Raw genomic sequence first — 72,089 nt, forward strand, 5'->3', positions numbered from 1 at the left:
TCAGTTTGGGACTATTATGAATAAGGCTACTACACACAGTCTTACACACATCTTTTGATGCAGATATAAAAATTGTCCCTAAGATATATAACTGAGTCAAATTGCTAGTTCATCAGGTCTGTCTGCATATCTTCAACTTTATTGGAAACAAAAGTCTATTGACAGGTGAATAAGCAAAGAGATGTGGTATATCCACACAATGGAATACTACTCAGCAGTAAAAAGAAGGAACTATTGACACATGCAACAACATAGATGAACCAGGTGGACTATTTTATTCTTTTATACACTAGTACTTGTAATACAATATTACTATATTTTTATATGTATTGATAGATATTGAATGTATAACCTTCTCAAAATGAAAAATTAGTTTCCATGGGTAATTAGTTTCCATGGGTAATACACCAAGTTAGGGTGGGGGGAATCATTTCACCCTGGAGGTTCATTGTCTTTGTAAGTTTTATTTTCATTTACATCTATAAATGACCCTGCATATCCTTTATTACTCTAGATAGTTATGGTAGGGTTTTAAATGATGCTTAGTACACCACACATTAATAATACTACTGTGACATTTTACCACCCTTTCCAGTAAAAATGACGTTTTCTGTATGACATATATTTTCCCGTAGCTGGAGAAGTCACCAGAGGCCACTGCTCTGTAAATTTTGGTTGCCTCTGGTCTGGATAAAAATACATATAGATATATGCCAGCCATCAAAAAAAATACCATAAATAAAAATAAGTTTTTACTGATAGAAGCTTCTAGGTAGCATCTGCTTCCCATTAAGAGGAGGTGGTTGATCCTGATCCTGTCCAATCTCAACCAGTTTTACTGTGAGGAACATGACCTTGTTTTAAAGGTGGGTACTCTGATTATGAGGAAGCAGCAATAAAAGACTGCATTCCCAGTGATGGCTTGCCATATTAGGTTGACCCTAGTGTTTCCATAGCCTAAGCCTCTATTCCACCTAGCTACTGCTTTCCCTCTCCCTCAACCCCTTTTCTTCTCTTTCAATTTCAGATAGCTTCATCATCTTTTAGATGGCCTACCTAGCAAGACAAGTTTCCTGAGAGAGGACTCCAGTGTCCCTATCTGAGTTAAAATTCCTCTCAGTATGATGGTGAGCTTCCAGAAAAACCATCTGCACTCGATTCAACACACCAAGTCTAATTCCCAAGGCTCCCAAATCTCTCTTGGTATGTTGGCACCAGTTTTAGTTAATCCACTACAAGTGTAGTTGCCATTAACTGCTTGTGCTATGAGTGTTATTCAAATATATAATAGGCACCTAAAATATTGTTATTCCAGGAGATCATCAGCTGAACCTGTTGACTCCTAGCTGCAGTTCAATTTAATAGGAATAGGCTCTTCATAATCATCCTCTTCAAAGTTTCAGAGACAAATTCCATCAGTGATACTTGCTCATCAAGTCAGGCATAATTCACTCTTTTGGACACCATTCTAACTTCCTGACTACCTTACTTATTTAATGTTCCTTCCACATTCATATCTGATTTAGTCAAAAGAGAAAAGGAGACTCTGACCTACTGGAAGTTCAGTGGTGGCATATCTCCCTTCAGACCCACACCGAGCTTAGAGTCACAACATATCCTGCTCAGTTCTAAGGTAGGCTCCTTCTCCAACACATGATAAAACCAATATGATGAATATAATTAACAAAATGTGACTCAAATTAGAATTGCAACTAACTACTATTGAGGTGGATCATCAAGGGTAGTTGATGTCTTTTCAGTAAATAACTAAATCAGAGTTCTTAATTTAGTCTTGTAGTTTGGTTTCAGTGTCATTCTCTTTCCCAGAGGGGGAAAAATCCAGGTTCTTCTCTCTGAATTAGCAACAAATTGGTATCATATCTGAGAGAAACAGTTAAAAGTGTTTTTCTCTCACTCTGAGACACTCAGGAAAAAAGTGATGCAACACTATAGATTTTATGTGCTTTCTTTCCATCTGCCACAATTCCCCCTTTGCCTTCATTTGTTACTTACTTATTACCATATTTCATTCCCTGGGTGTGTCTCTATACTGTTTACCTCAAGGGCAGATAGCTGGAATCACTCTGCCAAGGCTTCCCCTTCAGTCTACTCCCAGCAAGAAGGAAAGACAAGTAGTGATGGGACTATCCTACGTGTCACCAACAGGTGACACTGCAGCACTTACAGTCAGTCCTAGTTAAGGACACATGAGGGGTGTCACTATCAAGTCCATTGTGTTTTTTACCAAGATGCCAGTCAAATTCAGAGAAATTGAACTAGTTTTCTGAGTATCAATCCTTCCCTTTGCTGGGATATGGTAGTGTAGTCTTGAACACAATACAGGTGAATCTGGCAAGATAAAATAAATTTTCTGTTGGATGCTCACTTCAGCAGCACATATACAAAAATTGGAATGATACAGAGATTAGCATGGCCCCTGTGCAAGGATGACAGGAAAATTCGTGAAGCATTCCATATTAAAGAAAAGAAAAGAAAAGAAGAGAAGAGAAGAGAAGAGAAGAGAAAAGAAAAGAAAAGAAAAGAAAAGAAAAGAAAAGAAAGAAAAGAAAAACTTTCTGTTGGAGTTGTGTGATTGCATCATCACTGTTATCTTTACCCCTACATTCACATAGGAACCACCCCCCAATGGTTTTTCTATGTTAGATTGACCCAGTCATGTCAGTCAGTTCTTCATGCCCTTGGCATCACCAGTCTTTATCAACATATATTTTAATTACCCATTCCAGGTCTTTTTCAAACTGCTGCTATATGTGTGATACAGAATTTGGTAAGTCCATATGATGTTATGTCTCTTAGCTCATTTTTGTACACAGGAAACAGTGAAAAGTATACTTTCATTGATAAAATGTAACTTAGGAGACTGAGTTTATTCACGTTGTATTGTTCCAAATCTTTAATAGTATCCTCAGCCATGGTTACACCCAAAGGATAAGCAAAGCCTAATATGTGGTTATTCTAGTCAGGACGCAGTTGAAGCCACCTGGGCTACCAGTAAGGGTCCAGTGTTGTCAACTGCCATTCCCTGCCCTTGAGGAATCTTACCCAACGTCATCTTTTGTAAATTCTTTTCCCATTCACAATCCGGATAGCATATTATCACATCAGCAATTTCCATAAAGGAGTATGTCATTGTTCCATCCAATATTTATAGCTCAAGTAAAAATATCCCCATTTATTTTATGTACCCAAAGAGATAACATCCAAGGAATAGACCAATGCATCAGTCTTTGTATTCTAACCCTGTATGAGCCAGCAGCCAGGTTTTATCTGGTGGTCATTGATATGACCCATTGAAATTCTTCCACAGAATTTCCACATATTTCCATAATTTAATTCTCCTCACAGTGGTATTTTTAATTGTCCAATCTTAAAGTGTTACTTTAGTAGGATAAAAGTCATATGTTCACCCTTTTTAACAACAGAAACTAAGAATTCTTCTGGTGGTTCTGTCCTCTGTTCCAAAGGTGGGGCTGCAACCTGTTCATGGATACCATGTACTTTCCCAGAGTCACATCTAGTTACTATTCCATTTCTATGTTATCCATCATTGGATCTGATCCATCATTATTGGAATAGCTCTCTGACATTACCTATAATATAATGGATATTTGATGTCTTTCAGTGATGGTAGCTATTTCTATCAAAGCCCAGTTTCAGGACAACAAAGGTCTCTTGGAGTGACTACATCTAGCTATTGCCATCAGGTTACTTGCATGTCCAAATATCTCAGTAGTCACCAAATGAGAGCAGTTATAGACTTCTTCCTGAGAATTTAGTCTGCATATGTCTGCATAGTAGATATTTTCAAAATAATTCGTATGACAAAATTACATGGACTTGATTTTGCTACTTGAGCTATAGTTCTTCCTTTGTAAATTTATCAAAGTCTCTTTTGTTCCAGATCCCAGTCAAACTCAGATTTCTCTTTGGTCATTTGATATATAAAGGATAATAACATCTTGGGTACAACATATGTACCCTCTAAGATTCAAATAGCCTTAAAAGCCATTGAGTCTCATTCTAAGTAGTAAGCCCTGGCATATATTATGTACTGTCTTTGGAAAGTCTCTTGTGATTACAGCCCATGTTTTTCACTCAAAATTGAACTGAATAAACTATCACAATTCTCGTTTTTTCCCTGGCTTTCTTTTCTTATAGAGAAGCTATCATGGTAGTATCATCGTTATGAAGCAATTGACTTTTGACAATGTTCAAGTATAAATCTTGTTTTATTAGGTTATGACAGCATACTAGAGAATATAGGTATCTTTGAGGGAGGATAGAGAATGTATACTGTTGTTAGTCCCATGAGCAAGTAAACTAATCCTGGCTTTCTTTTGATATGGGAATGGAAAATAAATTGTATAATTTGTTACTGTATATATAATATGGTGTATTATATGTATATACTAGATAGACATATACATACATTATTATTGGTCTCAGTTCTTCACTCTCTTCTGCAGTCACACACTTGCCATGACCTCACTGGGAGAGAGGGGTGAATTTTTCAGCCCCTTGGTTTTGGTTTGCCCATATGATTTGCTTTGGCCAATGGCAAGTGGGCAGAAGTGACGATGTGTTAGTTGTATGCTTAGGCTTTAAGGGACATTGCATGGCTCCCGTTGCCTTCTTTCAATTCTGCCACACAGCAGGAAGTGCTGTCCCTAGGAAGCTACTGTCTTATCAGTTTCAGAATGCACAGATATGGAGTGGAACAGCCCCAGCCAACCTACCTCAGCAGCCATAGCCTGAAGTATAACCTTTCAGCTGAGCCCAAGCTGGGATAACCAACCTTCAGCCAGACCTCAGACACAGATGATAATAAGTGATTCTTGTTGAAGGCACTAAAGTTTGACGTGGCTTCTTAGGCAGTGAGAGTTAACCAAAAATAAAGTACTGATAGGTCAAATTTCTTATATCTCTCATTTAAAATATCTAATTAAGTACTTAATTTGAATTTGTGGATTTAAGTTGAAATCTTAATACATTTTTATCATATATTGGGAAATTTAGAATAACTTTAGGTTCACTATGATTCTAAGATCAAGATACTAGATCTGTAAGAATCTTTTAGTACTCAGGAAGGTTTAGTCAAACAATAGAATTGATAAAATAAGAAATTAAATATATTAAATTTGAGATGAAGTTTTAAAAATTTGGAAGTCTTGACTCATTAAATTTTTAGATAAAACCAAAACATTTTTCAAATGTCTTTTAAAAGGAGTTGGTATTATTGATTAAAGCTAAACATGTACACACTCCATGACACAACAATTCTGTCCTAGATATATACCCAACAGAAATGTTTCCATATGTTCTCCAAAGGCATATGCTGGAATGTTTGTAGTAACACTATTTGTAATAGTGCCAAACTGGAAACTACCCAGCTGCCCATCAAAGGTAGAATAGATGAGAATGAATAATCTTTATCATTGTGCAATAATATAAATCAAACAAATACATTATCATATTAAAGTCAGACTCAGAAGAATAAATAGTGCATAATACTATTTATGTGAGGGATAAAAAAGAACAAGACCAATCTACCCAACTAGAAGTCAGAATAGTGGGTATCCTAGGTATGATCGTAGATAATGTTTCAATTAAAGGTCCGAACAGTGGATATCCTAGATAACTAGACATGGTATAAACGGGACTTATTTGATGCTGGTGATGTTCTATTTCTTATGTGAGTTCTAATTTCATGGATTTGTAAAGTTTGTACAAATATATCCAGCTATATATTGTACTTTTGAACCATGCACTTTTTATGTGTGTATGGTACCTTAACAAAATGCTTTTTATTGAAGTTTAAAAAGTTTTTCTTAATTTAGCCATTTTAGACTTACTAATAAGATTTTTTAGCAAACTTTTTAATCTAAATGAGGAACTAGATACAAAACTTCCTGACCTATGAGATACATATTACGGTGCCTCTCCAGCTCAGTTAATCCAACAGTGGCCATGTCCATGATTAACTTTCTTCTAATAATAATAAATCACTCTTCCTGGGCAGACATGACCTAAGATGGGCTGATCATACTTCCTTGCTCTTCTTGGTAAAGTAATTATTCCTGGGGGAGGGAGGTTAGGTGTATGACTTGAGCTAGATCAATTGCGGTCGTTTTTTGGGAGTATTTCACAATGAAACTAGAAAAGAAAAGTCCTTTCTTTTCAGGTCACAAGACTGAATGAATGTCAGCCTGAAGCTTGGCCTCAAAAGATGAAGGATTTATCAAGATTGCTAGAATGACAGCAATATACAGAAAGAAGGGATCAAAAGGCTGTGGTGTATGTGTGTGTGTGTGTGTGTGTGTGTGTGTGTGTGTGTGTGTGTGTGAAAGAGAGAGAGAGAGAAAGAGAAAGAATAGCTTTTTGAATAGCTTTTTTTTTATTTATTTACTTATTTATTTATTTATGGCTGTGTTGGGTCTTCGTTTCTGTGCGAGGACTTTCTCTAGTTGCGGCAAGTGGGGGCCACTCTTCATCGCAGTGCGCAGGCCTCTTATTATCGCGGCCTCTCTTGTTGCAGAGCACAGGCTCCAGACGCGCAGGCTCAGTAATTGTGGCTCACGGGCCTAGTTGCTCCACGGCATGTGGGATCTTCCCAGACCAGGGCTCGAACCCGTGTCCCCTGCATTGGCAGGCAGATTCTCAACCACTGCGCCACCAGGGAAGCCCTTGAATAGTTTTTGAATAGCTTTTGAATCCCTAGATTCAACAATTCCTGAGGCCAATTCAATTCAATCCCAGCCTTTTCTATCGTTGGATTACTTGATCCAGTACTATAGTCCTCTTTTATATTCATGTAGTTCAGGTTGAGTTTTGTCACTCGAAATTAAAATAGTCATAATTGACAGAGTAATCAAACTATAGTCCCTCTCAGTTTTAGTCCTCTGGAACTCATTAATATTAATTGCCACATCCTTGAAGAAGTGTTCAGATATTCAAATAAAAATGGTTTTAGGTTAAAGAATACAATGTTAACTGGGTCCCAAAGAGAATAAAATCAAGCACGTTAGAAGTAACATAAGAAAGCAAAATTAAGATGACTTGGGTGAAGACCAGAAGATGCTGACAAATCATATAAGCTTTGCCAGAATCACATGCACATACCACACACACACATATGCACACACTCAAGTTAGACTTGGGTTTTACAAAAAGAAACTTTAATTTTTCACAGATACAGAACATAATTTTAAAAGAAGTTATAAATTTTTTTTTACAATTAATGACTTTAAATTGTCCTGTTCCTCTTTATAAGTATTATGATCTTGTATGTGTAACTTCATTCCAGACTTAAATAAAATACCCCCCTCAGGTTCAACTATTTCTCTTTTTCCTATGTTTTCTCATTTCGCACTGTTTAATCTTCTATGATGAGATTAAAAACTTTTTAATATGCAAAGCATTCACTTATTTATTTTCTTTACTTACACCTGATCATTTCTTTCCTCTGATCTCTTAGTAAAGAGAAACAAAATATTCTTAATGGATTATTTAGGGAAAAGCAACCAGTAGGAAGAAGAAACATTGGGCTACAGGAGGTCTAAGCCAACCCTGACTTTGGGAATGCATGCACCATGAGGAAGAGAAGGAATAGAAAAACCAAGATGGCAGAGTCAGGACAGCAAAAGTAGTAGTGTGAGAGTTTCCCAGGAGTTTGTGAGTGAGAGAGAACTAGAGATGATATGATACTCTGATTTCCCACAAGCTAAAATAAGATTTGAGTTTAGATTGATACTTCTGTCTGATCTTTGATTGGAACAGTGCAGTGTGTACTATGCACAGGCTGATAACAGAAAATACACATAACACTAAAATCTGAGGTCGTAAACAGGAAAGGCACACACCTCTACCCAGAACTGACCACACTGTATTAAGAGGGACTTTGACAAGGGAGAGGCATTGAAAAGTCAAGTCAATAAAGGTGGAAGTATAAGGTCTGAAGGAAGAACCGATTATCAAAGATCACATCTGATCAGAAACAATGCTGAGCCAATCCCATTCTGGGTCCCAAGCAGCAAAGCCCATTTTAACAGAAGAGGGCAAGGATACTGCTTGGGATGTTCAGACAGTGGGAATGACACAGGTCGATCATTTCAAATATTTCATTTTAAAATAAGACAAGGGGGATGAGAAGTAGTATAGATCCTCTAGGATGTACCCAAACCGGAAGTAGCCATGTAGCTGACAACTTCAAGCTTCTATATCTCAAAAACATCTACTTGTTTCCTCAAGAGGCAAATCCTCTAAGAAGTCATCTGCAGCCCACAGCATCTGTCTCAATGCAGAGAGGTTCAGAACGTCCATGACAGGCTCCAGCTCCCACTCTGAGGTATAATTACTAACCACAAAGATGTCAGAAAGAGCAAATCCAAGTTCTCTGTGAACTGCCTCTAGCTGCAATACAGAATTTAAAACCCAGAAATCTTAAAACAGTGAAAAATACAATTTTATGTTGATATAAATTATGAAAGCAATATCAAAAAGTAGGAGCTTGGCAATACTTGTCCTGTTGGAGAATGTGGAGACAGAGATCTGGCCCCATAAAGGGGTTTCTTCAAGAACTTCGCAAGCCAAGTTCTAATATCACTGCTAATTTTCATTTAGAATACACATAATAGATTCAATGTGAATTACAAACTAAAGATAACTAATAGATCCATACAAACTACTCTGAAATAGAAGAATTTTTAACACCCTTATATTAGAATCTATCATTTCCTTCAGTTTCCTTTTAAAGGTTATTCTCAGGATAAGTCTATTTTACTAGACTGGTTTAATGTTGATGTTTAATTCATGCTTAGACTAGTTTATTTGTGGAACCACACTCCCTGGGTTCAAAGTAGGGCTCTGTCACTCCCTAGCATTGTCAGTAAACTGGCAAATGCTTTACTCTGTGTGCTTTTGTTTACTTATCTATTAAATGTGGTAATGACAGTACCCATCTCATAAGGTTGTTATAAGTATTGAATAGGAAAATCTATCACAGAGAGTGGCATGGACATATATACACTACAAAACGTAAAATAGATAGCTAGTGGGAAACAGCCACATAGCACAGGGAGATCAGCTCGGTGCTTTGTGACCACCTAGAGGGGTGGGATAGGGAGGGTGGGAGGGAGGAAGATGCAAGAGGGAAGAGATATGGGGATATATGTATATGTATAACTGATTCACTTTGTTATAAAGCAGAAACTAACACACCATTGTAAAGCAATTATACTCCAATAAAGATGTTAAAAAAAAAAAAAAAAAGAAAATCTGTCACATATTTAGTGCTCAACAAATATTAGCTATCATTATATCCTCCCAACTGTTGTTTCCACCTCCAGGTTCCTTTTGACTCCAGTCTATTCTGCACATGGGCAGCAGATTAATTTTTGTGAAGCTTAACTTTGGTCATATCATTACTCTTTCAAAAAAGAGTAATTGCTGTGATTCCACATAATGCACCTAATTAATAATACCACTTCATGCAAATGTAACTTTCTCACTTTCTCTCCCCCTCCAAAGATCCAGCCCTCCGCTAAACTAAATGACTCCATGCTTCCGATACACGCTGCCATTTCCTTCATTGATGTATTGACTTATGCTGCCCCCAGGGCCTCAATATTTTCCCCTTTTTGTCCCTTCACTTCCTGAAGTACTCCTCCTCCTTGAAAGCCATTTCCCAGTACCACCCCAGTAATGAAATCTTCCCCCATCCACTTTAATACAATTTCTTCCTTCTCTAAACTTTCAAAGCATCTTATTTTTAATCATTTCTATTTATTATACTCAATCATATCATATTCTTTTGTCAATTTTTTCTTATACTACCCCCCATCCCTTCACCTCTACCTATAAAATCATATGCTTTTTAGCACAGGGAAATTGTTTTAATTATCTGTGTATTTGATTAGAGACTATCACACTGGCTTGATCATTCAAGGTAATCAATAAATATTAGTTGAATTGAACCTAACTGAATTAAATTATAATAAATGGAATTATCTGTGTCAGTGTAAAGATAAGTATATATTTAACTTTTTAAAACTTGGGAAATGAATCTGAATTATCCCATGCAATTGTTTTAATTCTTCTTAAACTCAGTAGGTACTTATTTTTACTTTTATTTTTATACACAGTAATATATCATTATAGTGACACAGTACCCCAGAAAATGTGTTTACAAATGGCATCATCCATTACCTTGAGTTTCACAGGCACACATCTGTATATGTCTATAAGGTCACCTTTTGTAATCAGATCCAAGGTATCCACATGAGTGAGCAATACCACGTGGACCACACCTATGCCAAAAAGATCCATATTGTTTTTGTTATTATAGAAAACATCAGTATTTTTCGTTTAATCAACTATCAGTTACGGGATAGGCTATCTATGGAGCAATTTCAGAGACTTGGGAAGGTTCCCTATCCCCCACAAAAAAATCCCCCTTAACTACTCATTCGTAGCTGGAATTCCTCTGACACAGGAAGTTTCCTTCATTGCCTCTTATGGGAAAAGACGAGGCTTCAAATGAAACCACCCTCTTGGAAGAGATAACTAAAATGTATGCTATAATATCACTGATTGATTTCATATCCCATCCAAACAGTTGTGTTTTTATGGAAACTAGAGAAAAGACCAAAAGGACTCTAACAAACAAGATGGGAGAGAAGAGGCCTCAGGAAGGAGATGGAATTTGTCAAAGCAACACAAATAAATTGTTCGGATGTCACAATGTTAGCAATCACCTCCCTGCACACCACCCTTGCAAGCTTTTAAATTTCCGTGAGCAAGTAAATCAATCACTCCCTGCTTCTAACTTAATCAAAGTTGTGACAAATTGGCTCATTCCCAAACAGAATGGATAACAGAGCTGAGAAAAGCTAGTGAGGCACCCTAATTCCCTAATCCTATTTACCTTCTCCAAAGCCTTTATGCTACCTCTCCCTACTCAACATCTTACTTTCCTGCCTCTTTTTCTTAATGAAATGTTCTTTTCCACTTTCCAATCCTTTCAGACACAAAGGGGAAATTTAGGACTCTTGGTAAATAAATGCATTCTGGGATGCCGTGGTAGCAGGTAGTGAGAACTGCACTAAGCTCTTCATCTGTATTAATTTGTTTAATCTTTACAATAAATCTCTGAGGTAGGAGCTATTATTATACTAATTTTATAGATCAGAAGATTGAGGCATAAAGTTTGAGCCACCTGCGCAAAGTCACACAGCTAGTGAGTGATTGATTTGATTGACTCACACTGATTAACCAGGGAATATTCACATATGCAATTTCTTAAGTTCTTCATCTTGTCCCCAAAGCATCCTACAGTATAATCAATTGCCCTTAGTAGTAAAGTGGAAAGAGACTCACCACACTTAATCAACTCCCTTCGAATTCTTCTGATCTTTTCCACCATCTCATCAGAGAGGTGACCAACAGAGTTGGCATCGAATACAAATGCCACACAATGGATTCTGTCCTTCAGCATTGGGCAGCCTGTATAGTTACCAAGATCTGGTGTGATTGGTTTCATGGAATTAAACTGTAAGGTAAACATAAAGCAACATATTAATTCAATGAATATTTATGAGCACACACTCTGTACCAGGCACTATGCAAGTGACTGAAACAGTGAACAAAACAGGCAGGTATCTAATATTAAAGGGCTAGCAATCTGGTAGAGGAGACAGTCATTATGCAAGTAGCTAGCTGTCCTTTCACATAGTCAGGTAAAGCTTCTGTGAGGAAGGGACATATACTCTGAAAGCTAAAAAATAGGGGGAGTTAGTCTGATAAAGGGAATAAAGATATGGCAGAAAGTGTTCTAGATAGAAGAAGCAATATGGGCAAAGGTGGAGGTGAAAGCATTCAGAAAGAAATCTGGTATCATGAGGCAGAATACAAGGGGAAACGTGGTCCAAATGGGATGCATTTACTCTTGAATTAACAGTTCCTCTGCTGGAAATCTGTCCCACAGATACCCTGGCAAAAATACAAAATGATGTATGTACAAGGCTATTAACTTCAGGGCTATTTGTAGTGGCAAAAGTCTGATTCACCAGTAACATATAGTATTCTATCACTTCGCTAAGAAAGGGGAAACCACAAGTAAACCATAAATTTTTATATGGTTACTTATAAGAGGAGGACTATATTTTAAGAGGCAGAGAAAAAATGTATTCTTTGAGTAGAAAGAATGGATTCTGCCTTCTTTCATAGATTTGACTTATATATAAATGATAAACATAAATATAAAACAAAATGAAATTTTAAAAGCTATCCATAACTTAAAATTAAACAAATAAACTCTTACATCCAGCTGGGGTCATAACTACACAGAGAGAAACTCTTTGATTGACTTGAAAACACAGTAATTTGTATATTCTTACTACATGATACTTCCTAAATACAATATAAAAATCTGTTAAAAAGACTAAATTGTTTCCAGCTTTGATTGTGATTATATTATCTTGATATTAAATATGATTAGATAGTTTATAGTAGTAGTAGAATTTTTGCTCTGAGATTACAGTGAATATTACATGAGATAAAGCAAATGAGTTGTGACATGATATTCTGCAATCTCTTGTGTCCTTGAGAATAGGGATTCTCCACTGGGAGAAATCAGATAGACGATAGAAGAGATTAAGTAAAAATTCTCTAGCCCTGTATTTGAATGGAAAGTTTCTGCATGAATTTATAAAGTATTTTATCATATATATATATACACATACATATGTATATCTTAGCCCTGTCTACAGAAAAGGGCAAAAACCAGTGACCAACGAAGAAGCAGTCAATAATTCTAATGACCCAAACCAGGACTCCTTAGAGAAATAACTGATTCAAAATCTAGAGCTGGAAATATACAAGATATGGCTTGGATATCTAGTATATCATAAATAAGGAATATAGAAGATTTTTAGGTTTCTGTCAAAAGGATTCCACATCCAAATTGTAGAGGTTCCCACTTGTCAAAGACGGTATATTTGGCATTGGTACAAAGAAAAACTACAGTGGATAGAAATATATCAAATATGTTCAATTCATGAGTTCATATTAATAATAAAATAATAAATGGTCATTATTGGCAGATACAAAAAACTAACTTACTGATTCAAAAGCTTGCAAAAAAGAAAAAAATGAAGCATACATCCTGCCTTTCCTATATAAACTGTACCACTAAGTACCCAAGGAGTAGATGAGGGGAAGTTTCTCTTTCATATGTGAAATGAAAAAGGAGTGATAGAAAAAGAATATCACTATTTTCACACTCATGAATAAAGGATCTAGGCGTTGAACATTAATTAATATCTATATTAGAAAAATGAGAAAACCCAATGTTGTGTGCCTCTTCATGAAAGAACACAACACCACTTATGAAGTAGAAGCTGAATCTGAACATGCCTCCAGGTTCAACTACCAGTTTTTAGGATACATAGAATACAGAGGACCATGGAAAACTACATCGAGGGGTTCAAATAGCAAAGTTCAGACTATGGGTTAGTCTACAGAACAAACAATGAAATGTCTTAAAAAAAATTTTTTTTCAAAGAAAAATACCAGAAGATATAGAGGCAGAACATACAGATTAAAAGAGGCTGGGAGGAGCTTCAAGATGGTGGGAGAGTAAGACGTGGAGATCAACTTCCTCCCCATAAATACATCAGAAATACATCTACATGTGGAACAACTCCTACAGAACACCTACTGAATGCTGGCAGAAGACCTCAGACTTCCCAAAAGGCAAGAAACTCCCTACGTACCTGGGTAGGGCAAAAGAAAAAAGAAAAAACAGAGACAAAAGAATAGGGACGGGACCTGCACCAGTGGGAGGGAGCTGTGAAGGAGGAAAGGTTTCCACACACTAGGAAACCCCTTCACGGGCGGAGACTGCGGATGGCGGAGGGGGAAGCTTTGGAGCCACGGAGGAGAGCGCAGCCACAGGGGTGCAGAGGGCAAAGCGGAGAGACTCCCGCACAGAGGCTTGGCGCCGAGCACCACTCACCAGCCCGAGAAGCTTGTCTGCTCCCCCGCCGGGGCGGGCGGGGGCTGGGAGCTGAGGCTTGGGCTTCGGTCGGATCCCAGGGAGAGGACTGGGGTTGGCTGCATGAACACAGCCTGAAGGGGCTACTGCTCCACAGCTAGCCGGGAGGAGTCTGGGAAAAGGTCTGGAGCTGCTGAAGAGACAAGAGACTTTTTCTTGCCTCTTTGTTTCCTGGTGCGCGAGGAGAGGGGATTAAGAGCACCGCTTAAATGAGCTCCAGAGACGGGCGCGAGCTGCGGCTATCAGCGCGGACACCAGAGACGGGCTTGAGACGCTAAGGCTGCTGCTGCTGCCACCAAGAAGCCTGTGTGCGAGCACAGGCCACTATCCACACCTCCCCTCCTGGGATCCTGTGTAGCCCGCCACTGCCAGGGTCCCGTGATCTGGGGACAACTTCCCCAGGAGAACGCACGGCGCACCTCAGGCTGGTGCAACGTCACGCCGGCCTCTGCCACCTCAGGCTCGCCCCGCATTCCGTACCCCTCCCTCCCCCGGGCCTGAGTGAGCCAGAGCCCCTGAATCAGCTGCTCCTTTAACCCCGTCCTGTCTGAGCAAAGAACAGACACCCTCAGGCGACCTACACGCAGAGGCGGGTCAAAATCCAAAGCTGAACCCTGGGAGCTGTGCGAACAAAGAAGAGAAAGGGAAATCTCTCCCAGCAGTCAATTTGATTTACCCTGCATCTCTGGAATACCTGAATAGACAACGAATCATCCCAAATTGAGGAGTTGGACTTTGCGAGAAATGATATATATTTTTTTCCCCTTTTCCTCTTTTTGTGAGTGTGTATGCGTATGCTTCTGTGTGTGATTTTGTCTGTATAGCTTTGCTTTTACCATCTGTCCTAGGGTTCTGTCTGTCCTTTTTTTTTTTTTTTTTTTAGTATAGTTTTCAGCGCTTGTTATCATTGGAGGATTTGTTTTGGTTGTTCTCTTCTTTCTTTCTTTCTTTTTAATTACTTAAAAGAAATTTTTAATACTTATTTTTTGTTTTTATTTTAATAACTTTTTAATCTTATTTTATTTTATTTTATCTTTTTCTTTCTTTCTTTCTTTCTCTCACCCTTTTATTCTGAGCCATGTGGATGACAGGCCTTTGGTGCTCCAGCCAGGCTTCAGGGCTGTGCCACTGAGGTGGGAGAGCCAAGTTCAGGACATTGGTCCACGCGAGACCTCCCAGCTCCATGTAATATCAAATGCTGAAAATCTCTCAGAGATCTCCATCTCAACACCAAGACCCACCTGCACTCAATGACCAGGAAGCTCCAGTGCTGGACAAACAGCAAGCTACAGGGCTGGAAACCTATGCCAAACAACTACCAAGACAGGAATACAAAGCCACCCATTAGCAGACAGGCTGCTGAAAATCATAATAGGTCACAGACAACCCAAAACACACCACAAGACGTGGACCTGCCCACCAGAAAGACAAGATTCAGCCTCAACGACCAGAACACAGGCACTTGTCCCCTCCACCAGGAAGCCTACCCAGCCCACTGAACCAACCTTAGTCACTGGGGACAGACACCAAAAACAACGGGAACTATGAAACTGCAGCCTGCAAAAAGGAGACCCCAAACACGGTAAGTTAAACAAAATGAGAAGACAAAGAAACACACAACAAATGAAGGAGCAAGGTGAAAACCCACCAGACCTAACAAATGAAGAGGAAATAGGCAGTCTACCCGAAAAAGAATTCAGAATAATGATAGAAAAGATGATCCAAAATCTTGCAAATAGAATAGAGAAAATACAAGAAACGTTTAACAAGGACCTAGAAGAGGTAAAGGGAAACAAACAATCATGAACAACACAATAAATGAAATTAAAAATTCCTTAGAAGGGATCAATAGCAGAAAAACAGAGGCAGAAGAATGGATACGTGACCTGGGAGATAAAATAGTAGAAATGACGACTGCAGAGCAGAATAAAGAAAAAGAATGAAAAGAATTGAGGACAGTCGCAGAGACCTCTGGAACAATATTAAATGCACCAACATTCGAAATATAGGGGTTCCAGAAGAAGAAGAGAAAAAGAAAGGGACTGAGAAAATATTTGAAGAGATTATAGTTGAAAACTTCCCTAATATGGGTAAGGAAATAGTTAATCAAGTCCAGGAAGCACAGAGAGTCCCATACAGGATAAATCCAAGGAGAAACACGCCAAGACACCTATTAATCAAACTATCAAAAATTAAATACAAAGAAAAAATATTAAAAGCAGCAAGGGAAAGACAACAAATAATATACAAGGGAATCCCCATAAGGTTAACAGCTGATCTTTCAGCAGAAACTCTGCAAGCCAGAAGGGAGTGGCAGGACATATTTAAAGTGATAAAAGGGAAATACCTACAACCAAGATTATTTTACCCAGCAAGGATCTCATTTAGATTTGATAGAGAAATTAAAACCTTTACAGACAAGCAAAAGCTAAGAGAATTTAGCACCACCAAACAAGCTTTACAACGAATGCTAAAGGAACTTCTCTAGGCAGGAAACACAAGAGAAGGAAAAGACCTACAATAACAAACCCAAAACAATTCAGAAAATGGTAATAGGAACATACATATTGATAATTACCTTAAATGTAAATGGATGAAATGCTCCAACCAAAAGACATAGACTGGCTATATGGATACAAAAACAAGACCCGTATATATGCTGTCTACAAGAGACCCACTTCAGACTTAGGGACACATACAGACTGAAACAGAGGGGATGGGGAAAGAGATTCCATGCAAATGGAAATCAAAAGAAAGCTGGAGTAGCAATTCTCATATCAGACAAAATAGACTTTAAAACAAAGACTATTACAAGAGACAAAGAAGGACACTACATAATGATCAAGGGATCGATCCAAGAAGAAGATATAACAATTGTAAATATTTATGCACCCAACATAGGAGCACCTCAATACATAAGGCAAATACTAACAGCCATAAAAGGGGAAACCAATAGTAACACAATAATAGTAGGGGACTTTAACACCCCACTTTCACCAATGGACGGATCATCCAAAATGAAAATAAAAAAGGAAGCACAAGCTTTAAATGATACATTAAACAAGAAGAACTTAATTGATATTTATAGGACATTCCATCCAAAAACAACAGAATACACTTTCTTCTCAAGTGCTCATGGAACATTCTCCAGGATAGATCATATCTTGGGTCACAAGTCAAGCCTTGGTAGATTTAAGGAAATTGAGATCATATCAAGTATTTTTTCTGACCACAACACTATGAGACTAGATATCAATTACAGGAAAAAATCTGTAAAAAATAAAGACACATGGCGGCTAAAAATTACACTACTTAATAACCAAGAGATCACTGAAGAAATCAAACAAGAAATCAAAAAATACCTAGAAACAAATGACAGTGAAAACACCATGACCAAAACCTATGGGATGCAGCAAAAGCAGTTCTAAGAGGGAAGTTTATAGCAATAGAATCCTACCTCAAGATACTAGAAACATCCCAAATAAACAATCTAACCTTACACCTAAAGCAATTAGAGAAAGAAGAACAAAAAAACCCCAAAGTTAGCAGAAGGAAAGAAATCATAAAGATCAGATAAGAAATAAATGAAAAACAAATGAAGGAAACAATAGCAAAGATCAATAAAACTAAAAGCTTGTTCTTTAAGAAGATAAACAAAATTGATGAACCATCACCAGATTCATCAAGAAAAAAGGGGAGAAGACTCAAATCAATAGAATTAGAAATGAAAAAGGGGAAGTAACAACTGACACTATAGAAATACAGAAGATCATGAGAGATTGCTGCAAGCAACTATATGCCAATAAAATGGGCAAATTCGTAGAAATGCACGACCTTCCAAGACTGAACCAGGAAGAAATAGAAAATATGAACAGACCAATCACAAGCACTGAAATTGAAACTGTGATTAAAAAATCTTCAAACCAACAAAAGCCCAGGACCAGATGGCTTCACAGGTGAATTCTATCAAACATTTAGAGAAGAGCTAACACCTATCCTTCTCAAACTCTTCCAAAATATAGCAGAGGGAGGAACACTCCAAAACCCATTCTATGAGGCCACCATCACTCTGATACCAAAACCAGAAAAAGATGTCACAAAAAAAGAAAACTACAGACCAATATTACCAATGAACATACATGCAAAAATCCTCAACAAAATACTAGCAAACAGAATCCAACAGCACATTAAAAGGATCATACACCATGATAAAGTGGGGTTTATCCCAGGAATGCAAGGATTCTTCCATATAATCAAATCAATCAATGTGATACACCATATTAACAAATTGCAGGAGAAAAACCATATGATTATCTCAATAGATGCAGAAAAAGCTTTTGACAAAATTCAACACCCATTTATGAGAAAAACCCTCCAGAAAGTAGGCATAGAGGGAACTTACCTCAACATAATAAAGGCCATATATGACAAACCCACAGCCAACATCGTCCTCAATGGTGAAAAACTGAAACCATTTTCACTAAGATCAGGAACAAGACAAGGTTGCCCACTCTCACCACTATTATTCAACATAGTTTTGGAAGTTTTAGCCACAGCAATCAGAGAAGAAAAAGAAATGAAAGGAATGCAAATCAGAAAAGAAGAAGTAAAGCTGTCACTGTTTGCAGATGACATGATACTATACATAGAGAATCCTAAAGATGCTACCAGAAAACTACGAGAGCTAATCAATGAATTTGGTAAAGTAGCAAGATACAAAATTAATGCACAGAAATCTCTTGCATTCCTATACACTAATGATGAAAAATCTGAAAGTGAAATTAAGAAAACACTCCCATTTACCATTGCAACAAGAAGAATAAATACCACAGAATAAACGTTCCTAAGGAGACAAAAGACCTGTATGCAGAAAATTATAAGACACTGATGAGAGAAATTAAAGATGATACAAATAGATGGAGAGACATACCATGTTCTTGGATTGGAAGAATCAACATTGTGAAAATGACTATACCACCCAAAGCAATCTACAGATTCAATGCAATCCCTATCAAACTACCAGTGGCATTTTTCACAGAACTAGAACAAAATATTTCACAATTTGTATGGAAACACAAAAGACCCTGAATAGCCAAAGCAATCTTGAGAAAGAAAAGCGGAGCTGGAGGAATCAGGCTCCCAGGCTTCGGACTGTACTACAAAGCTACAGTAATCAAGACAGTATGGCACTGGCACAAAAACAGAAATATAGATCAATGGAATGGGTTAGAAAACCCAGAGATAAACCCACGCACATATGGTCACCTTATCTTTGATAAAGGAGGCAAGAATATACAATGGAGAAAAGACACCCTCTTCAATAAGTGGTGCTGGGAAAACTGGACAGCTACATGTAAAAAAATGAAATTTGAACCCTCCCTAACACCATACAGAAAAATAAACTCAAAATGGATTAAAGACCTAAATGTAAGTCCAGTCACTATCAAATTCTTAGAGGAAAACATAGGCAGAACACACCATGACATAAATCACGCAAGATCCTTTTTGACACACCTTCTAGAGAAATGGAAATAAAAACAAAAATAAACAAATGGGACCTAATGACACTTTAAAACTTTTGCATAGCAAAGGAAACCATGAACAAGATGAAAAGACAACCCTCAGAATGGGAGAAAATATTTGCAAATGAAGCAACTGACAAAGGATTAATCTCCAAAAATTACAAGCTGCACATGCAGCTCAATATCAAAAAAACAAACAACCCAATCCAAAAATGGTCAGAAGACCTAAATAGACATTTCTCCAAAGAAGATATACAGATTGCCTGCAAACACATGGCAAATAATACTCAACATCATTAATCATTAGAGAAATGTAAATCAAAACTACAATGTGATATCATCTCACACAGGTCAGAATGGCCATCATCAAAAAATTCTACAAACAATAAATGCTGGAGAGGGTGTGGAGTAAAGGGAACCCTCATATACTGTTGGTGGGAATGTAAAATGATACAGCCACTATGGAGAACAGTATGGAGGTTCCTTAAAAAACTAAAACTATAACTACCATACGACCCAGCAATCTCATTACTGGGCATTTCCCCTGAGAAAACCATAATTCAAAAAGAGTCATGTACTACAACGTTCATTGCAGCTCTATTTACAATAGCCAGAACATGGAAGCAACCTAAGTGTCCATCAGCAGATGAATGGATAAAGAAGATGTGGCACATATATACAATGGAATATTACTCAGCCATAAAAAGAAACGAAATTGAGTTTTTTGTAGTGAGGTGGATGGACCTAGAGTCTGTCATACAGAGTGAAGTAAGTCAGAAAGAGAAAAACAAATACCGTATGCTAACACATATATATGGAATCAAAAAAAAAAAAAAGGTCAGGAAGCACCTAGGGCCAAGACGGGAAGAAAGATGCATACCTCCTAGAAAATGGACTTGAGGACATGGGGAGAGGGAAGGGTAAGCTGGGACAAAGTGAGAGAGTGGTAGTGTATATATAGACATATATACACTACCAAATGTAAAATAGATAGCTAGTGGGAAGCAGTCGCATAGCACAGGGAGATCTGCTCGGTGCTTTGTGACCAGCAAGAAGGGTGAGATAGGGAGGGTGGGAGGAAGGGAGATGCAAGAGGGAAGAGATATGGGGATATATGTATATGTATAACTGATTCACTTTGATATAAAGCAGAAACTAACACACCATTGTAAAGCAATTATACTCCAATAAAAACGTTTAAAAAAATGTAATTATGAATTCTGTTCTTGTCACTCTTCTAATAAACCTAGCATGCTCCTTCAAAAAAATAAAAAAATAAAACAGGTTGGATAGATTTATTTGAATAATTTTTTGAACAAACTGTTATAAAAGATGCATGATACTTAAAAGAGAAATAGAAATGGGTAATATTTGATAAATTAAGAGCAGCTATTACTCTTAGATGTGATAAGCATATCATGGCTATGTTTAATAAAAGACACATATGACCTTATGTGTATACATGTATTTATATGTATTTAAATGCATATTCATTTATGGATGAAATATTATGACTTCTCAGATCTTCTTCCAAATAATACAGGAGAGGAGAAAGTGGGTAGGCACAGATGAAACAAGATTGGCTATAAATAAAAAATCGTTGAAGCTATGCAAATGTAAATTCATTAAATTATTTTGTCCACTTTTGCATGGGTTTAACATTCTCTAAATAAATATTTCTTTTAAAGAATATTTTAAAATAAACTAAATACCTCTACAAGATAACTCTACATTAAAGAATGAAAGAAGCTTGCATGCATATAAAAATAAAGCATGCTCTGTTTCTGGATAAAAACACTGGATATGTAAAGATGTATATCAACATTCAATATACAATTTTAATGTAATTTCAATCAAAGCTCCAACAAATCAAACACAAATACAAACAATCAAATAAAACACTAACAAGTTCATTTAGAAAAAGAAAAGTATATGTATAAAATAGTCCAAAACATGTGAGAAATGAATAATGAATATGACATCCAGTGGGTTATCAAGACATCATTGATTGCTATGGCAATTAAAACAATTAGACAATATGGTAATAAAAGCAATATTATAAAGGAATTGACAAATACATTAATAGGACAAACTATAGATTGCAATAATAAATACCCATATTTAGAAGGGAAAGATACAGCATTCAATAAAAGATGTTAGCACATTCGCCTATTCATTTGGAACAAGGTGAATTAATAATTAACTTAAGATCTAAATGTTTATAAAAAGGAATGGGAAAGTTTTTTAAAAGGCAGACTAAAGTAGCTTTTCTCTTTAATCTCTTCCTTCCTCTTGCCTGGAACACCAATGGTGCTTAGCATGAATATCTTGAGAACATAAAGATGAAACCACATGTCTTAGTCAGCTTGGGCTGCTATAACAAGTTACCGTATTGGGTTACTTAAACAACAAATTTTTATTTCTCATAGTTCTGGAAACTAGGAAATCCAAGATCAAGGTGCTGGTAAATTTTGTGTGTGGTTAGACCCTGGTGTGTAGACAGCCACCTTCTTGCTGTGTCCTCATATGGCTGCAAGAGAGGTCATCTCTCTTGTGTCCTTTCTCACAAGGGCACTAATTGCATTCATGAGGGCTTCACCATCATGACCTAATCACCTCCCAAACTTGCTCTGTCTCCAAACATCATCACACTATGGATTAAGGCTTCAACATGTGAATGGAGGGTGGGGGGCAAACATTACAACCATAGCCTTATGCTGAGGATCTCAGAACAGAAAGTCAGAAGGACACATGAAATTAATAACCTTCCACACTTGCCCAAAGCAGCCTACCTTCAAACTTTCTGTTACATAAGAAAAATCACCCTTGTGAGTAAATTGATGTAGTTAGACTTCTGTTCCACATAGCCAAAAGCAATTGAATGTATAACAACATTCAGAGTTGTTATAACAACTATGAGAGAAGAACCCTATGGATGTTTTAATTCTTTATAAAATAAAATATCAAAAAGCAGAAAAATATCTTGAACAAGTGTAGTTTAATAAAATAATGCCAGTGCACTAAACTAGAGTCTAATATTGTCGATAGTGGGCAAAAATAAACATTTCAAGTATCAATTATACTTTCTCAATAATTAGCCAAATCTTACCTGGTATCTGTCAGGAATGCAGCCTTCTAAGATATAGGGTATGTCATCCATGTGCAGCCCTTCTTCTTTCTCACTCAGTCCCATTGAGTCACACAGAATAAATGGCAGGGTGTTGCCATCCTTCCCGTCCTTAATGAAATACGTTCTGTACTGCAGAGGAAAAAAAAGTGACTTTAAAAGTTCATTTTCTAAAAAACTGCAAATTGAAATGAAGTCTACGTGTAAATTGAAATGAAGTCTACATGTAATGAAATTGATCAGCAAAAGACTTTTCAAATATAATTAACTTGAACAAAGAAACAAAGGCTGAGTGACCTAGAACAAACTCACCTTTTCAGACATCCCGGTTGTCTTAGACCCCACCAAAGCCTGGTTTGTTACATGGCCTCGGAAAACAGACTTCACTGAGTTGAAAAAGCTAGACTTCCCGGCTCCAATTGGACCCAAAAGCAGAATTCGTACTTGGCAAACCCGGCCTCCATATGGTTCGTAAGTTCTTATAGCAGTCAATAAGCTCTCCCTGAGCCTGTTTAGACAAGACAATTTTAACAGTTGACTAAGGTTAGGTCACAAGACTCTACCATAAATTTTCCTAGAATTCAGTCTCTTTTCTCATATGTTATTATTTATTTTTGATTAGCATCTTGTATTAAAAGACATGAAAATATCCTATCTCAAATCCTATTGTAAAAGAAGTAAAAGTAACAGTTTTAACTAAAGCCAATCAGACATAAAACCTTTCAGATTTAATCATATATAAACCTTGGAATAAACAGCAATTATGTTAAACATGAAGATAAATTATCAATAATAAACTTCAAAAACCACAACGTAATATGTGACTTTTGAGGTTTATAGAAGTAGAAAATTTCTAACATGTCCTTGAAGTTCATGATAGGTATTACCCACCTGCCAACCACCCCTGCCCTGAAGTAGTTGAAACCAACCATAGCTGTAAGAATTCTAAGCAAAAGTGTAGACATTCAGCCAAATAAATATTTCCTTTCAAGTATATAAAAACATTAGAAATGTCTTTCATCCACTCAGTGTTCTTTTTGTTTTAACATTACTCTTACGAAATATTTTATGATTATAAATATAACTTGTTCTTGGTGATCCACAAGTTATCTGCTATAATTTGCACTACGAATTTTATTGACAAAACCTATAATAGAATAAGTCTAAGATAATGAATAGAATAATAGAACATTAAGAACATTGACTTACTCAGTGAGCCCATCCATCCTCCTTTTGTCCAATAAATCTAGAGAAATAATCAAAGAATAATGAAGATTACAAGTTGTTGAATGACTGGCACTGAATGAATGCCATGAATTCACTAGGAAAAAATATAAAAATAGCCTTTCTGTAGGAACAGTGCAGTATGATGAAAAGCAAGTGGAGAAAATTATGGGAAATCTTAACATATTTCATTTGAAGAGTCCAGAGCTAGACTCAATGTAGGCGTTGCAAGACTATAGCGTCAGCAGATCTTTTCTCACCAAATTACTCAGCAGTAGTGGGTGGCCCACTCCAACATGAGAGTTGAGGGCTGGAGTCCTCTCTGAATCAGAGAAGCAAGGTCTAGAGGCATGCACAGGCTAGGGAAAGACTGGAAACACTCTAAGATATTTTCTCCTCCATAAATCCAATAGGTCTGAATGGGATAATGAGCAAGGACACACAAATCAAAAAGCCACGGCACCAGATTTTCTCCAAAACCTACTGTCAACAATTGGGCTTCCTGGAACTTCCAATCCAATTGATTTTCTTCTTGGTGCAGAAGAGAATGTAGTACTTGTGCATAGCCAATCAGAGCACAGTGAGTGGTTCAGGGGTGGGCTTAGGTCTTCATTTGAACCAAGGAGACTCAGGCCCAGAATTCTTTTGTTTCTTGGAAAGATATAATTTTTTTTTATATATATATAAATTTATTTATTTATTTGTTTGTTTTTTGGTTTTTTAAAAATTTTTGGCTGTGTTTGGTCACCCTTGCTGTGTGCAGGCTTTCTCTAGTTGCAGTAAGCGGGGGCTACTCTTCGTTGTGGTGCACAGGCTTCTCATTGTGGTGGCTTCTCTTGTTGTGGAGCACGGGTTCTCGGCACACAGGCTTCAGTAGCTGTGGCATGTGGGCTCAGTAGTTGTGGCTTGCAGGCTCTTGAGCGCAGGCTCAGTAGTTGTGGTGCACGAGCTTAGCTGCTCCGCGGCATGTGGGATCATCCCGGGCCAGGGCTCGAACACGTGTCCCTTGCATTGGCAGGCAGATTCTTAACCACTGCACCACCAGGGAAGCCCCGGAAAGAGATACTCTTTTGTGGTGGATTTAAAACTGAAAGGATTAGGTGTAGTGATGCTGGTAATTCTCTAAACAACAAAAAAATAATACTGTGTGGAACATTTATAAATATAGCTATATGTATGGTTACAAAGAAAGCCTCTTTAAATTACCAAAAGGAGAAATAGTGAAGAACTGCATTCAATGACTGCAATATAATAAAACTGGAAAAGAACAAGTGTAAACAAAGAGAAGGGCAACCTCTTAGGATTTTACAAATCACTTTTTAGATACTTTAACATCCAAAAGGAAATTAAAAATCACAATAGTAAATATATAGGAAATAACAACAATATAAATGCTTCATATCAATCTTGGGTTAAAAGTACCTTTCATGAATAACAAGGAAGAAGGAAAGAAATAGAAAAGAATAGAGGGGAACAAACCTTAGAAATATAAGAATATATTAATAACAAAAATACAAAGACAAATTCATAAATTGAAAAAAGGGATAAATTAATATATAGTAATTAATTACTTTAAAATATGAAATAAATAAATTACTAACTAGTCTAACTAAAGAAAGCCAAATTGACAAAATGTCACACCACAGGTCACATACCAGAATGGCTATATATTGTAAAACCAGTGATAAAAGGTTTGGGGAAAGATTTAGAGTGACAGAAAGTCTCATACACTGCTTGTGGTAGTAGAATGGTATGACAGTGTTGGAAAACTTTATCAGTATCTACTGAAACTGAAAATACACATACCCAATGACCCAGAAATTTCATATTTATATTCTTCAAAAAATTATGTATATACACGAACCAAAAGACACACAGAAGAATATTTATAGCAGTATTATTTGTGATAGCTCCAAACTGGAAAACCCAAATGGTCACCAAAAGTGATTTGATTATTTTTTTAAAGTGTGATGGAATCATTACAATGGAATATTATATAAAAATTAAAAGGAAAAAATTACTACTACATATAATACTATGGATGAATCACTAGGGAGTTATAAGTTAAAATATCTGGCCTGGGATACATTCACTTACTTTACCAGGGAAAGAAAAAAAAGAAGTGACTGGGACTAATTTTCTTATAAATATGCTAATAACCTTGTCTCCTGGGAAATAAACTAATGATATTTGCTACAAGGAGAGTACTTATCTCTTGAATGTCTTTGACAGGATGTTCCTGGCTAAGAATTACTTACAGTAAATAAATCCAGATTTTATGGATTTATGAGGCATGTCTTCCTAGAAATGTCACATAAGCTGATTGTCTCAGTCTGCTTAGGCTGCTGTACATATTACCACAGACTGGATGGCTTAAACAACAGAAATTTACTTCTCGCATTCTGGAGGCTAAGTCCAACATCCAGATGTGGGCAAAGCAGGTTTCATTCTGAGGCCTTTCCTCTTGGCTTGTAGGAAAGTGGCTACCACCTTGCTGTGTGCTTGCAAGTCCTTTTCTTGTGGATTCGTGGGGAGAGGGAAAAACCTCCCTGGTGTCCCTTCTTATATGGAAACTTACTTTATCCCTATCAGATTAAGGTCCCATTCTTATGACCTCACTTAAGCTTAATTACTTCCTAGAGACCCTGTCTCCATGTATACTCACACTGGAGATTAGGGCTTCAACATGCCTTAATCGTAATTTGGGAGCCCATATCACTGGCATATAAATGTTCCATAATCTAATCACTCTTCAATATGTAAGGTGGCCCACAAACTTCATTTAAAAATGCTGCCTTCTGTTCTTAACCAGAAAACATATGTCTAATATGGGAAGGAAAAAATTAGGAGCCACGCAGAATATCTTAGTACTCTTCCTGACTTCTCTGAGATTTTTGATAGCCTTTATTCTTGAAATTATTAGTAAAACTTGATACTAGGTAAGACATCTGATTTGCAGAGGTCTGATTTTATAATCCAATCCCTTGTATTAGCCCAACCTCTTACACATAATATTGAATGAAAGAGGCCAGACACAGAAGAACACACACTTTGGTATAGTTCCAGTTATATAAAATTGAAAAATAATAAGTATTAATTAATGTTAATAGGAGCCAGAATAATCGTTACCTTTGGTTAGTAATAACTGAGAGGAGTCATAAAGGAGTCTTCTGAAACAATGGTAATAATCTATTTCTTCATCCAAGTACTGGTTACATGACTGTGTCCAATTTATAAAAGTTTGTCAGTTGGTACACTGATCAATTGTGCATTTCTGTTTATATGTTATACTTCAATAAATGGTTGACTTAACTGATCAGTTAGGGTCAACATCATGATGCATCCATGTAAATTTATCAGACTTCAACAACAACAAAAAGTTTTAAGCTGTTTGGGGCAGCCAGAAGAAAGATCAAATCACTCAAAGAGAAACAATAAAAAAATACTGCAAGTAAAAATAAATCTGGCCTAAGGTTTTCCACAGTAACACCAAAGCTGTGGAAACATTACAGTATCCCCCAGAATAAAATGTGATCCATGAATTATGTACTCTGCTAGTCATTTAAGTATAAAAACCACAATTAGTTTGGAAACATAAATGATCAGGGAATACTACTCCCAGGAGCCCCTCTTTTAAGTGGATAGATATAAACAAGTATTTCGTAGAAGAAATATAAATAACCAATACACGTAGACTCATTAACAATCAGGGATAAGCAAAAACTAAATGAGAAACCATCTTTTGACCATCAAATTGGTGAAGATTCTAAATATTGATAGTAGCAAAGACAGGCAAGGATACAGGGAAAGAATCATTTCTATAACACTCCTGGAGATAGCGCAGACAACTGAAGCTTTTGAAAGGGATCTATCGAAATGCAAATGTACATAATTCTTAAACAGCAATTCCACTACCAGGAAGTTACCATAGAGAAGTATTTTTGTGCACAGTTATATGTATACAGATATTACAGGAGCATTGTTTATAACAGCAAATATAAGAAACAATTTAAATGTCCTGTAGTAAAAAAAATAGGTAAATTAACTTTGGTCTTTTGATATAATGGATATAACAGGAAACTGCAGCAGAAAGGATTGAGTACCAGTCAAAAGAAGTTCAAGCTCTGGTTTCTTTTTGACAGTCTCACAATCTTCAAGTTTGCTTTCTGTGCTCTCTCTCTCTCTCTCTCTCTCTCTTCCTTTCACACTACCGCTTCCTCCCCACCCATTCCCCACACTCCACAGAAAACTCTGTATATTCTACTTTTGACCATGATTGTGTTGTAGAAAACAATTTGTGGCCAGGTTTCAGTCTGGGCCACCTGTAGATAAGGACAAGTATAAAAGTTATTGTTCCTTACAGGAATGAGTCAGCTAGAACCCTCCAAACATAAAGAGAACTCTATATAGCGTTATCTGGTTAAACCTACCTTCACATCGAAAAACTTCACATTCCTGGAAGGAAATATAACACTGAGGTAGTCCAAGTTTGTCCATTGTATTTATGCTAATAGCCACCTCTTTTTTCTCTAGGTTTATATTGAATTCAGAATTTCTATCACTTTCATAAAACAACATAGATAGTTGAAATGGCCCTATTTTGCAATGTGAAAATGTAGTCTCTTGAAAGGCAAAAAGGATAATGAAACAGTCTTCCGGGTAGCTCTTTGGCACATATGCCCCAAGAATGTGATCTTCACTATGAATCACTGTTATAATAGGTCCTTGTTTAGAGCATCTCTGAAGCAAACTTTCACTAGAGAATTCATGGACACTGGCCTTATAGAGAAGGCTAAACTGCTTTTCTCCAAAATGATTTTGCAGCTTTTTTTCTTGCATCCATGTCAAACAAGTTGTCACTGCCATACTTCTCAATCTGGTGGAAAATCAAATACATTTTCCATTAAATATTGAAAAACAGATAATATGTACTGCCACAAAGTTTGCATTTATGCCTTTTATTTACTTTACATTACAAATGAAATGAGTAAACGAGTAAACGGAGGGTGAATAGATAGCAAGAAAAGTCATTAGCTAGTTTTTCATTCTAAATAATTACTTTTTAAATTAAAAACAAAAAAGACTTGTTTGCAAGAGGCTGGGAAAAGTGGAAAGCAGCAAGTCATTTACCTGTTTGGAGGATCTATACAAGGGCTGAAGCTGAGAGTAGTTGCTCTCTCTGGACAGGGAGGCAGGCGCAAAGTGGGAGGAGAAAATTTCTCAGCAACCTTGAGGCTTCTGAGACTCAGATAAAAGGAAACTGAAACTCAGTGTGGCCCAGCCCAGTTGGCAGTGTGCCCATTTCCCTCCAGTGAGCAAGCATAAAGGAATCCAGCTAATTTTAGATAGCGAAGTCATATAAAAATAATATTGGAAGAATCAAGGAATTGAAGTAATCAGGAAAAAAACCTAATAGCTCGCTACCTTTTCTTAAAATGACTTTAAAAAAAAAATCTTTTAAGGAAAATTCAATCAGTTTCTGTACATGGACATACAAGAAAGCACTGTCTATTCTACCTCCGGAAGGTATCTCAAATACATTCACTCCTCTTCATCTCTGCTATCAATGTATTCTAAACCAATATATATAGATTGTTAAAACAGTCTCCTAATTGGTCCCTCTATTTTTCTGCTTGCCTCCTCTCCAATTCTTTCTCCTCAACAGAGCCAGTCAACTTCATTTGTAAAATACATACTAAATTATATAAATTTCACACTAAAACCCCTTCTCTGACTTCACATTGCTGGGGATCACAAACTTGTGTCGTATAGGCTGAACACAACCTGCAGATTTGTTTTGTAAGGCCACCACATTTCCTTTTCTTTCTTTCTTTCGTTCTTTCTTTCTTTCCTTCTTTCTTTCTTCCTTTCTTTCTCTTTCTGGGGGCCAGGGAGTGGATTTTAAGTTTGAATGCTTTTATATCATTCCAGTTCCAATTGTCCTCACCAATCCCCTATTCCTGGTTCTGAACTTTTTAAATTACTTGCCTGGCCCAAAAAGGAATTAAGTTTTTGACTCTATTTTAAAAAGCAATATCTAATAAAGATATTTTAAGCAGCTTTTAAGTATATTTACTTAGCTAAAAAAGTGCCAGAAGTTATCATATGTTTATTATTGCAAGGCATTTTCCATGTTATCTCATTTATTTATTTCAATAATCTTATGAGAAAGATACCAATCTTGCCTCCAGTTTTCAGATAAATAAACAGAATATTGGAGTTAAATAATTTGCCAAATTTCACTCCACTGCTAAATTGTAGAGCCAAGGTTTGAACCATAATCTAAGTGAAAACAGAGTGATAGTGGTTTCATGGGTACATACATTTGTCAAAACTGATCAAATTACATACTTTCAACAGGTGCAATTTAAAGTATCTCAGTTGTACCTTACTATAGCTGTTAAGAAAAAAAAGTTCACAATTTCCAAACAATATATTATCCTGTTTTTCCCTGTATTGTAAGGAAATTTGTAATACTATTAAACTGCCTGGCCACAGTTTAAGGGCAATGGCATACATAAATATACTTAAATAATTCATTAATATGAAAATAAAAGTAAGAAAAATAACATCTATGAGATCTCTGATCTTCCACTTGGAATAGATGCTCTTTTTCAAAAGCCATTAGTTATCTGTTAAGTCCAATGTCTCTATCTATGCAAGGTAAGCTTCCTATTTGTGTTGTGAACTGAGATTCTTTCATTCATTCTTTCTTTCAATATTTATCAGATACCTATTATGTGCCTACCTACTACTGTTCTGGAGGCTAGGGATATAGTAGACAAGACAGACAAAGCTCCTGTCCTCATAAACCTATATTCTTCTTTGGAAGGCAGGCAATCAACACAAATGTCATCTAGAAAAAAGTGCTATGAGGAAAATAAATGGGAATGAGAGGGAAAGGAATGATGAGAGAAGGTATCTGCCACTTTAGATCACATGATCAGAGAAGGTCTGAGGAGATGACACTGGAGAATAGACCTAAATGGAGTGGGGAGAGGGCCATGGAAACATCCAGGGGAGGGCATTGTAGGCAGAGAAAGCAAGCACAAACAACCTTGGATAGCAGTAAGGAGGCCAATATGGCTGCAGTAAAGTAGGTATGGAGCGGAAGGATGTCACTGATCACTCTTGAAAGAGGAAGAATAGAGGGCAGCCAGAAGGCTATTGCAATATCAGGTGAGAGGTGAAGGTCGTGTAGACTAGAGGGATAGTGGGGGAAGCTATGAAAAGTGGTCAGAATCAGGATGTTTTTAAGGATTTAAAAAAAAAAAGAAGAGAACTTATTGCTGGACTGGATGTGGGGAGAAGGGTGGGGAGGAAGGAAAAAGGAGAATTTAGTATGACTGCCAAAGATTTTGACTTGAGCACTGGGTGAATGGTGGAACCATTTATTGAGATGAGTACACTGGGAGAAGATTTCTTGTGAGGAATCCAAATGTACTGAAATCTGTAAGTGCATACATAATACAGGTAGTTAGGTATATGAGATCAGAGACCAGGAAAGGGGTCAGGGATGGACACTGAATTTGAGAATGATCAGTATATATATATATGTATGTGTATATATATATATATATATATATATATATATATATATATATATATACACATATGCTAAGAATGAGTTTAAGTTAATAAGAGCGGTCCTATGGACAAAGACCTACCCTTATCCCCAATATCCAGAGGTCAGAATTATTAAAAGGGTCTATCCAAGAAGACTAAAAAAAAAAGTAGAGAACAGCCAGAAAAGTAGAGAGAAGCTGGAAGAGTCAGCTATCCCAGGAGCCACGTGAGGAAGGAGGAAGTGATCAGCTGCATCAAATGGTGGAACTATTCCCTTCCGCACCTCCTCCATTTATACATCTGGAAAGACTCACTCTCTTCCTCAGGAGCTGGGAATTTGAGGGATGGTCTTGTCTTACTATGGGAAGAGGGCATTTGGGTAGTAGCGATTATCTCCTGCTAGGGAAATGCTGGAAAGTGCTAAAGAATGTAGCTCCGCTGCAAATAAAGAAGTGAACCTGCAGAGAAGCTGACTCTGCAGAGCTGGGTGAGGCTGTGGTCCATGCTAGCAACAGGGAGGGAGGTCTCCTGCCCTGGTCTCAGTGAGTCTTCAAGGGTGAACAGTTCCATTTCCCTATTTTCATGGTCAGTGGAGAGGGCCTCTTGCCAAATTGGCCAATCCTGAGGGTCTTAGTGCATCAGGGTCCACTGCTTTATATGCTGCTAGTGTTAAGGAAGACTTTAAAGCTGACTCCAGCAAAGAAACATGGGAAGGCTTCTGAAAAGCTATGATGGGAGGAGCAGCCTCAAGCAGAGAACACTGAGCAAAAAAAAAGGTTTGCAGAGATCAGCGAGGGTTAAACACAGTGTCATCACCGTCTGAATTCCTTCTATGGTCAGGTTCCACTGCTCCCTGAAAGGCTCAAAAGAGCAGAAGATCTTCTCTTCTTCCATTTTGAAGACTGCCTTAAGAACTCAGACTGGAACCAGAGGGTCTAACATCACCTGGAAAACAGCTGTCAGCTCCGTTAGAAAGCTAGGAATCTTAGGGTAATATTTGACACATTCCTTGTATCATCAATGGAACTGAAATAAGTAAGGCTTAGCTCCTTAATGATAAAGAAACAAGACATGGAGATGGGAGGAGAGATCATTTGGTAGTCAGCACTTACCCCAAATTCTTTTAAGAGATACTGTAGAATTGGCGTTTATCAAGATGTAGTTTCAAACCTGCCCCCTACCTCCCCACTCCCAACACATACAAATAACCAAATAACTTAGGTAGCCCTTGCTCATAAATTATGTCATTTGAATGAACCAGTCCCTTCAAGAAATTGATATACCCAGATTTCCTTTCCTTGAGCCTTTGGAAGACATAGATGCTCTATATGAGCTCAGAGGTATGATAGGTCCCATCCAAACACCTGTGTTGCTGTACCCCCTTGCATACTCCCACTGGTCCTTTTAGCATCAAGGGTCAACTGTATATGTTGGGAGTATTCTGAGTGTCTCAGGTCTTTATAAAGTGGATATGCTCCAACTATTCAGACAGTCTCAGCTAAATTTCAGAGCAGAGGTGTGTCCTTCTGTTGGATAGTCTACAGATGACAGTCAGTCCATTATTAGTGAAAGGCCCACAGGCCACATTGACAAGACCATCAGGTAACATTTCTTCTTTACCTTGTGAAGTGTAGGGCTTCTTCAAATGGGGATGAAAACTTTGGACACATTGCCCTGGCTTCCAGTCATTGTCGTAACTGCTCACATGGTACTGAGAATTCCCCCTTTGTGGACCACACCCTTCCTCTTAGTCCCTTCAATTCTGTTTCTCTTTCTTTCATTCTTCCACCAGTTATGGACAATTTCTCTTCCCTCTTTCTTCCCAGGATGGGTGACTACCTTATAGTTTCTACAGAACTGCATCCCTCTATTACCTTTTTAATACATAGCAATTCTATAAATTCTGTGTTCAGATCCTTTCATGGCCTGGACTCCCAAGGGTCTACTACAAAACTTAAAAAAATCTGAACAATGTTTCGGTTTTTTTTCACCCTCTGGTTTAAATAATCTTAATTCTTAAGAAGACAATGTAAGTGACTCTGGGAAATGAGGGACAAACTATACACAGTGAAGTACAAAAAATATATAAAAGTTGCTATTTTAAGAGGTTTTCTAGCTTCGTGTGCTGCCCATTTGAAATATCTGAAGTCCTACCATGCAGATGAGCTACTTCTTTTTCTCCTTGGACTCTTCAGTCATGGGGATTTGACAATCCCCCCTCTATAAACCTGCACTGAGAACAGAACCACTGATTGACTTACAGGCAGAACGGGGTATGATACACTCAGAACACCATAACTGTATATATCTTAGTATGCTTATTTAAACTGTAGTGGTCCATTCACATGTGAATTACTTTCACAATATAACACCAAAATGGAAGACAAATGAGCTCAAAGGCTTAAATGTATGGGGTTGTTTTGCATTTTTTATTGACGTCAGACTGGAGTTTTCATGAAATATTCCAAAGAAATCAATTGTTTAAAAAACTTTAAAAACTATAATGATCTACCCACCACTGTTGAGCACAGCTTGTTAGTCTTTTCCCCACCCCATCCCAATTCCTGCAACCCATACTTGCAGTTTTGCTTACACTGGCATTTCTTCCCTGGGGCCTGGAATAGCTTGAATCTATCCATGTGAGGGACATGCAGCTGGATATTGGCTATTATCCAAACTATTGTCTGGCTGACCCCAGTGCCTTGCATTTTCTTCAACACCAGAAAAAAAATTTGCAGTGGTTTGCAACTGGTTGGCAAGATTCCATCTTGCTTAGATTGATGGCAAAAATCAGATGCACTTAATCTACTCTCCTCCATAAATCGGCCCAGACACTCATCACATTAGGATTGGGATTTGGGGACATCCAAATTCCCACAGCTTTTAGGAACACCTAAAGACTTTGATCAGCCTTGCTATCAAGTGGCTACTTTAGCATCAGATGGAATTTTGTCCCTACAAGATGATTACTCATCAGCTGGTCTCTGAAGCACCTGAGATTTACTTGAGTCCCCCAGTCAATTTTGTGAAATTAGTTATGAACCTGCCCTTTTTATGAAGAAGCAATATGATAATCTTTAAGATTAGTTTTCTAAAGAAGACACAGCCTTACACATCACCCACCATAATTACCCCTCTTATTAAGGTAGATACTGGGTGAATTTGTACAATGTTACCAATTTCTGTCAAAAGGAAACACTTTGGTTTTTTACTTTTTTCAAGCTCTATTAAGATATAATTGATATATAACATTATGTAAGTTTAAGGTGTTCAACATGATGCATTAATAAACATATATATTGTGAAATGATTACCACAATAAGGTTAGTTAACACATCCATCACCTCAAATCATTACACTTTTTGTATGTGTGGTGAGAACATTTAAGAACTACTTTCCAAGCAACTTTCAAGTATATGATACTGTATTGTTAACTATAGTCACCTTGCTGTACATGAGATTCTCAGAACTTATTCGCCTTACAGCTGGAAATTTGTACACTTTAACCAACATCTCCCCATTTCCCCCACCCCTCAGCCCCTGGCAACCACCATTCCACTGTTTCTATGAGTCCAGCTTTGTTAGGTTCCACATATAAGTGATGTCATACAGTATTTGTCTTTCCTATCTGACTTACTTCTTTTAGCATATGCCATTTTGTTTAAAATGGTAGGATTTACTTCTTTTTATGGCTTAATAATATTCCATTTTCTTTATCCATTCGTCTGTTGATGGACACGTAGATTAAGAAACAGTGACTTTTTAATGCCACAACCCAACCCACTCACCCACCCACCCACTGCGCAAAGTTTCTAGCAAAACTGTCTCTACAACATCCCTCTCACTTTAAGATGATATTCTACTTGACACCACACTTATGTTTCAGCTACTGTGTCCCTTAGCACTATTTTACTAAGAAATACTTTAGTGATTTTGGCTGGACTGTACATCTAGATGAATTGCAAATTATTCAAAAATCCTGAATGGCCTCTAAAATGTAGCAAAGTGGTGAGTCCTACTATCTCTCAGGATGGTAGAGAAAGGTTGGCAGAATCCACAATGTCAGGGAAGGTTCTCTCTCAGATAAAAGAGAAGTTTATCCCTTTTTGAAGCTCCCCTCACCAATCTTTTCCAACCTAAACTCCAAATATACATTTAGCTCCATTGGAGGTTTAAGTGTTCCCAAAGTAGTGTAGAGCCGGAGGATTCAGAATTGTGACATCATTTATCTAACACCTTTATAGAAAAAAAAGAAAAACTTAGCCTCAATATTTGTGCTCTCAAACAATGTTGGTTCACCTGGACAGTCCTTCATTGTTTATCTCTCTTGATGTTTCCATTACTTCTCTTCTTTTCAATGTCTCCATCTCCCTCATAAGTGTATTCCATGCTACCCCTTCAAATAGAGTAAAGAAGTTCTACCTTGAATCTAACTTTACATCTAGCAAAACTTTCCTCTGCCCAGATTTTTGCTGATTCCACCTTGGAGAAGGATGAGTTATGGCCCTATAGTTGGTGAAAACAATGGTGGGTCTTCAATCACCTTCAGTCTTTCACAACCAACAATGGCCATGGCTTGTTTTTCTCCCTGGATTACATAGAGAAAACATACCTTACTTTTTGGACCTGTTGCATCCTACATCCATATCATAAGCATCCTGGCTGCCACTCTAATTTTGTTCCCAATATCTACTTTGGGCTCTCTTCCTCAATACTTATGACCTTTCTATTCCTAGATCTTTTTTAAAGACCCCGTCCATCTCTTCCATTGAATCATTGCTCCTGGACATTCATTTGAGCACAGCTTCACCTGCAGCTTTGCTTTAGGAAATATTCCTTTTTCCTTAACTATCCCTAAGGAATTCTTGCCCTTGTAATACCCAGGACTTCCCCAAAAAAGATAATAATTCTGATTATAAGTAAATTAGACTGCTTTAATATAAATAACTATTGAGCCAAAGCATATTCATTTGAAAAAGACTTTGAAATTTGAAGAAGAGAGTTAAGAGAAAAAAGAGAGAAAAAAAAAAAACCCTGAAAACTATTTTCTGGAATTCTTTTTCTGTCTTTATTAATAGTCCTAACTTCTTCAGCTACCCAGAGAACTTTAGAATCATTTAGGAGCACCTGTATAAGACAACTTTGTTATTGACTTGCGCTAGTAAACATATTTGATCACTTTACTTTGGGAACATGGCTAGGATGGTTTGGAATTCAACTAATGAAAATCAGGCATGGGTTCATTAGAGGAAAAAGCTTTTTTTTACAGAAACAAAATGTAAGTCCTTTAGAAATACTTGTTCTTTTTAATTAACTTAAATCATATTGTCATCCAGAGATAAGTGAAACATTCTCCCTCCTTTATTTATCTCCAGCATTTCATTCTCTCCCAGTCTTCTCCTCTATAAGGAGAGAATTTTAAATACATGGTATCACTCTGGGGAGGTTGAGAGAGATGCTTAATAGCAGGTATGCTTGCTCCCCGCCAGGCACTATGTTAATTTCTGTGAATACAAAGATAAGTAAAATCCAAACTCTGTTTCTTAAAAGACTCACAATTTATTTAGAAAAGCAGATAACTATGTAACCAGTTTATACTCAATGTGATTAGTACTTGCATAGAGTTTTAAATTAAGTGTTATGGATAAATAATAAGGGAATAGTTAATTTTGCTGAGGAGATATAGAAAGATGTCATATAAATTAAATTGTAAATAGTGCAGAAATACAAAGGGTGGTTTGCAATAGAGCATATGTTGGCCCACCACTGCTTAAGGTTGGCCTTTGCACTTGAGGTGTGACTGATCCTAGAAGGAACCATCAGTTAGATGTTGTCAGAGACAGAAAGTAAAACATGAATAGAAGCAGAGTCTCAAAGAGGCTGTCAGCAACCCTGGTTTGGGCCAAGTGTCTGAATCAAGGCAACTGATGTCGCATGCAGAGCTGGAACATTCCCACAATTGCATCTGAAAACAAAACATAAAAAGAGTGAAAACAAAGCACATATTGTAACATGGCTGTCAGCACTAGAACAGGCAGATGGGTACCAGCCATCCAACTGAGGTATAGCTTAGAGTTTTTCCAAAAGCTTGTGAGAGGAGCAGAACGGGGCCAGATCACCTGTTTACTCAAGAGGCAAATCCTCTAAGAAGTCATCTGCAGCCCGGAACATCTGCTTCAGTGCAGAGAGGATTAAAATGTCCTTTAAAGGATCCATCTCCCGCTCTGAAGCATAATTTTCAACCACCAAGATATTAGAAAGAGGAATGCCTAGCATCTTGTTGGCATTCTGTATCTGTGGAAAAATGAATTTAATAAGCATAAGTCATATCTGAAATTTGACTGATTTAAATATAATTCAAGAAACAGAAAAAGTAATGGCTTAATAAATTATTTTCTGAATATAATTATAATTCAGATCATTATTTTAAAGTGGGGTATAAACTTGAATCAACCAGGCAATTGATCCATTTCTTCATTTACCCATGAATATGTAGTGTGAGCGCACACACACACACACACAGTACAACACTATTACAATACTATCTAGTTGCGAAAAGTTTTCCTTACCTGGCTTTGAGAAATCATAGATTTATTCATCTTTAAGAAGTTGTCTTGAAGAACTTCATAGCAATTTTTCACTTTAGTAAACAATGCTACATGTGCTACACCTATATCAAAAAGATAAATCAGTTATTTTATATCATAAACAGCAGTGTATAAACAAGGTAATTAAATATGTGTGAAAACAGTACTCTGTAAGGTAAAGTTAAGAGCAGGAGAATGCAATATCCCCAAGAAATCTCAATATGGGACTTGAAGTTCTTCTAACAGGAGAAATTATTTCTTCCAAAGTGAGAGATCATTTCTAAATGCAATTAAATTCACTGAGTTGCAATCAGCTACTATTCCATTCAAATAGTGTGTTTTAAAGTGGCCAGGGGGTAAAAGTGGTTGCTGAATCTTGAAGACTACAAAAGAACCCCAAGAAAGAGAAAGTGAGGAAGATTGTGTGTGAGCATTTATAAAAGCAAAGTACACTGATTTCACAGTTCTACTAAGGACCTCTTGCCTTTTCCCTCAAACCGCAGAGATCAGATGAGTCAATCACACTCGGCTTCTAACTGAATCAAAGTTCTGCTTTACTAATAACTGCTTCCCCAGGAAGGACAGAGGGGATATCCCTACAAACCCCAAAGACATAAAAAGAATAAGAAAATACTACAAACAACTCTACATGCATAAATTTGACAACTTAGAAGAAACAGACTAAAACTACACACTACAAACTACCACAACTCACCTAATATGAAATAGATAATTTTAATAACTCTAAAACTATTTTTAAATTGAATTTGTGGTTTTAAAAACTCCTGAAAAAGAAATCTTCAGGCCCAGATGGCTTTAGTGGAGAACTCTACCAGACATTTAAAAAGAAATTAATACCAGTTCTACACAATCTCTTCCAGAAAATGAAAGAGGAAGGAACACTTCCCAACTCATTTTATAACACCAATATTACCCTGAGACCAAAACCTGACAAAGACCACAGAAATTAAAAAAACAAACAAACAAAAAATAAAAACCCAACAACTACAGACCAATATTCCTCATAAATATAGAGGCAAAAATTCTTAATAAGATATTATCATACAGGATTCAGCAATACATAAAAAGAATTATGCACCATGAACACATGGGTTTTTTTCCTAGGGAGACAAAGTTGGCTTAAGATTCAAATTCAGTCAATATAATCCACGATACAAACAAGCTAAAGAGGAAAAAACTCCCATGATCATATCAATCTATGGAGAAAAACCATTTGGCAAAATTCAACACCCATTCATGATTTAAAAAAAAAAAAAACTCCTAGAGAAGTAGGAATAAAGAAGAACTTCCTCAACTTAATAAAGAACTATTATTAAAAACCCATAGTTGACATCATAGTGGTGAAACACTGGATGCTTTCCTCCTAAGATCAGAAACAAGGCAAGGGTATCTGCTCTCACCACTATTATTCAACATAGTATTGGAAGTCCTAGCCAGGACAGTAAGACAAGCAAAGGAAATAAAACACATACAAATTGAAAAGGAAGACATAAAATTGTCCCCATCTGAGATGGCATGAAATCCTAAGAATTCAACAAAAAATCTTCCTAGAGCTAACAAACTATCAATATCCCACCAAGATTTTTTTTGTAGAAATAGACAAGGTAATTCTAAAATTCCCATGGAAATGTAAAGGCACTAGAATAGCTAAAACAATTTTGACAAATAAGAATAACGTGGGAGGAATTATTTTACGCACTTTAAGACCTATATTTTTATTATTATATAGCTACAGTCATAAAGACTGTGTGGTGTTGGTAGAAGAATGAACACATAGATCAAGGTAACAGAATACAGAACCCAGAAATAGATGCACAAAAGCAAGGACAATGAATTTTTGACAACAGTGCAAAAGCAATACAATGGAGCAATGATAATCTTTTCAACAAGTGGTGCCGGAGCAATTGAATATCCATAGGCAAAAATAAAATAAAATAAACTTTGACCTACACCTCACATCTTACACAAAAAGTGATTCAGAATTAATCATATATTCAAATGTAAAAAATAAGACTATAAAATTTTTAGAAGAAAACATAGAAAAAATTTGGGGACTTAAAGCTTGGTAAAGGATTTTAGACACAAAATGAAAAGCATGATCCTTAAAAGAAAAAAATTGATAAATTGGAGCTCACGAAAATTTTTAAAATTTAGTTTTGTGAAAGTCTCTGTTAAGATAATGAAAAGACAACTGAGCACTGGGAGAAACTATTTGCAAACCATATATCTGATAATTGACTCGTATCTAGAATTTATCGATCTCTTAAAACTCAACAGTGAAAAACCAAAGTGTCCAAATAGAAAATAGGTCAAAGACATGAAGAGATATTTCTCTGAGGAAGACACATACAAACAAATACGTACATTAAAAGGTGTTCAATGTAATTCATCATTAGGGCAATGCAAATTAAGACCATGATGAGCTATCACTATACACCTATTAGAAGAGTTAAATTTTTTTAAAATAGCAATAATGGCAAATACTAGCAAGAATACAGAGAAACTAGATCTCTCATATATTGTTAAAATATAAAATGTGCAGTAATTCTGAAGAGTTGTTTGGTGGTTTCTTAAAAAATTAAACACACACTTAGCATAGGACCCAACAATCACAATTTTGGGGAATTATCCCAGGAGAATGAAAACTTATGTCCCACAAAAACCTGCACACTAATATTCAAAGGAGCTTTATTTGCAATAGCCAAAAACCAGAAGTAATCAAAACGTCCTTTGATAAAGAATGGTTAAAACAACTGTGGAATATCTATACCATGGATTACTACTCAACAATAAAAAGGAATGAACAATTGATATACACAACAACTTTGATGGAATTCAAAGGATATTAGGCTGAGAGAAAAAAGCCAGTCTCAAATCAGACATACTGTTGGATTCCATTTGTATAACATTCTCAAAATGACAAAAGTATGGAGGTGGAGGAGAGATTAGTTGCTGCCAAGAACTATAGATGGTGAGGATTGGGGGATACCATGACAAAGACTTTGTGGTGATAGAGTAGTTCTGTATCTTGATTGTAGTGGCGGTTACACGAATCTACATGTGACAAAATGACAAAGCTATACCAAACATTATAAGAGTGTTATATCTCCCGATTTTAATCTTTCTGGTCTAGTCATATAATGTGGGGAGGTGACTCGCCTATCTAGCCACAGGAAAATCACACATGACAAAAAAAAACTATGGCCTTTCTAGTGTTTAAGTACTGAAGACTAGGATTTAGGGTCCTGCTTTCAATAAAGCCTTTGGATGATCTCCATCTGCTGTTGCCACCAACTAACCCAGGGCTCGGGAAATTGGATGAAGGGGGCATGGGACCTTGCTGTACTCTTTTTGCAATTTCTTGTGAATATATCATTATTTCCAAGTAAAAATATTTTAATAAGTACAATGAGACTCACCGCAGTTTAATACTTCTTTCTGAACTTGTTTGAACTTTGCCACCATTTTAGAGGAGAGATTGTCAATAGAGTTGATATCAAAGACATAAGCCACGCAGTGAATCCTGTCTTTCAGTGATGGAGAGGTGATGAAAGTAGGATGCTTGGGTGTAATTGGTTTATGGGGACTAAACTGTTATAGAAACATAAGGTAACATTTAGAGAGTCTCTGCTGAATTCTTTCAGACACAATTCATGTTTCAAACATGCCCACCACTAACCTCCAAGCCAAAACCTTCCCTTCCCCCCGATACTCCTTCCCCAGATTAGTTAGTAGCACGCCTTTCATACTTCCTCTCCACTGTTAGCATGGTGCCATTATGTCTTTTTTATAAAACAACACACTCCATTGCTTTGGCAAAAATGGTGATTATAACTTAATTATCCATAATGGAAATATTTCAGAAAAGTACAAATAATGTTTTTTTAAAACCTAATTTCAAAACTCTTGCATACTTAAATGCACTAATTGAGAGAAAAGGCAAGAGAAAAATATATTGAAAATGCCATTTAAACTAAAACACTATAATTTCTTTTAATTTTACAGAAGAAAAAGAAACTAAAGTGAAAAAAATACCAAATTTTAAATTAACATCTCCTTACCACAAGACAATAATCTTTCCAGGGTTAAGAAAATAATTACAAAACATAATACAAGTCTGGGTTCATTATTTTTTTAACTCAGTGTTGGACTGAATTGATTGACTCTGTGCTGTGAAAAATGAAGGTGCTCATATGTCTCTGATTTCTCCCATTTCTCTGCCCTGCTCCTCCTCCCTGTATCTTTATGTCTTTTTAGATTGTGAGCTTCTTAAGGATAGGATTATGTTCATATTCAAAACTAGCATAGTATCTGACACAAATTTGGTTTTTAATCAACAGTTTTTAAATAAATAAGTGCATAGTTAAGGTTTCCAATCAAGCACAATTGAGAGGCAAAGGAGGTCACTGCTTAGAAACTGAGGCTGATTTTATTGTACCTAAAAGAAAGGTGATAATAATGGTTAACTTTTTGAGAACTTAGAGTACATCTTCTCATTTAATCTTCTTAGCCACCTATGAGATGAGCATTAGCATTATCTACATTTCACACACACATGAAAAAACTAAGACTTACAGAGACAAGTATGTAACTTGCTTATGGGTACACACCTAATTGGTGGCAGAGCCAACCTTTGAATCTAAGTATTTAAGTAGTGAAGCCTGATTACTTTCAGTATAACATCACACTTCAACAAAAAGTGGTTGTTTCAATATTTTGCCTAAGTGATTATTAAAGTGCAAGAGATTATACTACTGCTTTCCTACTATTTTACATCATTGTAAAGAATGATATAAACACAGCTCCTCCTGAACTTTCCCTGGAACCTATATGAGTAGAATCTTGCCTTTTGGCTATATTTCTTAATGCTATAGAAAATAAGAGCTGTTATCTACTTTCCTTACATGAATACTTATTAAAGTACAGCAGTGTTGGTTGGTGTTAAAACCACTTTATGACAGTTGAAACTGCCTGGGGTAAAAAGTCAATGAAAAGCATTGATGAAAATGATTTGAAATGTTTTAGACATTGAAGGATTCTTACCTGATATCTGTCTGGCACGCAGCCTTTTAAGATGTGGGGTATGTCAGCCACACATAAGCCTACTCCCTCTTTCTCATCCAGCCCCATGGAGTCACACAACATAAACGGCAGAGATTTACCATCTTTTCCATCTTTAACAGAATATATCCTATACTGTAAAACAAAACACAACAAGTATAAAAGTTCATTCTTCAAATAGCCTTCAAGACATGGCAATAGGAAAAATAGAAACTGGTTAATATTTTTAAACTGTGGTCCTCAAACATTTTGGTCTCAGGGTCAACTTAGACCCTTAAAAATTATTGAGGGTCCCAAAGTTATTTTATTCATGTGAGTTATATCTATTGACATGTAACATACTAGAAGTTAAAACAAAAAATTTGAAATATTTCTTAAATCATTTAAAAATACAATTATGACCCTGTTACATGTTAATTATCAATTTTACAAAAAAAATTATTTTCCAAAAAAGTTATAGAAAAGAGTGGAATTGATTTACTTTTTGCAATTCTCTTTAATGTCTAAATTAATAGAAAAGAGCTGGATTCTCATATTTGCCTCTGCAGTCAATCTGTTGTGATATACTGCTTTGGTTGAAGTACATGAAAAAAATCTGGCCTCACACATACATGTAGTAGGCAAGGAGGGAGTATTTAATTTAACAGCTTTCAGAGAATTATGGACATTCCTCATTAATAATACGTCAAAGCTGAACAAGTGATAATTTCTCAAAGATTAGCTGCAATGTGAAATTCATGACGTTTTCATACTATTACATTAAGTTCGTTGATCTATCTTACACTTTGAATATATCTTTTATCCATCCATGATTTTGTAACCTGATGCATTGGTCATTTGAAAATATTGGTTCACTGTCTTATCTGGATGGTCCAAATATTGGCACATTTCATTGTACAATATTAAAACATCATATTTGTTAATACCATCATAAATCTCATTAGATAAGTCTTTAAGTTCTTAAGTTTTCAAGCTCAAAGTGGTGGATACAAGTTTCCCAACGTTCTAATTTTTTCTTAAAAGCTCAAATGCTATCTTTGGTAACAAACACTGTGAGTTGCTGTCCTTGAAGTGACAGGCTCATTTCGTGCATTTTCCCCAAAAATGTCTACCAAATACCCAAGTATGACTCAGCAAGTCTTTCAGTTGTCTTTTCAATCAAAAATGTTACATGAGAAAAGTTCAGCTTACAACTCAGTTGCACCAGTGCCCTTGCTAGACAACCAGCATATTTTGACATGCATTAGGAGCACTTTATATGCACTTCCCATTTCATCACACAAAATTTTTAAATGATGTGCATTTAAAAGTTGAGTTTAAATAAAATCAATAATCGTTACTGATTCATCAAGGAAATTCTTAAGTGAAAGTGGCATTTTGTTTGTTTTTACTGCAAACTCAGTGGTAGGGAAGATTACAGTGACTGTAGTAGTGTTTGGTGCCATTGCTTGATTCATGCTAAGGTGCCAACAGATAAAATTATATTTGTTTGATCAATTCAAATGTTAATACACTAGAAAGAGCAAAAAGCATCTTAGTGTTTTAAAAACAGTTTTAAGCTCACAGATCCCCTAAAAGAGTTTCAGGGACTCTAAGGGGTCCACAAACCTCACTTTAAGAAGCACTACTTTAACAAAGCTTCTTTTCTAGACACACTCAATCTGATCCCAAGACTATTTTTCAGGAAAACTCTGAAAAAGCTTTATTTATTGGTCAAATACACTTCCAACATAGACACAACTATGGAAGATTTGGGAAGAATCACAAAGAAAAGGACTTCTCAGAGACACCAGACAATACTCTAATCACCATTCTCCCACTCTAAACGAGGAAGTGGAGAATACCCCTGTAGCCTATTGTAATTTGTGTTTTTGTTTGTTTTCAAATGTGTTAAGAAATAGTAGTTTCATTTAACCAGTTTTCACAGCTGAATATTTATTCTATAAAAACTTTACTGATGGTACATTTTATATATAGTTCAAACTACTGAACGAAAAAAGTAGGTCCCAAAGATGCAAAATTACTACACCAACCAATCCAAGGTAAAGGCAGATTTACACGCTGTACAGCTCTCCGAGGCCAGGAGGTGGTCAGTTTTAAGTATAAATGTCAAAACTGTACAAAATAAGGTTTTGATTTTATTTCATTCTTCATACATTCCATATGATTGCGAGCTCAGAATCCTACTGAATGGTAGGCATCTGGAATCAGGACTCAGTCCCCACTCCTGGCAGGAATGCGGGTGTCTATTTACACAGGGCACTCTTCAGACAGCAATCTGTACTTGGTATATTGTGTTGACATGAAAGCAGAGACCAAGAACATTAAACGTCGATATAAGGTAGTTCTTTCTCTTAAAAAGGAGTTTCTGCATTTAATAGTGTGCCAAAAGAATTTTAACTTATTAAATATATTCTAAGTGAACCTAAAAATTACACTTTATAAACATAAAAATACTTTTATTTTTGGTGTAATACATCAATCATATCTGCAAATAGAAAACCAAAACTGTATATAAAGTAGTAGTTTTCACCCAGCAACAAGAAGCACTTATGTAGTTATTTTTCAAAAGGGTCAGAAAAAACTAATTATATACCCACTAAGATTAACTTATAACTTAGATATCATACTTACCGCTATTCAGTGATTCACTAATACAGCAAAACAAGCTTTCCCCTAGAGAGAGTGGTTTCTTCCTGTCAACTGGGTAAGAATCGAACATATTTAAAAAAGAAGGGAGAATCAATTGACTTCTCAGCGTGAATCCTACATGCGTTTTAGTCTGGGGGTATGTTCATCAGTGGGTGTTTAATCAGAAGTACTTATCCTGAAAGATAAGTCTTCCCATTGATTTAGAATTTTCCATCTCTGAGGTTTTGTACCTTCTTGGAGACAAGGGCATGCCTCAGATTTTTCTGTATTTCTATTTGGGGCAGGGGAGGCGAGGCTGGCTAACACCTCTTTAGATTCTGTTTTCGAGAGGGTAAAAAACAAGGAAAACAAACATTATTCCAGACTTTTCTGACACCCAAACTAGGAAAACACACTTCTGTTTTATACAGTCCTAGCCAAAGATAACAAAAATTAGAGCCTCAAAGAGCAGCCCAGAGCTCTCCATTATACTTTTATACCTGTGTGTGTATTAAGTATAAAATAATGACGTTTGGACAAAGGAGCTTTGTAGTTATTTATTTTAAAGTTACAGTACTTAGAAACTCCTTGGTAATAAATTGCTTGGCTATTTCAAGTCCTGCTTCCAAGCGTGAGCGCCAAGTGAACGTGTTTCAAGCTGGGAGGGTGGGTCCGGGCCCCGGGGAGCCCCAGCCGCCCTGCGCCATGCGATTCCGGGGTCGTCTGGGGGCAGCCCGGCCGTCAGAGCTCGTCGATCTTCCTCTGCAGGTACTTGAGCATGGAGTCCATGCCCTGGGCCGAGCCCCAGATCTGCTTCAGCACCTCGCACTCCCGCTCGTTGGCCTGCTCCAGCTCCAGCTTTCTGCTGCAGCGCACGAGGGCCTTGGATTCCACGAGCACAACCGGGTTGCAGGAGGCGAGCTCCTTAAGGCGGACCATGACTTCCCGGGTGAAGGTCCCGGGCCAGAACACCTGGGCGCCCAGGCCTTTGCCGCACGCCGCCTGCGCCGTCAGCTTCCGCCTGCTGAGCAGCGTTTCGTTCGCAGATGCTCCTCCCATTACCGTGGGAAACATAACGGTGGTACAGCCGTCTGGCCTCTGTCCGAAGATAGTAGCGGGTGTTTGGAACCGAGCCTTTTCATTGGCCCAGACCACGTCACAGAGAGGCAGTATGGACGCTCCTCGTCCAATGGCTGGGCCGTTTACGGCTGCAGTGATAGGCTTCTTAAACTGAATGAAAGCATTCACGAAGTTTCTGAAGGCCTCGGCCATCTTCGTGTTCTCCCTCTTCCGGTCGTCGGTCAGGCGCGCCGCCGGATGAAGTAGATGAAGTCGAGGACGCAGCAGAAGACGCCCAGGCGGCCGAGCAGCACCGGCTTGCTGTCTCGGTGGCGGCCGTGCTCTCGGCGCTCTGCACTTCCGCCCTCTCCTCTGGGTTGAGTGAGTTGTTCTGGGACGACTTCGTGGACAGCCGGATGTGGGTGAAGCCTTCCTGCTTCCGGACGACGATGTCCCTGTACCTGTAGGTGCTTTCCGTCTGCCTCACTGCCGCTGGTCGAAGGGCTGGTCTCGTCCATCGTCGATGAATTTCCTCCTCCCGGTCGTCACTCCCGTGACCGACGTCTGCAGGTTGGTGGTCTTGTTGGCTGTCAGCGCGTCCGTGAATGGGGAGGAACCTTTCCCCTTCACGGCTAGTCCCGTGGCCATGGCCGCAGTCAGGGGGCCGGACACCTGAGGCACCAGCGGGGGTATCCCGGGCCGGCCCCCCCATCCGCGGCCGCTCGGCGCCGGGGCCCGGCAGAGCCCGGACCGGCTTTGTGGCCGCCACCGCCAGCGCCACCGTGTCCTCCTGCCCTTGCTCGGCGGGGTCCAGTTTCTCGGGGCACTCGTTCTGAAAGCCGTCCCCCGCGGTCCTGCTCTTGATAGGGCTCTTGGGCACGAGGATCTTTATGCCTGCCGTGGCCAGGTCCATGTTCTTCCGGTTCAAGAGGGACGGGGCTGGGTTCTTCCTGAACTTCTGGCCGGCGGCAAACAGCGGGCTGGTCTTGGGCTCGTGCTCTTTGCCGACCATTAGTGATTTAGGAGAGGCCTTGGAAAAGATGCTGTTGGTGGGTCTGGAAATCTGTTTCCTAGCATTGTTCGGGGAGGTCCGATTGGTTCTGGTGAAGGTGCCCTCCTTCTGCTTCTCGGTGTGGAGCCTGTTAAAATCGTGGATATACTCCTCTCGGTTCACCAGGTGCTGCTCCGGCTCCCAGGCGTTATCCCCACTGTCTTGGCCTTCCACCGAACCAAATACTCTGTCTTCCCTTTTTTGTTTTTCCTTTTGTCAACGATCCTTTCAACCTGATGTGAGTTAGTGGTGGAGACCAACATACACGAGTTTACTCCTTTTCCAAATTTATCCGAACGATTGGTATTCGACAGTCTGTACCACTCAAGATAAGACTCTTCAGATCAGGAGTTAAAGCCAGGCCACATCTCGGCAGAACAATGACTAATATCTTAAATTAGAGGTTATTTTCTTTCCCTGCTCAACAGCCCAACCAATCACTTATTCAGTTCTCCCAAGAATCTCAACCTATTGTCATTTGTGATGGAGTCAAAGCTCCCATTGCTCCATGAAATGCCTAGGAGCAATCCCACTGGAGATTTTGATCTAAGTGAATGGGGTTTACTGGTACCTCAACATGAAAGGAATTACATGAAGCATTAGAGTTAGATACTTAAAGTACATTATAAAATTTCAAGATCAATAGGCACATTCGTAGTGACACTAACCATTAACCTGTTTCCTGTACTTCAATTCTTCAGAAAGAAGGGTCTCTGAGCAATAAAATATTCCATTTCCTTCACAAATACTCTGTCCTGTTTTCCTTCAGTGTATATAGTATTTGCATTCTATTTGGAATTCAGGGCTTACATCTTCTCTTAAAGCAATGCCTTAGGAGTTTTCAACATAAAAAGAAGGCAGAGAAATTCTGTCCTGATGAGTACCGCTATTATAGCATCTATCACATGGAATACTACTTATTTTTTTATTAATTGCATTGGTCCCTGAGATCCCTCAGTAAAGGGACCAAGTATTATTTGCCCTTAGGTCTCTATTGCAACACAGTATTTAGCAAACATAAACATTTCAATCAATGCTTAATGTCCTGATTTGCTGTTGTGGTATCTTGCCTTGGCTCCTAAGGCTAGGCTGATATATCATAATAAAGCCACTCAAGTGGATAGAATATAGCCAACATCAAGAAATAAGATGTGATTCTTGAAAGTCCTAGAAAATGCTTTCAGTTATTGAATGTGACACAAAACTAAAATGAGCTATTGCTGTCTTATGCTAAATTATGCATTGACAATGTACAACATATTCCCAATCAGAAGATAACAATATTAGACTATAGCAATCATAGAAAAACACAGCTTGATTATGAAATTTTCTATTAATTCCCTTTATTCTTTTTGTTTGTATGATAACATTGACAAGCACAGAATGGAAGTTTCTAGATAAATATTGCACTGTAATTGGTAGGTCTTTCAGGTAACATTTTTAAAAATGGTGTTAGTATTATACTTATTTCCTTAAATCTATTAATTTACAAATAAGATAGTCTTTATAGGAGCATTGATAGATTGATTTACCCCTGTGAAGGTTTAAATCGCTGTTTTGCTTCTCATGGTCATTTCTTATAAAATAATAATTGTAATCCATAAAACAAAATCCTCAGAAAATCCTGAAATAACTTACCTGTTCAGTAATGCTGGTGACATCAGACCCCACTATGGCTTGGTGAGTCAAATGGCCGTGGAAAATGGACTTCACTGAATTGAAAAAACTGGACTTTCCGGACCCCACTGGACCCAACAAGAGAATACGGATTTCTGAAACCAAGTCTGCATAGGGCCTGTAGGCTCTGAGGTCTGCTAAGAGACTATTTCTGTGCCTGTAAAAATGCAGTAGTTAAATACAACAGGCAAATTTCCATAAGGAAGAATACAATTTTCCTGGCGCTTTTCTTCCCTCTGAAAGGTATGGTTTAATGCTTACTTATTATTTTGATATTAACATCTGTCATATGACTTGAAAGGGTCTAAGGTTATACATTTTGTGCTTGAAGAAAATGCACTTACCTATATCTGACTAAGTTAAACATTAACCAGCAACCAAATCATTGCTAAACTGTTAGCCTTAGACCATATAAATCTAATAAGAAATAACAGTAACACTGAAGATGAATTTTCAGTAAAAAGGTTATATTAAGGAGAAATAAAAATAAAATAAATGCAGTGCAGGTGTTTATCTATAAACTGGGGAGGAGGGACTTTGTTTTTAAAATTCTCCGAGGTTCCTCGAAAACTTTATTCTCAAGGAAAGGATTCAGAGGAATTTTCTAAAATGGTCATCTTGACTCTGTCTGGAAAACTTTGAATGTAACAGGGCCAAAGTGAAACATGAAGTCAAATTGTCATCAGGTGGATCTTAAAAGTTTCAGTTGGTAGTGGTTTTGTTTTTGTTGCTGTTCTACATTGTCTTGAACACATTATGTCTGGAACACTATAACCGATTTTTATCACTCCAAGTGATACAATTTTTAATTTTACTATTTGTTCATGCCGTTTATACAGTTGGTGAGTAATGAAATGAGTAATAGATAGTCCAAGAAACTAACTTACTGTGTGGCTCTTGTTATCCTGTTTATGTAGCCTGCAGCATCCTTAATTCCTAAAGGAAACAAACAGCATAATAATGTTTAAACTTGTCTAGTTTAATGTGGCCAAGTCTACCTTCTAAATAGGGTATTGAGTCTTCTTGCGTAACCCAGCTGAGCTGTTGGGTTAGGAGTTAGGGTCGGCAGCATAACGAGATGAAGAGGAGCTAAAATTTTCTTCTTTGTACATTAAGTCACTCTGCAAACTCATATAATTATGCCTAGAGGTCCTCGAGCTGACCCAAAACGTGTCACGTGTCAAAATACTGAGGCCTTCCCCCACCCTTTCTCTCTCTCCATCTCCATCTCCACCTCTTCACTCACACTTCTCAACTTACTTTGATCAAAACTGCCTATTCTTTCTGGGTAATAACCCCATAACCTTTAGGCCTTCCAGGTTTCATTTTTGAGCTTATAAAAAATTTTGTGGCATGAAATTCAATTGTCTGTCTCCTTTTTCCTTGTTCACGTAGATTAATTATGACCTACCAAACACAAAGACTAGAACCAGAATGTAGGATTATCTAATTTAACATACCTTCCACTCGAAAAACTTCACATTCCAAAAATCGGGAGCCTAAGTCAGGATTTAGTCCTAATTTTTCCACTAAAAGTTTAGGTATAACAATGGTTCTCTTGTGTAAATCTAGAGATAAGTACTGAGCCTGAACGGGAGAAATAGGGAACTGAAATTCCAGTTGGTCATTGCTAATTTTCAATGTTGAATTTAAAAATGCAGCTGTCATTTCCATTGTTTTATTCTTTTGAAATGAAAAATAGATGGAAGTATTTAGCTTTCTAAAACTTTCAGAGATTTCAGGATAATGCCCAAGCATAAAGATACCAAAACTATTCTTGGGGTAATAAATCATTGTTACAGTGGATCCCTGACGAATGCACCTATCATGCATATTGCTAATTCTGTTTCCATGGACAGTAGACTTATAAAGAAGTATCAAAGAAACATTTCCAAGCAGCTTTTGAAGACTCTTTTCCTCATTCCATGTCAGTGTGGTTCTCACTGCCATTGTTCTGTATCTAGTGAGAAAAAAAATTAATAGTTTGAGAGAGTAGTATAGCATTGTGGTTTCTGCTATACTAGTTCCAGTGAGTTATTTTTTCCTCTCGTCCACTTATTTGGATTTGGATTATAAGGCTATATATATAGTACACACATACACATATATACATATATATGCATATATATAAAACTATAGGTAGATATGAAAAAATAGATAATTTAGATATTTAAAATATCATTAATTTTTTAAGGTCAGTAGAAAAAAATAAACAGACTGGATTAAAAAAATAGAGAAAAATTAATGAATTAGAACAGGGATCAGCACACTTTTTCTTAATAACAGATAGTAAAAATTTTAGGCTAAGTGGGTCATAAGGTCTCTACCACAATGACTCAACTTTGCCAATGTAAGGCAAAAGCAGCCACAAACCATATTTAAACAAATGCACATGACAGTGTTCCAATAGAAGTTTTTCTACAAAAATAGATGGCTGGCACATAGGCCATAGTTTGCCAACCCATGAATTTGAAGATAGAAATGAGAAATTAATTCAGAAAACAGTGTACAAAGAAAGAAATTGAAACATGAGAGGATTAAATAGGGAGGTCCTAAGTGGCAAAATAGACCATTAGCCATCACACCAATTCTTTCAATAAGAAAAATTAGAAACACAGGATAAACTGTAAAACAGATATATTTGAAAGTATTAGAGAGAAAAAAAAGCAGTGAAGAATTGTGTTATTGGCTAAGATTTGGAAAAGAAGTGAAGACAGAGAGGTAAGCTTGGCATTTGATGCATCTGTCAACTTTAGAAGATGCTAAGAAGTTCAGCAAAGCTTTTGCTAGATTCATAGAGCTAGGGTAATATAGCACAACAAAGAGGGTGCCTTCACAACCCTCCCCGAGGCCATGCATAACAATTATGATGAGCTACAGAGAAGAAGCACCAGTGGACTGGGAGATAGACTTAATTTCATCTCTAGTCCTCTCAATCTATAATCAGATTAAGACAAATGAGGATTGCCAGTGTCTCTAGCTACAGGACAGATGCAATATAAACTTTGGATGAAGAGAACATTTTCTTAACTTTAAATTACCTCTACATTTTCTTGATATTCAATGTCTCACACTCATCATAAACACAGGGGAGCAGACAAAACAACATGATAGAAAACCAAGAGAAAAAATAGAAAAGAAAATAGAAACAAATCCATACTGATCATGGAATTACCCATAGCAATTTTTAAATAACTAAGCTTGGTGTGTTCAAATAAGTTAAAGATAAGATTGAATGGTTGACAGTAAAATGGAAAAAAAAAATTTTAAGGAAATTCTGGACTTAAAAAAATATATCTGAAATTTAAAACTTGAAAGATACATTTAACTGAAGGTTAAACACACTTAAAAGGAAAAATTAGTTGGAAGAAACTATATCAAACTGAAACAATGAGACAAAAAGAAGAGGAAGAAAAACAAAGGACAAAAGAGACTAGAGGGTACAGTAAAATTAGCTAACATCTGTGCAACTAGAGTCTAAGAATGAGAGAAGGAAGGAATAGAACATATATTAAAATAGTCCTACAAAACTCAAAAAAGCAAATCTCAAAACATTTCAAAGCACTATAATTTTGAATAAGAATATAGGCTAGAAATCAGAAGAAAAAAAAAAGATCCCCTAATACATTAGAAAATAAAGAAATCTACTACTAAGAAATCTCTGGATCAAATAAGAAAATGAGATCTGGAAAATTTAATAAATGATAATAAAGTATTATTGTTGAAACTTGTGAAATGAAGCTAAAACATACTGTAAAAAATGTATATAATTAAATGCATGTATTAGAAAAGAAGAAAGGCTGAAAATGAATTATATAAACTTCAACTTCACAACGTCAAGAAAAAAAGCCAATTAAACACAAAGAAAAAAGAAGAAATTAAATAATAAAAGTAAAAGCAAAAATTAATAAAGCAAAAATAAGTATACAAAGAGAAGATCAACAGAACCAAAGTTAGTTTTTAAAAAGAATAATAAGATGTGTAAAACATTGCTGATACTGATAAAGAAAAAAAGGTGGTGGGGTGACAATGTATCAAGGTCAAGAACATAGACAAGAACATGTATATATGCTACAAACAATAAAAATATTGTTTAAGCTGAACAATTTTTTAAAAATAAATTTGAAAATAGGCAAATTTGAAATGGACCAATTCTGAGAAAAACAAAACTTACCAAAACTGTTATGAAAATAAATAGAAAATAATGAATAATCTCATAGCCATTTAAAAAAACAGAATTCATCATTAAAGACTTCCCACAAATAAAACTCAAGGATAAGTGGGTCCAATAGCTAAACCAAACTTTGAGGGATCAACTTTACAATCTTAAACACTTCAAGAGAATAATTTAGAGACCAACACATTACAATGGCATTATAAGCAAGGAAATTTGCAAACTAGTCTCACTCCTAAATACTGATGCAAAAATCCTCAGCAAAATATTAGCAAACCTAAAGAAAAAAGAAGTGAAGCAGATTTTTTATTTAAACCTCATTCGCAAGAGCAGCAAATAAAATAATGTTCCTAGGAGTAAATTTTTTTAAATATGCGAGCAACTTCTGAAGAGATCATTATATGAAGAATGTTATAAAGGACATGAAAAATTACCCAAATAAAAACCTACCCAACTTTCTTGGATGAGAAAAGCCTTCTTAAAAACGATATCAATTCTTCCAAAATTTATCTTTCAGTTCAGTGCAAGCTCGATCAAAAGCCCAAAAACATTCTTTCCATTGAATGTAAGAAGATGATCTGAAAGTTCACATTCTATTTCAAGGAGCAAAGAAGAGCCAAGAGAGTTTTGAGGAAAAACAAGTTGAGACATATAAAATTATGATAATTAGGAGAATGTGAGAGTGGCACTAAGATAGTCAAGAGCCCTGAGACTGACCAACTTTCATAGCCAGGGTCCCCTAGAAAACAAAGCTTAAGGCCGAGTTTACATGCAGAGGCTTTATTGTGGGGTTCAAATCCAGAGAAATAAACATGAGGTAAAGCAGAACGTGAAATCGAGGACTTGACCAAATACAAAGTTGACACAACTGATTACTCAGCTTGGAGAGCAAGTAATAGCTCTATAGGAAAAAAATTTTAATTAAATCATATGATCCTCATAATCTCATAACATCCTTAAAAGTAAATTCCAGTTGATGTGAGGCACTAAATGTGCAAAGTTTTAGAAGGAAATGCTGGAGAGTATCATTATGACCTCTGTATTGGGAAGGATTTCTAAAATAAGATACTAAAAGTACAAACTATAAAGGAAAGAAAGATAAATTTGACTACATTAAAACTTAAGTTTTTCTTACAATAAAAGATACAACAATGCAACTTTAAAACACATTTATCCTGCAAATATTATCCAACGTATACATAAGAAAACCACAAACAACCTAATAGAAAAGTAGTCAAAGTATGTGAACAGGAAATTCACGGATGAAGTAACTCAAATGGGCTATAAACATATGAAAAAATGTTCAGTAGTTCTAGTGACAAGGAACTGTAAATTAAACAATAATGAGATATCATTTCACATCAAACAAAAGTCCAGTGATACTAACAGTTGACCAGGACATAGAAATTCAAGAATACTTACGTTGTCCTGATGGGCATGCAACATTTTGGAAAGCAAGTATATGCATAGCAGCATCGTTTATGGTGATGTTAGAAGATTGGATGTACAAATTTTGGCATATTCATACAAGGAAATACTAAAGGGCATTGAAGTGACTGAACTAGACCTATTTGTATCAACATGGATAAAGCTCAAAGAATTAATTGGAAAAAAGCAAGTTGAGAATGAGACTCTTAGTATGATACCATAAATAAACTGTTAATACAAAAAGCAATACTAGAGATCATTTTAGATACATACATATATACAGTTAAAGCATAAAAACAAGCATGATGATAATTTATACCAAAGTCTGGGTAGTGTTACCCTCTGGGAAGGAAGAGAAGGGAAGATAATGTAGGAGAGACTCTTAGATAATTTCAACAGGATCTGTAATGCTTTGGTTTTCAAGGGAAAAAAACCAAACCATTCTAATTAAATAAAGCAAATCATTCTAAAAATCAGATAGAACTGTATAAGATTACAGTAGAGTTCATTTATTCTCTATAGTTCCCTGTTTTTGAAATATTCATTAAAAAACAAAACCAGTGAAAGAGAAAACATGATCATTAGCAGTGATTTCACTCTGAAACTTTTTTCAAAGAAAGAAAAACAGGCAACTTTCTTCGCACACAGCTAGGAAACATTGGATGGCAGCAAGTTACTTACCTGTTTTTCAGAGTTGGACGAGGCTTAAACTGCTCCCTCTGATTTATGGAACAGCCACAATTGGGACACTGAAGGTTCTGCTGAGATCAGTGGTTTCCTGTTCATAAGAAAGGAAAGTGAAACTCAAAGCAGCAAACCATCAGGAGACAGCAAGCCACCTGCTGTTAAGTTTCTTTTTCTCTAATGAAAAAGAGACAGGAAACAATAAAACAAACAAAAAAAAGATTCCTGTTGAGCACATGAAAAAGATCTTTGGTCCCCTCTGCAACCCACATCTAGGCATGCATGAAATGGCAATTATTAATTAAAAATTGTGATAAAACTAATAGTTAATAATTTCTTGTGCATATAACTATGTATTTGGCACTATGCACCTACCTGCATTTTCCTAGTTTCTGATCAAAACAATCTCATACAGTAAACACTATTAGCATCCCTATTTCTCAGAGTATGAAAATAAAAGTTAAGGACATTAAGAGACTTTGCCCAAAGTAATGGAGCTGATAGAGTGGTGCAGCCAGCTGGTATTCAAAACCCAGACTCTTTGCACTGGAACAAACAGGTTATGATTTGGCTTTTCCTGAATGCATACATAAGGCAGTGTGCAGCCTCTTTTCCTGTTTCCTGCGTATACATTCATTCATTCAATACAGACTTAGATCCTGGGAAGGAAAATGTTGAGTAAGATAAAACCACTGCCCTCAGGACCATGCTGTGTACTCAGGGAGACAGTCGGGTACACAGACAAATATGTTAGTGTGCCGAGGGCTACAAGTGGAATAAGAACGAGATTGTCTGGGGACCAGGATGACGGTGGCCTCACCCAGTCTTAGGGCATTAGGAAAAAGCTTGCTAGAAGATCAAAGTTTAGACTGAGACATGAATTACAAGGAAGAAGTGAAGCAAGAGAGAGCACAGTGTTATGAGACCTCCAATTATTTCAGTCTGTCTGGAATGGAGTGACAACATCAGATTGGCAGGCAATGAGGCTAGGGAGGTGATCAGGGTTTTAAAAGATGCAGACGTAGAGAATGGACTTGAGGACACAGAGAGGGGGCAGGGTAAGCTGGGACGAAGTGAGAGAGTGGCATGTAGTTATATACACTACCAAATGTAAAATAGATAGCTAATGGGAAGCAGCCACATAGCACAGGGAGATCAGCTCAGTGCCTTGTGTCCACCTAGAGGGGTGGGATAGGGAGGGTGGGAGGGAGACACAGGAGGGAGGAGATATAGGGATATATGTATATGTATAGCTGATTCACTTTGTTATACAGCAGAAACTAACACAATATTGTAAAGCAATTATACTCCAATAAAGATGTTAAAAAAAATAAAATAAAATGTACAAAGTAAAAAATATATATACACACCTGGGGGGAAAAAAGTCTTATTTAAATTGAATTTTTATCAGTAAGACAACATTCACACTCCAAAAGCAGGGGGTGGCATGGTCAAAATTGAATGTCTTAGAAAGAAAAGTGTATTTGTTGTTTCTTGCTTTGTAACAAATACCATAAACCTAGAGGCTTTGAAACAACTCACATTTATTATGGCACAGTTTTTCCATGGATCAGGAGACCAGCATGGCTCAACTGGATTCTCTCTTCAGGGTCTCTCACTCAAGGTGTTGGCCAGGAGTGGTCTCATCTTTCTCTGGGAAAGCTCTTTCGGATTACAGCAGAATTCAGTTCCTAGAAAGTGTAAGACTGAGGTCCCCTGTTCTTTGCTGGCTGCCAGCCTGAGGCCACTCTCAGCTCCAAGAGGATGCTCCCAGTTCCTTGCCAATGGTCTCACTCATCTGAGGCTTACAGGACATGGTGGCAACAGAATCCTCCAAGGCCAGCAGCAGAATCTCCCTCGTGTCAAATCTCCTTCAGAGAGAGCCCCTTTCTTTTAAGGGTTTACCTGATTGCATCAAGCCCACCCACTGAAGATAATCTCTCTTTTAAAGCCAATAAATTAATCATGGAAATGATATCCCATCATTTTCAGATCTCTCACACTCAAGGGTAGAGAGTTACACAAGGACGTAGGTCATGGGGGGGCATCATAGATTTTTGACTATCACAAAGGGCAAGACTGAGATCAAAGAGACCACTTTTTAACCTTTGCATTTATTTATTCAATCATTCATCCATTCATCTATCTGTTCTTTTTTTTTTTTTTTTTGAAGTATAACTGATTTACAGTACTGTGTTAGTTTCAGGTATACAGCATAGTGATTCAGTATTTTTGCAGATGATATTCCATTATAGATTATTATAAGATAATGGGTATAATTCCCTGTGCTATACAGTAAATCCTTGTTGTGTATCTATTTTATGTATAGTAGTTTGTATCTGTTATTCCCATAACCCTACTTTGTCCATCCTCTCTTCCCTCTCCCCTTTGGTAACCCCAAGTTTATTTTCTATGTCTGTGAGTCTTTTTCAGTTTTGCATATAGTTTTATTTTCTAGATTCCACGTATAAGTGATATCATGTAATATTTGTCTTTCTCTGTCTACTTACTTCATAAAGTATATTACTCTCTAGATCCATCCATATTGCTGCCCATTTGCTCTTCTTATTCCTTTGTTGTATACCTGAAACTATCATAACATTGTAAGCCAATTATACTTCAATTTAAAAAAAATTTTAGTCAAACAGGAAAAAAAAAAAGATTCCCAGGTCTGCCTAGAGTAAGGCTCTAAATCCTAGACTCAGGCCTTAAAGACTGAAATGGCCAAAGGGTTTTGCCACTTAAGTTATTCCTGTAGCTGAATAGGGGGGCCACCTCCAAAAGCAGTGAGCATCCCCCAAGCTGTGTGTAGTCAGGAAGACCAGAGAGCCACGGCTGCCTCACCCGAGGGACAGAAAGGTATGGCCCTGCCTTCCTTCTCCTTCTTCACACTTCCTGTGGTTCTGCAGCCTCTTCCGGATACAGACTCAGAGTCTCTAGCTTCCCAGTACTGTCTTGCTTTGAACATTTTGTTTTCTTTCCACTTATTTTGCTTCCTCATCCCATAATGCCTTCCTTTTCTATTTTCTTCCTCCTCAACATTTTTCCTTCCTTGGCTTTCTTCCTTCTCCTCTGTGGTTAGTCTCCACTTCTGCTTGTTATTCCTCAGCTGCTTAATATACACTTGAAGAATGAATTAAATTAAACAGATGAATGACAATTTAGGAACCCCCAAGATTAAAGAAGAGCCTGGTCATGACCATTGTGACCCATTTTCTAAAGAGAAAGTAGAGCATATTTAAAGAAAAATGTCTCTTTGAGAAAATAAAAATAATGAAAATAAATATTTTCCTATGATTAAATAATTTCCATTCCGTATGATTAAACATACAACTATTCCTTTATTGATTTCTTATTATTCTGCATTGTAGATGAACAGTGAACTGATTTTAACATGATACTCAGACTTAGGCTCAGGAAGAACACCCTACAATACTTATGTAATTTCACATTTGGGGCTACAATAAACTGTGGTATGAAAAATGTCAAATTTACCAATTTTACTACATTTAACATTTTTATTATTAAATGAAGAAGAATGTTGCATAATAAAATGTTCACAGTAATCATGAGCATAAAATAGAAATATATTTTAAAGAAATATAAATTTCACTCTTCCAACTCAAGTGTGTTAAATCATCATTTTCTTTAAATCAATTTATTCATTTCTGAATCCCTCTCCCAGAGTGTTGGGAATTCATGCTCTGGCATTTGGGGAACTCTCCACTTTCAGAATTGGACCAAGGACATTGAATCCAGCAGCAGGACAGTACATGTCCTGAAGCAGTTAGAGCATGTGTCCTAAGCAAACTGTCCCAGTGACAGCTTGACTGGGCCCCTTCTCCCTTGACTCCTGGATAAGGCTACTTCCAGTTTCCCTCTTGATATCCATGTGACACATTCCTGTTCTTTAAGTCAATGAGCATTGACTATTGTTCCTTATAACAATAGAACCCTAAGAAACCTGCATTTACTTCTCTATTAACACTCTCACATCCTGGATGATTTGATTTGGTCCCATGCTCTATTTTTCTTTTCTTTTCTTTTTTTTGTATATGGTACAATTAGTGTTTTTATTGAAATACAGTTAATTTACAATGTTGTTTCAGTTTCAAGTGCACAGCAAAGTGATTCAGTGATACATATATATATATATATAATATATTCTTTTTCAAAATTTTTTCCATTAAAGATTATTACAAGATACTGAGTATAGTTTCCTGTGCTATACAGTCAGTCCTTATTATTTATCTATTTTATATATAGTAGTGTATATCTGTTAATCCCAAACTTCTAATTTATCCCTCCCCTGCCCCCTTTCCCCTTTGGTAACCATAAGATTGTTTTCTATGTCTGTGAGTCTGTTTCTGTTTTGTAAATAAGCTCATTTGTATCGTTTTTTTAGATTCCACAAATAAGCGATATCATGATATTTGTCTTTCTCTGCCTGACGTACTTAACTTAGTATGGTAATCTCTAGGTCCATCCATGTTGCTGCAAAAAGCATTATTTCATTCTTTTTTAAGGCGGAATAATATCCCATTGTTTGTGTATATATATGTAACACCTCTTCATTATCCATTCATCTGTCTATGGACATTTAGGTTGCTTCCACGTCTTGGCTATTGTAAATAGTGCTGCTATGAACATTGGGGCACATGTATCTTTTCAAATTAGAGTGTTCCTCTTTTCCAGATATAAGCCCAGGAGTGGGATTGCTGGACCATGTGGTAACTCTATTTTTAGTTTTTTAAGGAATCTCCACACTGTTTTCATTAGTGTTTGCACCAATTTACATTCCCACCAACAGTGTAGGAGGTTTCCCTTTTCTCCACACCCTCTCCAGCATTGATTATTTGTAGACTTTTTGATGATGGCCATTCTGAGCAGTGTGAAGTGATACCTCATTGTAGTTTTAATTTGTATTTCTCTAATAGTTATCAGTGTTGAGCATCTTTGTAAGTGCGTCTTGGCGATCTCTATGTCTTCTTTGGAGAAATGTCTATTTAGGTCTTCTGCGCATTCTTTGATTTGATGAACCCTTAAGACTCCACACAAAAACTATTAGAACTGATAAACAAATTCGGCAAGGTAGCAGGATACAAGATTAACATACAGAAATCTGTTGCAGTTCTTTACACTAACAATGCAATATCAGAAAGAAAAAGTTTTTTAAAATCCCTTTTAAAATTGCATCAAAAAAATAAAATACTTAGGAATAAATCTGACCAAAAAGGTGAATGACTTATATGCTGCAAACTATAAAACATTGGTAAAGGAAACTGAAGGTGATTCAGAGAAATGGAAAGATATCCCATGTTCTTGGACTGAAAGAATTAATATTGTTAAAATGGCCATACTACCCAAAGCAATCTACAGCTTTAATTCAATCCCTATCAATTTACTCATGACATTTTTCATAGAACTAGAACAAATAATCAAAAAATTCATATGGAACCATAAAAAACCCAGAATTGCCAAAACAACAAAGCTAGAGGCATAACCCTCTCAGACTTCAGACAATACTACAAAGCTACAGTAATCAAAGCAGCATGGTATTGGCACAAAAAACAGACATGGATTAATGGAACAGAATAGAGAGCCCAGAAATAAACCCACACACCTACAGTCAATGAATCTTCAACAAAGGAGGCAAGAATATACAATGGGCAAAAGAGTCTCTTCAGCAAGTGGTGTTGGTAAAGCTGAACAGCCACATGTAAATCAATGAAGTTAGAACACTCCCTCACACCATACACAAAAATAAACTCAAAATGGCTTAAAGACTTAAATATAAGACATGACATCATAAAGGACATCTTCTAGGACATCTTCCTAGAAGAGAACATAGGCAAAACATTCTCTGACATAAATCGTAACAATGTTTTCTTAGGTCAGTCTCCCAAGGCAAAAGAAATAAAAGCAAAAATAAACAGATAGGACCTAATCAAACTTATACGTTTTTGCACAGCAAAGAAAACCATAAACAAGTTGAAAAGACAACCTATGGACTGGGAGAAAATATTCACAAGTGAGCAAATGACAAGGGTTTAAATTCTAAAATATAAAAACAGCACATACAACTCAATACCAAAAAAACAAACAGTCCCTTACTTTAAATACCACACATGTTGATATGCCAAGGACTCTCAAATGCATGTCTTCAGTCCTGACCTCTTCCCAGAACATCAGGCTGACCACATGATATCTCTACTGGATGTCTAAAAAGCAATTAAGTTTTTAACAGGCCTACAACAAAACCTGCCTTCAAACATGACCTCACTTCTCCCCTAGTAGTTGCTGTTTTAGTTAAGGATACCAATACCCGTCTAGCTTTATTCAGACAAAGCCTAGGAATTCTTAATTTCTCTTTTTTTTTTCACTCCATATCCAAATTATGAGCAAATCTGTCACTACAAAATATTTTTCTCTCTAATATCCCTAGTGTAGACTCTTATCTTATTTAACTTAGATAGTGATGCAAGCTCTGTTTTGGTGTTTCAGTTACCTGTTGTTGCATAACAAAGTACCTCTAGTGTTTAATGAGTTAAAACAATCACAATTATTTCTCAGGATTCTATGCATTCACCATTAAGTGCTCCTGCTTCACTTGACTTTGGCTGGGGTGTAGAACAGCCAGAAGTCCAAAATGACCTAACTCCCAAGGCTGGAAGTTGGAAGTTGTTTCTGGCTACTGGTTAGTAGCTTTCCTGGGGCTGTTGGCTAGAAGTCTTGATTTTCTCTGACATGGTTGCTTGGCTTTCTCACAGTATAATGAGCCATAAGTTGATTCTTTGCAAAGACAAAACTGATTAACTCCTAGCAAGACAGATCAAGAGAATGAGAGAGAGAGAAAATGAGAGGTAGAGAACACAAATGATCAACATTAGATATGAAAGAGTAGGCATCACTATCACTACTTACCTAATCCTAAAGACATTAAAAATATAATAAAGATATTATTAGCAGCTTACATCAACATATTTGACAATATATATAAAATGGAAATTTTTCTAGAGAAACCCAACTTAAAACTGATAGAAGAAAAAATAGAAAATTTAAAATTTCCACTCTCTAATAAAGAAATTAAATCTTTTATTTAAAATCTTTCCACAAAGAATCATGAACAGACAAAAAGTTATCAAAATATCCGTCAGAGTTACAGAAAGATAGAGAAGATGAAAAGGCAGAGGGCTATGTACCAGATGAAGGAACAAGAAAAAACCCCAGAAAAACAACTAAATGAAGTGGAGATAGGCAACCTTCCAGAAAAAGAATTCAGAATAATGATAGTGAAGATGATCCAGGACCTCGGAATAAGAATGGAGGCAAAGATTGAGAAGATGCAAGAAATGATTAACAAAGACCTAGAAGAATTAAAGAACAAACAAACAGAGATGACCAATACAATAACTGAAATGAAAACTACACTAGAAGGAATCAATAGCAGAATAACTGAGGCAGAAGAACGGATAAGTGACCTGGAAGACAGAACGGTGGAATTCACTGCTGCGGAAAAGACTAAAGAAAAAAGAATGAAAAGAAATGAAGACAGCCTAAGAGACCTCTGGGACAACATTAAACGCAACAACATTCGCATTATAGGGGTCCCAGAAGGAGAAGAGAGAGAGAAAGGACAAGAGAAAATATTTGAAGAGATTATAGTCGAAAACTTCCCTAACATGGGAAAGGAAATAGCCACCCAAGTCCAGGAGGCACAGAGAGTCCCATACAGAATAAACCCAAGGAGAAACACGCTGAGACACATAGTAATCAAAGTGGCAAAAATTAAAGACAAAGAAAAATTATTGAAAGCAGCAAGGGAAAAACGACAAATAACATACAAGGGAACTCCCATAAGGTTAACAGCTGATTTCTCAGCAGAAACTCTGCAAGCCAGAAGGGAGTGGCATGATATACTTAAAGTGATGAAAGGGAAGAACCTACAACCAAGATTACTCTACCCGGCAAGGATCTCATTTAGATTTGATGGAGAAATCAAAAGCTTTACAGACAAGCAAAAGCTAAGAGAATTCAGCACCACCAAACCAGCTCTACAACAAATGCTAAAGGAACTTCTCTAAGTGGGAAACACAAGAGAAGAAAAGGACCTACAAAAACAAACCCAAAACAATTAAGAAAATGGTCATAGGAACATACATATCGATAATTACCTTAAACGTGAATGGATTAAATGCCCCAACCAAAAGACATAGACTGGCTGAATGGATACAAAAACAAGACCCATATATATGCTGTCTACAAGAGACCCACTTTAGACCTAGGGACACATACAGACTGAAAGTGAGGGGATGGAAAAAGATATTCCATGCAAATGGAAATCAAAAGAAAGCTGGAGTAGCTATACTCATATCAGATAAAATAGACTTTAAAATAAAGAATGTTACAAGAGACAAGGAAGGACACTACATAATGATCCAGGGATCAATCCAAGAAGAAGATATAACAATTATAAATATATATGCACCCAACATAGGAGCACCTCAATACATAAGGCAACTGCTAACAGCTATAAAAGAGGAAATCGACAGTAACACTAATAATAGTGGGGGACTTTAACACCTCACTTACACCAGTGGACAGATCATCCAAAATGAAAATAAATAAGGAAACAGAAGCTTTAAATGACGCAATAGACCAGATAGATCTAATTGATATATATAGGACATTCCATCCCAAAACAGCAGATTACACGTTCTTCTCAAGTGCGCACGGAACATTCTCCAGGATAGATCACATCTTGGGTCACAAACCAAGCCTCAGTAAATTTAAGAAAATTGAAATCATATCAAGCATCTTTTCTGACCACAACACTATGAGATTAGAAATGAATTACAGGGAAAAAAACGTAAAAAAGACAAACACATGGAGGCTAAACAATACGTTACTAAATAACCAAGAGATCACTGAAGAAATCAAAGAGGAAATTAAAAAAAAACTAGAGACAAATGACAATGAAAACACGACGACCCAAAACCTATGGGATGCAGCAAAAGCGGTTCTAAGAGGGAAGTTTATAGCTATACAAGCCTACCTAAAGAAACAAGAAAAATCTCAAGTAAACAATCTAACCTTACACCTAAAGAAACTAGAGAAAGAAGAACAAACAAAACCCAAAGTTAGCAGAAGGAAAGAAATCATAAAGATCAGAGCAGAAATAAATGAAATAGAAACAAAGAAAACAATAGCAAAGATCAATAAAACTAAAAGTTGGTTCTTTGAGAAGATAAACAAAATCGATAAGCCATTAGCCAGACTCATCAAGAAAAAGAGGGAGAGGACTCAAATCAATAAAATCAGAAATGAAAAAGGAGAAGTTACAACAGACACCGCAGAAATACAAAGCATCCTAAGAGACTACTACAAGCAACTTTATGCCAATAAAATGGACAACCTGGAAGAAATGGACAAATTCTTAGAAAGGTATAACCTTCCAAGACTGAATCAGGAAGAAACAGAAAATATGAACAGACCAATCACAAGTAATGAAATTGAAACTGTGATTAAAAATCTTCCAACAAACAAAAGTCCAGGACCAGATGGCTTCACAGGTGAATTCTATCAAACATTTAGAGAAGAGCTAACACCCATCCTTCTCAAACTCTTCCAAAAAATTGCAGAGGAAGGAACACTCCCAAACTCATTCTATGAGGCCACCATCACCCTGATACCAAAACCAGACAAAGACACTACAAAAAAAGAAAATTACAGACCAATATCACTGATGAATATAGATGCAAAAATCCTCAACAAAATACTAGCAAACAGAATCCAACAACACATTAAAAGGATCATACACCACGATCAAGTGGGATTTATCCCAGGGATGCAAGGATTCTTCAATATATGCAAATCAATCAATGTGATACACCATATTAACAAATTGAAGAATAAAAACCATATGATCATCTCAATAGATGCAGAAAAAGCTTTTGACAAAATTCAACACCCATTTATGATAAAAACTCTCCAGAAAGTGGGCATAGAGGGAACCTACCTCAACATAATAAAGGCCATATATGACAAACCCACAGCCAACATCATTCTCAATGGTGAAAAACTGAAAGCATTTCCTCTAAGATGAGGAACGAGACAAGGATGTCCACTGTCACCACTATTATTCAACATAGTTCTGGAAGTCCTAGCCACGGCAATCAGAGAAGAAAAAGAAATAAAAGGAATACAAATTGGAAAAGAAGAAGTAAAACTGTCACTGTTTGCGGATGACATGATACTATACATAGAGAATCCTAAAACTGCCACCAGAAAACTGCTAGAGCTAATTAATGAATATGGTAAAGTTGCAGGATACAAAATTAATGCACAGAAATCTCTTGCATTCCTATACACTAATGATGAAAAATCTGAAAGAGAAATTATGGAAACACTCCCATTTACCATTGCAACAAAAAGAATAAAATACCTAGGAATAAACCTACCTAGGGAGACAAAAGACCTGTATGCAGAAAACTATAAGTCACTGATGAAAGAAATTAAAGATGATACCAACAGATGGAGAGATATACCATGTTCTTGGATTGGAAGAATCAACATTGTGAAAATGAGTATACTCCCCAAAGCAATCTACAGATTCAATGCAATCCCTATCAAATTACCAATGGCATTTTTTACAGAGCTAGAACAAATCATCTTAAAATTTGTATGGAGACACAAAAGACCCCGAATAGCCAAAGCAGTCTTGAGGCAAAAAAATGGAGCTGGAGGAATCAGACTCCCTAACTTCAGACTATACTACAAAGCTACAGTAATCAAGACAATATGGTACTGGCACAAAAACAGAAACATAGGTCAATGGAACAAGATAGAAAGCCCAGAGATTAACCCACGCACCTATGGTCAACTAATCTATGACAAAAGAGGCAAAGATATACAATGGAGAAAAGACAGTCTCTTCAATAAGTGGTGCTGGGAAAACTGGACAGCTACATGTAAAAGAATGAAATTAGAATACTCCCTAACACCATACACAAAAATAAACTCAAAATGGATTAGAGACCTAAATATAAGACTGGACACTATAAAACTCTTAGAGGAAAACATAGGAAGAACACTCTTTGACATAAATCACAGCAAGATCTTTTTTGATCCACCTCCTAGAGTAATGGAAATATAAACAAAAATAAACAAGTGGGACCTAATGAAACTTCAAAGCTTTTGCACAGCAAAGGAAACCATAAGCAAGACGAAAAGACAACCCTCAGAATGGGAGAAAATATTTGCAAATGAATCAACGGACAAAGGATTAATCTCCAAAATATATAAACAGCTCATTCAGCTCAATATCAAAGAAACAAACACCCCAATCCAAAAATGGGCAGAAGACCTAAATCGACATTTCTCCAAAGAAGACATACAGACGGCCACGAAGCACATGAAAAGATGCTCAACATCACTAATTATTAGAGAAATGCAAATCAAAACTACAATGAGGTATCACCTCACTCCTGTTAGAATGGGCATCATCAGAAAATCTACAAACAACAAATGCTGGAGAGGGTGTGGAGAAAAGGGAACCCTCTTGCACTGTTGGTGGGAATGTAAATTGATACAGCCACTATGGAGAACAATATGGAGGTTCCTTAAAAAACTAAAAATAGAATTACCATATGACCCAGCAATCCCACTACTGGGCATATACCCAGAGAAAACCGTAATTCAAAAAGACACATGCACCCGAATGTTCATTGCAGCACTATTTACAATAGCCAGGTCGTGGAAGCAACCTAAATGCCCATCAACAGACGAATGTATAAAGAAGATGTGGTACATATATACAATGGAATATTACTCAGCCATAAAAAGGAACGAAATTGAGTCATTTGTTGAGACGTGGATGGATCTAGAGACTGTCATACAGAGTGAAGTAAGTCAGAAAGAGAAAAACAAATATCGTATATTAATGCATGTATGTGGAACCTAGAAAAATGGTACAGATGAGCCAGTTTGCAGGGCAGAAGTTGAGACACAGATGTAGAGAATGGACATATGGACACCAGGGGGGGAAAACTGCGGTGAGGTGGGGATGGTGGTGTGCTGAATTGGGCGATTGGGATTGTACATGTATACACTGATGTGTATAAAATTGATGCCTAATAAGAACCTGCAGTATAAAAAAACAAACAAAACAACTAATACTAAACTTTCATTGGGTTATTTGTATGGAAATATGTTAATATAAATGTTTCAGACATTACATGAAATTTCTAAAAATCTTGTATTTGTATGGAAATATGTATGGAAATATGTTAATATAAATGTTTCAGACATTACATGAAATTTCTAAAAATCTTACATTTGTATTTGTATGGAAATATGTATGGAAATATGTTAATATAAATGTTTCAGACATTAAAAAAAAAAAATCCGTCAAACACATGAAAAGATGTTCAAAAACACTCATAATTAGAGAAATGAAAATGTAGAAAGCACTGCTATACCGTTTCTCACTTGTATTTAAACTTTTAAAATTTAAATTATGGCACATTTTGTTGGTGAAACTAGAGGGAAACAAGCACTCATATATTACTGGTGGGAATGCAAGCTGGTACAGCCTTTCAGGAGGGGAAGTGAACAATAGGTAAGAAAAGTACCTGTGTCCTTACCTTTTGGCCAACAATCACACCTCTAGGAATCTACCATGAAGATATGCTTCCAACAATGCAAAAATAACATATACACAGGGTTATTCATTACAGCATTCTTTGTAATTGCAAAATGTTAGAAACAACATAAATGCCTATATATAGGAGATCAGGTGAAGAAATGGTACAATACACAATGGAGAATTATGCCGTATAAAAAAATCTCTATGAACTGATATGAAGTAATTTCCAGAATTTACTATTAATTGAAAAAAATAAGTGCAAATAAGAGTATCTATAGTCATCTACCTTTCATGTAAGAAAGAATGTAAGAAAATATACACGTATCCACTCATTTGTGCAAAAGAAATATAGTCAGCCTTCCATATTCATAAGTTCCACATCCACAGATTCAACCAAATGTAGATTGAAAATATGCAGAAAAAAATTCCAGAAAGTTCCAAAAAACAAAACTTGAACTTGCCACACACCAGCAACATAGTGTTTACATTGTATTTACTACCATTTACATAACATTTATATTGTATTAGTTATTATAAGTAATCTAGATATGATTTAGAGTATTGCAGAGAATGTGCGTAGGTTATATACAAATACTACTCCATTTTATATATAGGACGTGAGCATCTATGGATTTGGGTATCTACTGGGGGTCCAGGAACCAATCCTCCCAGGGATACCAAGGGATGACTGTACAGGAATGATAACCCAGAAACTGAAGAGATTGGTTACTAATGGGTGGGGAAGGAGTAGAGTAAAAGGGGGACTGAAAAAGGAGTAGTAGGTATGAGGAAGGAACGTCACTTCTCTAAATATATTCTTTTGTTTGCCTCTTACTCGTAGAACTATAGTAATGTTTCACATACCAAAACAAATCAATAAACAATTTAAATCAATCAAGATGTGGGAGGAACCCAAAATACAATATGAACTGTAGCGAAGGAACCTAACCTAACGATTTGCCCAGAAATGATGGAACCACATTCAAGGAGAGGGAGGGGGAAGAAAAGAACTAACCTAAGTAACTGAGAAAAACAGTACTTTGACTAAATACTCTAACACTAAAGACAAAAAGAACTGTAAAACATCTTATTCCGGTTACTAAATGTGTTAGCAATAGGGGTTTGGGTTAGCAATTTTGAAATAAATTAATGTTTGTTCCAACTAGAATTGAAGGAAAATTAAATATATTGTAAATAACAAGAACTATGCTTCTTTTTGCCAAAGAAATTACAAATAAGAAAAGGAAGAAGGCTAGCAGGAATCCTGTAGTGCTGTATTAGAATTGCAGGAATTGGTATAAGCACGCATACAGATAGATAGATAAGAAATATAGATGTATGTGTATGTGTGGATTAGTATGCAACATATATTCCTAGATCCATTAACTAAGAAAGGACTATCTTGCGGTGCCAGAACGTGAGACGGTGCTCCAAAAAAATGTCAAAAAGACACAGGATGACTGAAGGGGAAATAATTTGAGAAGCAAAATAAATAATAATCGTATTAGTTTATAACCCATAGAATAAAATAATAGCCATGAACCCATCCTGATATAAATAAATAATTTAATATGTAAATAAATGAATGACAAAGTACAGCTCTGAATTCCAATTAATAAATGTAGGAAAAATGAGGGAAATAGAAAATCAATATTAGGTAAATTCCATAAGATCCATCAATGTTTGCTAAAATTAGTAAGTGTAAGTTTGAGGAGAAATAGGACATTTACAGAGTCTCAAAGTATCTCCCCCGAGATATTTATTAATTTTGAAGGGAAAAATAGTAACTTAAAGTAGACAAATTCTGCAGACACCACCTTGACTAGGTGATTGAGGTTAACATTACCAGGATAAACATATTGATATTATGTACTCCTAGTTATCATGCACTGAGAAGAACATATAACTTTTATGGTATTCTTGGTAAAATGCATAACTTTCATCTCCTCATAAGAAAATATCAGATAAAGTCGTATTGAAGTCTATTTTACAAAAAAAAAAAAAACTGAACAGAAATCTTCAAAAGTGTCAAGGTCATAAAAGACAAGGAAAGAATTAGGAACTGTCACAGACTGAAGGAGACTAAGAAGACAACTAAATACAACGTGGGATCTTGGATGGATCCTGGGACAAAGGCATTAGTAGAAAAACTGACAAAATTTGAATGATGTCTGTAATTTAGTTAATAGTATAATACGAATGTTAATTTCCTAGTTTTGATAATTGTATTATAATTATGGGAAATGTTAATATTAAGAGAAACTGAGTTGAGAGTATATAGGAACTCTATAGGAACTCTTTGTACTATGTCTGCAACTTTTCTGTAAGTCTAAACTATTGCAAAATAAAAATTAAAAGAAAAATCTCACAAAGAAAACCCCAAACCCATGTAGTTCTGCTAGTGAAATCTTTTAAATATTAGAAGAATAAATAATACAAACATTATACAAAACTTTCAAGAACACTTCCCACATCTTGAGATCAGTTAACGTAGATACAAAACTTGAGATCAGAATAACCTATGTACAAAACTTGACAAGGACATTATAAGACAAGAAAGGAAAACTATAAACCACTATCAACATAGATACAAAAATCTTAAACAGTATTTAGGAAATTGAATATATCAATGAATAAAAAGGATAGTACATCCCAATGACTTCAGTTCATTGAAGTAATACAGAGTGTTTTTACATTAGAAAAGCAACTAATATGACATATTAATAAACAAAAAGTTTTGAAATAATATAAGATCTACACAAAGAGAAAATACTTAATAAAATTTGACACACACTCGTGATTTTAAAATAATAATAAAATCCTTAACAAACTAGTAATAGAAGGAACCTTCCTAATCTAATAAAGAGTATCTAATGATAAATAACTACAGCATGCATCACCCTTAATGGTGTAATACTGAGATTTTTTTCCAAGAAAAAGAGTATCTGCTATTACCAGTTCTATTTAACCTCGTATTGAAGGTGTTAAATGTAAACATGCAATAAGTCAAGATACAGAAATAAAAGGCATAAGAATTAGAAGGAAAAAGTAAATTCAGTGATTTGCATAAGTGTTAAATGTGTATGTGGAAAAATACAGAAGACTATGCAAGCACGCTGTTAGCAATAATATGTGAATTTAGCAAGTTCAGTGAATAAAAGGCAAATTGTGAAAAATCAGTTAGATTCCTATATAACAATAACAAAATTAATACTAAAATATAAAAGATACCATTTACAATAACATCAATGCATGTTAAAAAAAAAGTAATAAATCTATCAAATGTTGTACAAGAATAGAACTAACTAAATGGAAAAACGTTACCATGTTCAGAGTGGAAGACTTTATTTTAAAGATATTATGTCAACCTGGATAAAATCAGGAGAAAGAAACCACACTGTAATTTAATCTGGGAAAGTTTAATACAAAGAACTATTTATAGTAACAGAGGGTTGTGACAATGAGAGATTGTCTAGAAGTAAAAACTAAAAACTGTATAAATAGCAGATATAAGGAATAGTCATACCCTTAGGATGAATTAGAACACACAGCCAGAAGTA

The 72,089-nt window shown here is 36.5% G+C and overlaps 2 protein-coding genes and 1 pseudogene across 6 annotated transcripts; all 3 read right to left on the reverse strand.

The window, feature by feature from the left end:
• Positions 1–7,174: 7,174 nt before the first annotated feature.
• Positions 7,175–29,189, reverse strand: IFI44 (interferon induced protein 44). Its single transcript, XM_082355712.1, has 8 exons — positions 29,075–29,189; positions 28,375–28,820; positions 23,930–23,966; positions 23,033–23,228; positions 22,703–22,852; positions 11,395–11,566; positions 10,225–10,325; positions 7,175–8,430 (listed from the first exon to the last, which is right to left on the reverse strand). Exons 2-8 carry the CDS (start codon positions 28,808–28,810, stop codon positions 8,242–8,244), a joined length of 1,281 nt encoding a protein of 426 aa, XP_082211838.1. The 5' UTR covers positions 28,811–28,820; positions 29,075–29,189; the 3' UTR covers positions 7,175–8,241.
• Positions 29,190–37,049: 7,860 nt separating this feature from the next.
• On the reverse strand, positions 37,050–56,668 carry IFI44L (interferon induced protein 44 like). 4 transcript variants are annotated; one of them, XM_082355662.1, is made up of 9 exons: positions 55,881–56,668; positions 51,058–51,557; positions 50,485–50,533; positions 49,559–49,754; positions 43,162–43,314; positions 41,538–41,709; positions 38,080–38,180; positions 37,630–37,804; positions 37,362–37,475 (listed from the first exon to the last, which is right to left on the reverse strand). In XM_082355662.1, the coding sequence occupies exons 2-8, from the start codon at positions 51,545–51,547 to the stop codon at positions 37,634–37,636; spliced, it is 1,332 nt and encodes a 443-aa protein (XP_082211788.1). In that variant the 5' UTR covers positions 51,548–51,557; positions 55,881–56,668; the 3' UTR covers positions 37,362–37,475; positions 37,630–37,633. The 4 variants fall into 4 exon arrangements, with proteins under 4 accessions (XP_082211790.1, XP_082211788.1, XP_082211789.1 ...); XM_082355663.1 differs by lacking the exon at positions 55,881–56,668 and adding an exon at positions 54,222–55,865; XM_082355664.1 differs by lacking the exon at positions 37,630–37,804 and having other exon boundaries at positions 37,050–37,475; positions 55,881–55,990.
• LOC309611333 (chromodomain Y-like protein pseudogene) lies at positions 43,323–49,552 on the reverse strand (annotated as a pseudogene). Its single transcript has one exon. The product of its transcript is annotated as a chromodomain Y-like protein pseudogene (transcript).
• Positions 56,669–72,089: the final 15,421 nt, after the last annotated feature.

Source organism: Balaenoptera borealis (genome assembly GCF_965194805.1).
Source record: "Balaenoptera borealis genome assembly, chromosome: 1".
NCBI lineage: Eukaryota > Metazoa > Chordata > Mammalia > Artiodactyla > Balaenopteridae > Balaenoptera > Balaenoptera borealis.

What these genes read in the sequence shown, in the direction of transcription:
- IFI44L (XM_082355662.1), bottom strand. Translation starts at nt 51,547, where the DNA reads ATGGCAGTGAGAACCACACTGACATGGAATGAGGAAAAGAGTCTTCAA. An exon ending in GAAAGAAGTATTAAACTGCG is followed by an intron (nt 38,181 to 41,537) that starts GTGAGTCTCATT and finishes TTTTTGATATAG; the next exon opens with GTGTAGCACATGTAGCATTG. An exon ending in CTATGATTTCTCAAAGCCAG is followed by an intron (nt 37,805 to 38,079) that starts GTAAGGAAAACT and finishes ATTTTTCCACAG; the next exon opens with ATACAGAATGCCAACAAGAT.
- IFI44 (XM_082355712.1), bottom strand. Translation starts at nt 28,810, where the DNA reads ATGGCAGTGACAACTTGTTTGACATGGATGCAAGAAAAAAAGCTGCAA. An exon ending in GCATTCCTGACAGATACCAG is followed by an intron (nt 11,567 to 22,702) that starts GTAAGATTTGGC and finishes TTTACCTTACAG; the next exon opens with TTTAATTCCATGAAACCAAT. An exon ending in GTGTGCCTGTGAAACTCAAG is followed by an intron (nt 8,431 to 10,224) that starts GTAATGGATGAT and finishes TCTGTATTGCAG; the next exon opens with CTAGAGGCAGTTCACAGAGA.